Here is a 71,758-nt window from a genome sequence, read left to right as displayed (position 1 = left end):
TTGCTGTGAGGTTACAAATGAGTAAGAATAAGAAGGGATGTTAAAGGCCCAGTCGTACTCTGAACCGAAGGGCTGAGAGTGACGGGGGCTAAGTTTTAAAGCGTGTACTCTGTGTAGCTTTAGAGTCTTTGAGCTGTGAAGCTGTTCGAATGCTCAGATTTTCTAGAGCCAGCCAGAGAGAGAGTCTGAACGACCGTCCCTGTTGAGAGAGAGCACATCCCTTTTTATAGGTGAAAGGGATGGCCTTACAAGTTAGAGAGAGAAAGAGAGAGAGAGTGTACGTGCGCTACCTAGTCTTATTGCTCACGGCATTGGGTAAGAGGCGATTGTCGGTGCCCATAATATTGTTCATGCCCAGATGCGTCTGGCAGGTTTTACTGTGTTCATCTGATGTGGTAAATGTCAGCGCTTAAAATATTATAAGGCAAATGTTGGCGCCCACAACACTGTTTGGGTTCTGACACGCCTGGAAGGTTACATTGTACCCGTCTGGCATGGCATAGTGGCACTGTCCTGCTAGTGTGTAGGGTATGGCAGGGTACGGTCCTCGGTATTACGGTTGGACTTGAGCACCTTACATTATCTGCTCCGCCTGATCCTTGGGTCTTTACCTTGCGGGGTGTCCCCGGTCGGTCGTTCCCAGTCGGCTCCGACCGTGTCAGTCGAGGAAGAATCACGAGAGGAGGTCCGGCGTATTCCCGGTCGAAAAAGAAGGTCGGAGTCGGACTGTGTCCCCTCCTTTGCTAGGCCTTTCGGTCGGAGACTGGATTGTTCTCCTGGCCGGTTGTTAGGTAACTGGGCCGGCCCGGAAGGCGCGCGTTGTCGCTACGCCGTCTGCTGGGCCGAGTTTTTGCTGGAAATTGAGTTCATTGGGGACCCCGGATTTATGAACCCAACACCAGTTGTACTTTATCACTTCTTCCGTGTGCTTTTAGGTTAAGTTAAAGTTGCTAGTCAAGAGTCAAGCCAGTTGCACTGGTTAGTTGGGTAATTCATTCGATGGTGTGATTAGTTGAAAATTCTAGAGCCACTTTCCGATCGAGATATTGCATTCTCATGTCAATGTCATCATGCCATGGGTCCATAGCACTCGTTGTCACGGGCCAAGTCATTTTCATCATGTTACCCTCGCACTGACCACGGAGCATAAACTTGGCCGTCAAGTAGCAGACTAGCAATAGTGCAGCACTGTGGTCTGTTTTCTTTCTAATTTTTGCTCTTAATGTAATTTCGTTTGTAACTGCCCGGCCCCGTCGCGTTCCCTGGTAAGTACTTCAGTGCTAGCTGGCGGCGCTGGTATATGTAAGACGCCAGGACGCTAACCACTGCCGCACGCACACGTAGGCATCGGTGTATCCAGATCCTGTATAAAACAGCGTGGCGCCATATGTTTTTGACGAGTTGCATGCAACCGAAATCTGTCACAAATCGATGTTGTTTTAATCCAAATTCCGCAGATGCAGGGAAGGTTCAGGACTTCAGGTATTAGCAACGCAAACAAGACATCCCATCGTGATGCAGTTCGTCCGTTGTAACCTTTGCCGATGGTCGGTTTGGACGGACGTACGATCGATTCTTGCCGGTTGCCGCGCGGTCGTGTCCGTGTCGCTCGCATCCGGCTCTCCGGCCGGCCGGTGTGCTACGGGACGACGACGTGGTGATTGCGGCTCCGCGTGGAATATAAAACAAACGCGTTTTTGGTCAGGCTAGATAGAAACATTCATTCATCCTGGTACGTACGAACGAATCCACGGTCGTCCCAAGTGACAGAGATTGCTTGCTTACCTGCAGCCGACCGGCCGGAAGGCTCTCGTTCTCGCCGACTCGCCGTCGTCGTCACTCGTCACCGCCTGATACGAGTACTAGCTGGAATCACCTACAGATTTTTTAGGGCAACATCTTTTCCTCCCTGGACACGGTCTCCATCAACAACATTACATTCGTGGTGTTAATTTGCAAATTGCAATTAAGAAAGTCATATGTATATGTACCAGAGTGACTGGCGTATGTACGCGGTTGCGTGAGGCATGGTCGTTTTAATTTCTATGCAAATGAAATATAATTTGTGCATAGGTATGTTTAGATATAATATGACTTTGCTTATTTACGTATTTCCTTTTTCTTTATAAAAAAAGCTAGACCAAAAGAAGAAGGTATCCCATATATAGAGCGCGACTACATGACAATGTTTACTACATTTTCTGAAACCACCCCGATTTCCGCGAAGGGAAATCCACAACGTCGAAGTGTAATAAGACCGTTGTAGATCATATTACCCAATTTCCAGTCGAATATCACATCCATACAACGATAATATTAGAGTACAAATAGTGCGGAATTACATAAATTATTACATCGCCGCATTGGCGGAATCAAAAGTAGTATTCATTCAGAACAGCTTGAAAATAAGATTGCCAAACTCGAGCGTAGGCACGAACCCCTCAACCGTCAAACTCCTCGGAGCTAAACTCCTCAGCAGAACCTGTGTGCCAAAATTTATCAGTACGATTTGTACTGGCCAATCCCACCCTATGAGCATTGCTTTGTGGAAGTTGGATGCATGTTGGATACAATCAAAAGGAACCTATGAGGCTGGGGTTTCCTATGCAGTAGCATAACAAGTAAATAATAATAGTTTGTCAAGTTTTAACACCATTCCCACACATCACCCATCCCATTCCCTTTCTCGAGCCAGGTTTCGATCCTGGGATCGATACACCACCATCTCCACCAGCACCATACCATCGCTCAATCAACAGGCCAACTCCCTCTCGGCTCTGTCTCAAGGCCCGTAGCCCCTGGCTACGACCGACACTCTCTCATAGGGGGAGAAAAGAAGGACTCGTCTCACTATCTAGTTTAAGCGAAACCCAGGAAAGGTCCATAGCCGACAAGTCAGCACATGTATCAATCGATCAACCATACACTCTGCAGAGGTTTTACATAACCACAAGATCTGCCTTCCTTGCTGACCGTCGTCAACTGGGCTGATTCCGGCCACTTGCTAGCCTAGGATAATGCCACTACCATTCAGCCCTGGTACACCCCAAGTCTAGTCTGGGGTGGCTAAAACTGTGAGTCATGAGCCGGGTCCACGAGGTCTCCATGAAGTCTCAGAAGGGTGTGGGGGAATCCTCCGCGCCCCGTACCTCCTTACACTGTCCGCTATCAACCTAGCAGTAGTGGCAATATCCTACCAAGTAGTCTAGCCGTCCCGCACCATATTGGGCGAGTGGTACGTAAGGCTTCCCGGTGAATCTGAGTACTAGTAAGTCCTTAGGGTTGACCAAGCCAGAATGTCTCCATCAGGGTTTCCATTTACCGTGCCACCATAGCACCTCCATCTCGGATTCCTCCCATCACAGGTTCACACCCAGGACCATCTCATATACCATTTACCCACCATAGGTATCCATTTCTAGGAGTGCCCAGGTAGCACCACGTGGCAAGACTTGCCCTAGGCTCGTCGTATACTCCAACTTGGTCGACACAACCCTCACCCTCCACACACACCCAAGTCACACACGCAGCACTCTCCCCATAGTCCAGATATCACCAGTTTCCACCACGCATGTAGTATAATCGTAGTAGATGTAATAGTAATGAAATATATAGCAGTAAGTGTGTGTCTAGCCAAATAGCAGGGTATGCAGGGATAAGGTTGCGTCAAGGTAAAGGCCTTCAAGTAAGTATACTACCATGCAAGTCCTATCATAGTATGATTATAACAGTAAAGCAATAGCATTTCTATATTAGCCATGCGTAATAGGTGCTACGAGATTGGGTGGGATGTGGCACCTTCAGTGTAGTCGTCTCCGTTCTCCTCACGGTACTCACGGTCCTCGTCCGTCAGGTTCTCCTCCGAGTCTGCAATGATCGTATTATAGTCGTGTTAGCGACGTCTATAGAATAGCACAAAGAAGCAATAAAATTTCAAAAGAGCCAAATGTACTCAAACATGGGTTTATTGCGTAAAGCTCGATTTTAGATGAATTTTGGTCCTGGTTTCGTATTTTTCTGAGGTCGTATGAATTAGTTATGAATTTCTGAAGTTTAAATCATTTCTGAAAATGGAAAAGGCCAAATTAATCCTGGGCTGACACGTGTCACGCTGTGACTGGTCCACGTGGCATGCTGACGTCAGCATGATGTCATCATCTCGGTTCTGAGCTGACAGGTGGGGTCCAGCTGACGTCAGCATGACGTCAACAACGTCATCAGTTCCGACAGGTGGGTCCAGGGACTCTTGGGTCACTGACATGTGGGTCCAGTCAAAGTCAACGTCAGCCAACGGATGAGTCAATGGTCAATGGTCAATGGTTAGGGTCACTGACGTGTGGGGCCAGGGCTGCTGACGTCAGCAGCTGATGTCATCGCGACGTCAGCATGACGTCACCCCGGCTATTGGCTTCTGACGTGTGGGTCCCGCGTGACGTCTGCGTGACGTCACCATCTGACATGTGGGTCCAGGGTGTCTGTGCCACAGACATGTGGGGCTAGGTCAACGATCAATGTTGACCGGTCAACGGTCAACTCGGACTGGGTCTCAAACGAGCTCTGGTGGGCTCGGGTTGGGCCGGTCTGGGCCGGGCTTTAGCCCGGCACGTGGCATGCTATGGCGCTGCCACGTCACGTCCTTGGGCCTCTACTGGGCTTCGTTTCTAGGCTGTGGGTGTGAGCGCGGCTCACAGTGGACCAAGAGGCGCTGGTCTATGGACCTAAGGCAAGGTGCATGGTGGACCAAGTTCACCCTGTTTCTCCCGCGGCGTGCTCCCACCGGCGGCGAGCCTCATCGACGAGCCTTGCCGTAGGCACTGGCGTCCAATCAAGGTGGGGGAACGCTTCACCAGGCTTCGACGAACACGGTGGTGGGGTCTAGGTGGTGGCTAGGGCTTTCCAGGGTTCTGGCCATGGCAAACAGCGGCTCGGCATGGCAATGCTCGTCGGTGTGGCTTGGACGGGGCTGTAGTGGTGGCCAGAAACATGCTTGGAGGGGGTGCGTGAGCTTCCGGTGGCTCCAGTGAATAGGTCGGGCGAGACAGGGAGGGGTCAGGCGCTCCCAGCGGTCCTAGCCACGGTGGAGTTGACGCGATGGCGACGGCGCTCCGGCCGCGGCGTGGTGTGGTCTTTGGGAGTCCTCCGATGGCCTTCGCCTACCTTGATCGCAAGCGTGGTGTTTTCCGCGGCGAGAAGGAGCCAGCCAAGGCGGTGGCGTCACTTCTACTACGATGATGCGGCCACGATGGCTTCGCCACGGCCATGCGCGTGGCTATGGTGTGCGCCCGTGTGTGCTCACGTGTGTGCTCATGTCCAGGGGGCTTTGGAGGAGGTCTCAGCGGCGAGAAGCTCACCGTCGGTGTTGTGGAAGATGGGATGGTGGTGCAGTGGTGGGTCGTAGCTGTGTAGCTCCGGAAGCAGTGCAGCGCGGCGTCGTGGCGTCGTCTCCTGCTCCGGCGACCCCGGCAGCGTCGCATGGCTTCGGCACTCCCCCTTCTTCTTCCTCTTCTCCCTCTGCTCTCTTGGCTTGGGTGCGCGGTGGACGGCCACAAAGTGGTGGCGGGCGTTGAGAGCTCAGGGCACTAGGGCCGGGGCTTTATAGCCGAACTCCAAGCTCTAATGGCGGACGGCTGGTGATGTGCCGTTGGCATCGAACGGCATTGCGGGCTGGGGTGGTTGGCGCGGAGGTTGCGTGGGCGCGGCGCCAAGGGGGAGACAGGGTCATGCTCCCGGCGTGACCCCTGGCCCGCACTAGCCAGCGCTGTCAGGGCTTGGTCGAAGGCGTGAGCGGTCGGGGGAGGAAGACGACACTGTGGTTGTCGTGTGGCTGACATGCGGGGCTCGTGTGGCAGCGGCTGCTGGCGAGGTGAGAGCGGCGTGCGGGCTGGCTGCTGGGCCTGCGCGAGCTCGTGGGCCGGCCTGCTGCGGCTGTGTGTGGGCCAGCGAAGCCAGGAGGGCGAGTCTGGGCCGGTCGCTCGGTTGCGCGCGAGTTGGGCCGGCTGCGCGCGAAGCAGGGCTAGCCAGTGAGCTGAGCAGGCTTCTTCTTCTTTTCTTTTTCCTTTTTCTGTTTTCTTTTTCTTCTTCTTTATTTTGAATTCAAATTTGGTTTGAAATTTGAATTCCAAATTGGTGTACCTTTTAGATTTGATGCCCATATCATTTATATATATATATATATTAAGAATTTATTTATCTATTTTGTATAACAAAAATAGGTGTAGTTTTGTTATACAAAAATAGAAATAGTTTTCTTTTTAAACATTTATCCTTTGGTTTGAATAACAATTACTTTTATGGTGTGTTTCTTTAAAGGAGTAGTTAAACATAACATAAAGCAAATAGAAATCCAAATCACAACTTGAGTTAACAATGTATGCAACACTTTATTTGTCAGTATTTAAATAAACATGATAACAAATGACATGCCATGCTCATGAAATTGTCTGGTTGGGTTACTTCCAATGCAACACTTAGGGTTGGCTCCTACAATGTCACTCATCATCACATGGCAGTTTTTAAGAAAAATTTTGTAGTTGGTATTTTTAGTGTATGGATTTTTGGGTTGTTACATTTTTTAGGAAAATTAAAAATACATCTCTATACACTACTGTAGAAAGGACTTTTAAAAATATGAATCTCAAAAATATTTGAACTTAAAACAAATATTTGACACTCTAAACAACTTCCAATAAAAAACTTATCAACAACAAACGTGTAGATTGGGTTGGCCGCACTACAACTTTGGTATTAACCATGTAAATATATTCAAGGTGGTTTGGAAATTCTAACTTTTGAATTTCTAAATCAATGAACTTAAAATACATATTTGAGACGGTAAACAACTTCAAATAAAAAATATTTCAACTATAAAGTTGTAGATTTTAGTAAAAACTACGGGTTTTGTATATGTCATGGAAACATCCGAGATTGTTTGAAAAATCCAAATTTCAAGATATAAGAAGTTAAAACAATATTTTAGAACTCAAAACAGATTCAAATAAATCATTTCTCAACTACAAAGTTCTGGATCGTGTTGAGGACTATAATTTTTATATAAAGTTCGCCTTTATCCTAATTCATATGTAAAAAATTATATTAGAATCTTTTTTTATCTAACTATTTCTAGAGACAGGCCTCTTAAATACCTACAATATGTTACATTTCCCTTCTGGAAGACCGTGGTATACATATCAGTTTGAACCAGTTGATTTTCGCGTGAAAGAAATAGCTAATACCGTGGTATACTTTAATATCTTTACGCCGAGCCCCACCCGACAATCAGAGAATTGTATGGCTTTCGGTTTTGTGTCCTCCAGTTAATTAAGGTCAGCAGGGCTTCACTTCATTAGTGAAGCCATTTTTTTTTTTTTTTTGCTTCAGCTCTACGAACAGTTTCATCGGTGGAGCTGAAGCGGTTTTGGTAAATCGTTTGGTAAAATGGCTTACCTGTGAGAGCATGTTTTTTTTTTTTTTGCCTGGAGGAGGAGCCGGAAGAAGCCACTTTTTTTTTGGCTCCATCCCACCCCAAATCACTGTGAGAGCATATTTTTAGGGGCTTCACAAGTGAAGCTATTTTACTTTACCCTGTTTGGTAGAAAACGGCTCCAAACAGCTCCTGAAGCCGGTGGAGAAGCCCTGCCAAACGGGGCCTAAATTTACAGCGTTGGGCCATAGAACACCTACGATTAAGCTATACCGATGGCCGTCATTGTCGTCTCCAAATATAGTAAAAGTTGTCTCTAAGTATATGCATATAAGCACAAATGAATGAAAATGGTGAAGTGCCAGAGCCTCGTTTGTCCTTGGCAAAAGGTTTCCAGCCTCGTCTTGTGGATCACATAATTAAGTCAAGGGTGTCCGGCCTCATCGGTCACAAACAAATAATTCCGGCCTCATTGGTCGCGGAAAAGAAACGTCCTAGCCTTGTCAGCCAGGGGAAGATGACTTCACAAAGATCACCTGCCTTGACAGTGTGGAAAGGTGATATGGTGAATATGAGACTTGTGCTCATGTAGTACTTGGCAGATTTCTCCTTATGTAAACTTCCGAGACGCATATATTCGGCGCTAGCTCTCGCCAAGCCTACGAGGAGTTGTGCAGGTAAAAACTTGCGGACATAAATTATACCAAACCTGAGTGAATTGTGCGTTGCGCCACAATTTTTCTTAACTTAGCCGTGCATTGCGCCACAACGTTTATTAGTATGCCGTGCATTGCGCCACGACGTTTGTTAATCAGCCGTGCATTGCGCCACGGTATCGTAATTCAGTTGTGCATTGCGCCACGATGTTCATAATTTGGGGGTCAATTAATTCATTTGTTTTATACACGCGTAATTAGAGTACGTAGCTATAGCTCTTGCTTGCTTCTTATGGCGCCATTCGACTGGTGCAAAAACCAGCCGGAATTCACTGGTTACGGCTGAAAATCACTGTTCATGCTCTCACAGATTTCTCCAAATTCTTTCAAATTCTTTTGAGTGAACAGGGCCTATGTTTATGTTGTTGGCTTCTAACTCGTTGAAATGTTGTCATGGAGAGTTCATGTCACTTAGACAAAGCTGGCTTGTGGGCTGCAATTGGCTTGTGGGCTGTAATGCATACGCTGCTGCACTTCAGTGATTTTGCCAGTGCTGACACGTAGAGCTTTGCCATCATTGGGCCGTCCTGGGCTCCTTTCTTCCTGCTACCGGGCCGCCCAGCTTGCTGTCGTGCTTGTCGTCATCTGCCAGGCCGATGCAGGCCCCGTCTCAAATCTCAGCCACTAACGAGGTTATGATTGTCCTAAACTGCCGTAGCTTGGCAACCGGGAGAGGCTTGGTAAATCCATCCACAACCTAATCTCCAGAATGAATAAACATGATATTTAAGAGCATATCCAAGAGATTAGCCAAAAACACTAGCCAAATTTACCGATTTAGTTACTCTCTAAAATAGATTTGACAAAAAAATACCAGAGTACTTCAACAGACTCTGTAAAACCAAGAGGCTAGATGGCCAGTGAGGTAGGCTATCCAAAAGTAGAGACCGAATAAGATGGGATGGAGAGCTACTGAATTTGGAGAGTCATTTATAGAGTCTGTTGGTGACATTTTTTCCTTTAATAATAGCCAAATTTACCTTTAGAAAACGATTTAGCTAATCTCTTGGAGATGCTCCAACTTCTGTGCTATATCTCTCACAAAATGGAAATCAATCTCAATGTGTTTTGTTCTCGCTAGCATGGAACACCGGGTTCACAGAGAGATATGTAGCGCCCAAGTTGTCACACCACAACTGAGCCATATGGGGGTGATGAACCCCAAGTTCAGTCAACAACTTCTGAATGCACAACATTTTAGCTCTTGCATTGACTAGTGCCTTATACTCAGGCTCTGTGCTTGACCGAAACATTGTTGCTTGTTTCCTGGCACTCCACGAGATCAAGTTATCTACAAGAAACACAACAAAGCCACCTATGGATCTTCGGTCATCTATACAACCCTCCCAATCCGCATCTGACAATGCACTAACCAACATAGATCTTGATTTTCCAATCCTTTAGTTCAAGACTAACAGTCCCACGTATGCACCTCACAATCCGTTTCACGGCACTCCAATTAACTGTAGTGGGCGCATGCAAAATTTGACACACTTTATTAACAGCAAATGAAATATCAAGCCGTGTCAATGTCAAATACTGCAGTGCCCCAACTAGACTTCCATACTTCATTGAATCCTCTGGGACCAAGCCTGTCACCTTCCACAACACTAAGCTTCTCAGTGCTTGACAAGGGTGTGTCTATAGGTTTACACTTGTCCATCCCTGACCACAAGATAATATCAGCAGCATACCTCTCTTGGGTAAAAACCAAGCTATGTCGATTTCTCTTGACCTAGATGCCCAGAAAATAATGAAGTCCCCCCAAGTCTTTTAAAGCAAACTCATGTTGCAAGTCAACAAGTAATGCATCTGTTGCCTCTTGAGAGGAGCTAGCCACAATGATATCATCAACATAAATCAACACAAATAAGCTATGTTTCCCTTTGTTATAATAGAACAAGGAAGTGTCGGCTTTACAGGGTATGAAACTGAGATCCTCCAATTTCCCACACAACCGCACATACCATGAACGTGGAGCTTGGTTTCAAACCATAGATTGCCTTGTCCAGCTTGCATACATAATGAGGATGTGACTTATTTGCATAGCCTGAAGGTTGATACATATAGACTTTTTCTTCTAGTATACCATGGAGAAAAGCATTTTGGACATCCAACTATCGAAGTAACCAACCATTGGAGACTACAATTGACAAAATGAGACATATTGTTGCTGCCTTGACTACAGACTGAAGGTGTCCTCATAGTCTATTCCATACCATTGTTTATACCCCTTGGCCACCAAACGTGCCTTGTACTTGTCAATAGAGCTATCAGCTTTCCGTTTTACTTTATATACCCACTTGCAGCCTATAATGTTTTTTCCTTTGGGAGGAGGTAGCTTGATGCTCAACATCCATCGTCGAAACCCAATTCTGATCTCCATGTGCGTCATCAACAGTTGTAGAGGCTCCTCTATTGAAGAATTATCAAGCATACAACATTGCACAGTACCATTAGAGTAGGTCATAGGTTTGCTAATACCGTGTTGGAGGTGAGTAGTAGGACGATGATCCATTGGAGCAACTGGAGTAGCATCATCCGCTCCAGATCCAGCGGTAGCCACATCCGATCTAGGAGGCAAATCAGCCTCGCGTAACGGAGCTATCGGCTGCCCCCCAGATGCAGTCGCATGCCCATGATTAGAGGGGAGACAAAGACTCTGCCATAGAAGATCCTCCACCCAAGACTACACTCATGCACGTGGGCGAAGTAGACAACTGCCGCCCCGCAGATCCCGATGACAATGCGGTGGCTGTGTTAGGTGGATCCGCCCTGATCCCCGCATTGTCTCCATCCGGAAGACACATGAAATATGTCATGTTGGACCTAGAATTTCCCCCATCTAATAGTGGAATTTAACCCACAGGCAAAATGGCTCCACCAGAATAGTGCACCGCATTAGTAGGCATAGGAGAAAACAAATGTTGATCATGCAAATTTGCATCCCAAAACATGACAGTTGAATTTCACCCGCAGGCAAAATGGCTCCACCAAAATAGTGCGCCGCATTAGTAGGCATAGGAGAAAACAAATGCTGATCATGCAAATTTGCATCGCAAAACAAGAAGAAGGATTCAAGAGGACATCAGGAAGAAGAGTGAGCTCGACACTCAACCGAGCACCAGCATTGGGACAAAGCAAGGCAAAAGAAATATCATGCTCGTCAAACACTATGTCTGTAGACGCGTCCCTCGGCTGGATCAAGACACTTAAACCCCTTATGAAAGTTACTATAACCGAGAAAGACACACATTGTTTGGAATGGAACTAGAGTTTTCTCGAATTATATGGGTGTAGGTTTGGCTAGTAGGCACAGTCGAAAAGTACAAAGAAAAGTGTATTCTGGTTGTTGGTCAAGAAGATGAGCAAGGCGACTATCATGATTAATAACTTTAGAGGGTAGGCGATTAATAAACAAAACAATAGAAAGAAACACTTCATCCCAAAATTTGAGTGGCATAGATGCATGAGCAAGGAGGGAAAGCCCCACCTCGATAATGTAGTGGTGTTTGTGTTCAACAGATCCATTCTGTTAATGCGCATGGGGATAGAAAACATGATGAGAGATACCTATGCATTGGAAAGAGTTTAGGGCCTGATACTCCTCTCCCCAATCGGTTTGTATAGCTAGAATCTTGTAATTGAATTGATGTTCAACAAGATTATGAAAATCATGGAAGCATTGAAAAACTTCTGACTTCTGACGCAATAGGTAGATCCAAGTGAACTTCTACAGACATCAATGAAGCTAACATAATAATTAAGATGGCCAACCGAAGTTGGAGCAGGACCCCATACATTTGAGAAAATAAGGTCCATAGGACTAGCAGACACACTAGTGGACCGAGGATAGGGCAACTAATGACTCTTGCCCTGCTAACATGCATCATCACACATGCTATTATTGTTCAAATCTTTAACAAAAGGAAGCTTGTTGGACTAGAGGAGTGGAAGCAAGCCCTAGACTATGATGCCACAAGGATGTAGACGGCTTGACAACGCTGAGAACTTCTTTATTAGGGGTTGACTTATTTGGGGACGACTTCAGGTGGTAGAGACCTCCTTCACATCTGCGTTTGAGTGTTCTCCTCGTCGCATGTTCCTTTATAGAAAAGTGGTCGGGGTGAAATTGAAGAAATACATTGTTATCATGTGTGAGATGATTGATAGAAACAAGATTCTTGCTAGCTTTAGGAACATAAAGAATATTTTTAAGACGGATCTTGCTAGTAGGGGATCACAAAGTGCTATGACCAACATGGGTGATCTACATACCTGATCCATTGGTGGCATTAACCTGTTCACTGCCAACGTAGTTGTCTCGCACCATCTGCTTCTCTAGCTTGCTGGTGATGTGATCAATGGCGGCAGAGTCCATGTACCAGCTGGTGTTGACGCCGTAGGAGGTTGTCGTCGAGGAAGCAGACTTCTGTGGTGGCCTAGTGAAGGAAGTGCCAAACCTTTTGTAGCACCGAAGGACCATGTACCCATCTTTGCTACATCACTGGCAGATGACACCAGAAGATGCAACACCTTGAGTGTGCCCGCCGCCACGGCCGCCCTTCTGTACATAGCCAGAGTGGCGGCCACCACCATGTCCATCGTGAGGGTTGCTGCTGCTGTTGTTGTTGCGGCCTCCCTTCGTAGCCATGTTGGCGGAGGATTGATACCAGCCTCCACCACCATGGAGTTCCATCCGCTGCTCAAAACTAACAAGTTGGGTATAGAGTTGCCCCACTGAGATGGGTTCAACCCGAGCAATGACTACGGAGACCATAGGATTGAACTCCAGATCCAATCTAGTGACGATGTAGGACACAAGTTCCTCATCCTCAAGCTTGCAACCGGGAGATGCCATCTCATCCGCTAGTCCTTTCATTGATGGAGGAAGCGCCATTGGATGTAGTGGCGACTGGCGAGCGCCATCCTGGTGTTGATGATGCTTACGAGACTGGGACGCAAACATCCCTTCGATGGCTACCCATGCCGCAGATGTCGTCTCCGTCGTGGAGACTTGTGAGAGAATCTCTCGTGAGAGATTGGACAACTAGTAGTTGAGTACCTGCTGATCCTTGGCCACCCACAATGCGAACTCAGGATTTGGTGTGGGTGGCTCCTTGATGTCGTCGCCCTTTTATATGGCGGGAGGAACGCCGCTGGTGGCTGGGCCGATGGTTGGATAAACCCGACGAGTAGAGCACCTCTCAATGCCGAGAGAACCTGAGCCTTCCACAGCTGATGATTGCTGCGGTTGAGTTTCTCACTCACAGGAAGGAAAGTGGCGAGAGAGGTAGCAGCAGACGCTACGGAGGGTGAGGGAGCGAGTGCCATGAACAAAATTCGCTAGGAAAGGAGCTCTAATTACCATGTGAAAATAGTTGAATGAGTTGCCCAGCAAGGGACTTTGTTGCGTGTTTATATAGCACGGGAAAAGTCCCCGGCGTGGCTTGTACATCAAGAAGAAGGAATCAATCTACAAGATATAATCTATCAAAGAACTTAAGCTACAAGCTATGAATCGACTATGGAAGGACCCTATCAACATATAAGGAAATAAAACATCTAGCTGAACAGATTATACCATCTAACAAGCTGACCACCCTGAAGGTGTTCATGAGCCACTGCTGCCACACCACGGATAAGCTAGATCACCGCCGAGCTACTGTACTTGCTTTCAAGGCTTCATCGCTGTTGACCGCCCTTAAGGTGTCCATGAGCCACTGCCGCCACGCCACGGATAAGCTAGATCACCGCTGAGCTGTCGTACTTGCTTTCAGGGCATCACCACTGCTAGGCTGATATAGTAGTTGGTGCTTGTGGTGGATAGCCACCGGACTGTCGTCATGTGCACATTTTGTCAAACTCATCAGGCCACTGTGGTTGCTGAGGCGAAGCTCCCCTATGGCAAGGTAGGGCAATAGAGACCCTCGGAAGATTTTTTTGAGCTGTGTCGTGTGCCAATGAATTGGGCCAATAGACGGTAGCCCAACGAAGCAAGAAAAAGGTCCATTCTCTCTCTCAGTCTCCTGTTGGCTCTAGGCTCCCTGTGGACGACTCGATCCACTCGGCCATGCATTGCTGCACGTTGCGCCGTCGCTGTTGCCCCTCGAACCCTTTGGCATCCGATGCCGGGGCTGCTCCCCAGCCACAAAGGCCTAGTGCCCACGGCCGCGTGTCTAACGGCAGCCACAGATGCATCCTGTGAGGCCGCAAGTGCGTGCGTTGTCGAGTCATGGCCGCGCCAGGCATGGGCGGACTCAACAATAGGGCGCTGGGGGGGGGGGTCGAGCCCCCCCTACCGATACCGGAGCTATGGAGCCCCCCTAGAGCCCCCTAAATTTTTAGGACAAAGTTCTATTGTGTAGGTGGGGCTGAGAGTTAAGATCAGAGGTACACGACGATGTTCTCGCGAGTTGGGCTGGCCAGCCAGGCAGCAACATCAATTCATTTGGCCCATAAAGTAAAGTCCCCTAGTCCAGGCCCAAGGACAAGTCCACAAGTCCAGGCCCAAGTAGCCCAAGGATAGCCTGCCCAAGGATGAAGGCCTAAAAAAACCTATTCCCCATCCAACTTCCAGAGAGCATCGTGAATCACTGCTTGCATGCTTCTGCTTTGGCCTCTAGCGGCGGCCGGCGGGGAAGCGGGAGTGGGCAGACTGCGTCGCGCCGTCGCCCCTTCGTGGCGGCCGACGGTGACGTGCAGCCAGCGCACGGGCCCGGCGAGCGGCAGGCGGCCAAGCGTGGCCGCGTGTCCGCGCAGGCAGCGGTAGCGGCGGAGCGGGCGAGCGGCCCATAGCACCGGCCAAAGCGCTGGGGCAGCCGGTGGCGGGATGGAGTGGGGCGCCGCCATGCCAAGGCGGCTGGCGAGCACGCAAGCAGCAAAGAAAGGAGCCAGGGCGCCGGGGTAGCTGGATCTGGATTGTAGCTTGCTGCTTGCATGAGCACGAAGCCGAGCAGGCAGAGCAGCGAGCAACAAGCAGACTAGCAGAGCAAGGTGATTTATGAAGTTGTGAACCAAACTTAAATCCTTATTTGTCTTTGATTGTTTCATTGCTGAATTGAATATGTGATTGGAAACAGGGTTGATTGAAAATTTGGAATGTCAGATTTCAGAATGACAAAAAGAACTATGCGCAATTACTTTTCAAGTTCTAGTGGTAGTGGTCCATCTCCATCAACTCCACACACCAGTAATGAGCAGCGGGCTAGTAATGAGAGCACAACTCAACCAAAGAAACCTAGAGTAGAGTTTAGTCAATCGAACATGATTGCAGACCCTGGAAATCGCAAACCAATTGATGATTATGAACCTGAAATTAGAGACCAAGTAAAGAGATTGGTGGTCCAACCCAACCTCGTGAATTTCAATTTCCTCGTAAATGGATTGGTGGTGAATGGAGATCATTTCAAAAGACTTGGTTTGATGAATTTGATTGGCTAGAGTATAGTGAGTCCAAGGATGCATCTTATTGCTTATATTGCTATCTCTTCTTTAATTCAGCAAAGTCTAAAAAATTTGAGAGTTCTGTCTTTGCCCATCAAGGTTATGTGAATTGGAAGAAAGCTAAGGATACTTTAAGTAACCACAGTGTTTGCAAGACTCATGTAGAGGCTAGGCTTAAATGTGATGATTTTATGAACCAAAGGACAAATGTGGGTAGAAAATTAGTTGAAGTAAGCAAGGAGGAAGAAAAACGATATGAGATATGTTTGACATCTTATTGATGAGTCTCGAGATGTATCAATTAAGGAACAAATGGCGGTGATTCTAAGGTTAGTAGTCGATACTTGCATTTTCTTGCCTAGATTATTACCTCTATTTCTACTGTTATACTAACACATAATGAAATGTGGCGTGCAGGTTTGTGAATGATGAAGGGAAAGTGGTGGAGAGATTTCTTGGACTTCAGCATGTTGAGAGTTGTACAGCTATTGCATTGAAAGATTCTTTGGTCGGTATGCTTTCAAGTCACAATTTGTCGATCTCTATGCTTCATGGACAAGGGTATGATGGAGCTTCTAATATGAGAGGTGAATTTAATGGGGTCCAGAAATTGATTCGTGATGAAAATCCTTATGCTTTCTATGTGCATTGTTTTGCCCATCAATTGCAACCGGTGGTTGTTGCCGTTTCAACATCTAGTGCAGACATTGCAGATTTCTTTAACTATGTTCCTTTAATAGTCAATAATGTGGGTGCATCTTGTATGAGAAAGGATGTCTTGCTTGCAAAGCATCATGATGTGTTGCTTGAAAAGATTGAGAATGGTGAGATTATGACTGGAAGTGGTTTGAACCAGGAAAGTAGCCTAGCTAGGCCTGGAGATACTAGATGGGGTTCACATCTTAAAACTTTGCTTCGCATTTTGGTGATGTGGGAGTCTATCATAGATGTCCTTGAGATAGTGAAGAAAGATTCCATTAAACCAACATGTAATGGTGGAGCTTTAGGTTTAATTGGAAAAATGGAGAGCTTTGATTTTGTGTTCATCCTACATTTGATGATAGAGTTGTTGAGCATGACAGATATTTTGTCACGTGCTTTGCAAGGGAAGGATCAAGACATGGTTGAAGCAATGCATTTGATCACTGATGTGAAAGATGGCCTGCAGGACATGAGGAACAATGGATGGGAGCCGTTACTCAGAAAAGTGAAAACATTCTGTGAGAAGAATGAGATTGAAGTGCCAGATATGGATAAGAAAATAAATGTTAGAGGGACATCTAGACGTAGAAAGCAAAAGGTAACAAACAAGCATTACTATCATGTTGAGATTTTTCTTGTTGCCATTGACGCCATCTTGACTGAGCTGATTAGTTTAGAGTTGTTAGTATGCATGGCTTGTTTTAACCCAAGGAACAACTTCTCTAATTTTGATGTGGACAAACTTGCGAGGCTTGCTGAAATTTATGCCGAGGATTTTGATATTGGTGACCTTATTGTTTTGCCAAATCAACTTAGACAATTCATCAACCGTGCTAGAAGAACTCCAGATTTTCTTGGATGCACTGAACTTGGAAAAGTTGCTGAAATTATGGTCAAGAATAATATGCACACATCTTATAAATTGGTTTATCGTCTCATTGAGCTAACCTTGATACTGCCTGTGGCAACGGCTTCAATTGAGAGGATATTTTCAGCCATGTCCATTATAAAGATAGATTTGCGTAATAAAATGGGTGATGAATGGCTCAATGACTTGATGATATGCTATAACGAGAAGGAGATATTTGGAAAGATTGGTAATGAAAAGATCAAAAAGCGGTTTCAAGAGATGAAAAAACGCGGCATGTTATTGCCTAAAAAATTAGTGGTACGCTCTATTCTCTTCTAAATTCATAATTTGGAGGTCCATATATGTTTGACTAATCAATTATGTCTATTTGTGTAGATTTCTTCTTCGGATAAATAATGGCTGTCACCGTCACACGTCATCTATTAGTTTCGTAATTTCGCCTTTCGGTATGAATAAACCGCATCCTTTATTTTTCATGATGTATTTTGTGATTTTCATCGTTCTTCTATGTTTTAATATAAGACTACTTCAAACTATTAAATTTGACTATTGTGGGGGTCATAGTGAAGCTACGTTGCTGTCGTACTTTTGTTCAGTCCCCCTAAAATTTTTCCTGGATCTGCCGTTGGCGCCAGGCACTGAGTAGGCTGAATGGTGACGCCGATGCCGCAGCGCGCAGATGCTCTAGGAGGTGGCCTTCTCACGCTTGAGCTCTCAAAGCCTCCTCATGGTTCTGATAGAACGTGAGCTAGCATGAGGATGTTATTTGCCTCGTCAAAAGCTAAGGACGACAACAGTCGTGGCTGCTGCATCGGTGAGACTCACGTTGTTCGACCTGTCACGCGCTTTGTGGACGAACTCATTAGGAGCCAAACGATCTGCGGAGTCAGAGGTATGTTTTGCACCACCTAAATTTTTGGGCAAGCTCCGATACGCCAGTATGCTGCTTAAGAGCTTTCTATCTTCAGGCTGCCATCGCTTGTTACAGGGCCGTCATTGCTCATGTGCTGCGGCCGGAGTTGCAGGCCTTTCATACAGAGCCGTCATTGCTCATGTGCCACTGCCGGAGTTGCAGGCCTTTGATATGGAGATGGTCAGATATGATGTGCTGCTGCCCGTGCCGCGGATAAGCTGGATCATTGCCGGGCTGCGTTGCATGCAGCCGCTGCACGCTTCACGTCGAGGTCCCAGGTTGCCGTAGCTTGCTGCCGTGCCCACTGCCGTCGCTCTTCGCCGCTATACTGTTCGCTGTGCCGGCGCTTCGGTAACCTTGCCGTGGATTGCCGGCTGTCACTGCGCCGCAGATTGCTAGCTGCGTGTGCATCTAATCTACAACCATGCAAGAGGCAAGAGGGGAGATGCGGGGCTGCGTTGCTGCACCGCAGATTGCGGTAGCTGGCGTGTGCATCTAATCTAGAACCTAAGAGGCAAGAGGGGAGATTATATCATATAAAGAATCTCACCGTAATCGTCAACCATGCAAGAGGCTTGCTGTAGCTGTCGCCTGAGACGCTGTGGCGGTGGCGAGGTGCTGGACGACGGCGTCGAGAAGTTGATGGCGAGGTTGACAGCTAGTTCCTCCTGGAGGCGAATGTCAATGGACCCTTGGCATAGAATTGCTGGCTATTTATATAGGGGGCTGAAGCTGAATATCAACGCCTTTGCCAAGCAAGGGCGATTTTTTTTTTAATTTTAATACTTTTTGAAAACTAATTTTAAATCTAACATTATTGATTTTTTTTTAAAAAAAACTAACATTTTTTGCCGCGCCTATTGTCCTAGCGCGGCCAAATGTCTATGCCGCGCCATGCATGGTGGCGCGGCAGCGGGCTGACGTGGCGACGACCAGATTCGCTGACCGCAGACATGGCGGGGCCTGTCGTGCCACCGATCTTGGCGCGGCAGTGCTGCGCCCTAATCCGTGGCGCGGTAGAGCCGAATATAACCCCCGCGGATAGTCCCGCCTGCCCGAGCAGCAAACCACGCGTCTGGCCGCCACGCCCGCGTCCGCCCGCACCAGCCCGCCGCCAAGCACGCCGGCCCTGCCCGCCGCCGAGCACGCTGGCTGCCGCGCCAAGAACGCCGGCACGGCCACGGCCGCCGTGCCCGCACGACAGCGCGCGACCCCCTCCGGCCTCGCACGGTGGCTGCCCGCCGAGGCCTACGCCTCCCAGCCTAGTCTAGCGCGCCACCGCCGCGAGGACGAGTGCCGCTGCTACGAGGTACTCCTCTAATGTAGTTAGTGTAGTTAATAAAGTTAGTAAAATTAGTAAAGTATAGTTAGTATAGTTACTAAAGTTAGTTAGTTTAGTTAGTAAAGTTAGTTTAGTAAGTTAGTATAGACAGTAACGTTAGGTAGTTTAGTTAGTACAATTTTTTTAGTCTAGTTATACATTGGATTTAGTCTAATTAGTTGTTGTAGTCAGCCTTGTATAGATGTTAATATTAGATTATTTAGTATAGCTATAGTTAGAATAGTTATTAATATTACTATGGATATTACATATGATGATTTCAACGACTTGATGAAGTTTTTTGAAATGTTTTTGCAGATGTATTGTTGTGTTAGAGTTTTGTACGGAGAAAGTGTTAGGAGAGAAGATGGTATGTTTAAGGATATGGAAGAAGAATTGGAATGGTTTGATGAACCTCCTAACTTCAACGACCTTTGTGTCCATTTGAATGCAAAGTTTGGCGGTGATTTCACACTGAAGGGGAGGTTTGATACTGGGAAGACTAGGACACACTATGTCCTCATGCCCTTGCGCGACCCTGCTCACTGGTCCCACTACACTAGGGTTCTCCAAGATTCCAATGTGCCCATGGCAAAGGTAGTGGTGGAGAATAGGTACAGGATGCAGGGTGTTCAGCAAGGCCCGTCCATTGATGGTTTTGGAGGCAATGAATAAGAAATAGGGGTCGAAGGGGAAGCAACTCAGGATAACATGGATTTGGACGGTCAGTTGATGCAGGAGCAGTTTCATTCAACTATTGTAGGTTGTATAAGCAATGACTTTGATGTGAATAAGTTCGAACAGGAAGAGAAGGAGCAGGAGGAGGAGGATAGGATCGGTGATGTAATTAGTAGTGATTCAGATGATTCTGATGATGAACAAGGAGGTACAGATGCTATGCCAACACCGACTGATGCCATGCCAGTACCGGTTCATACTATGCCATTACCAGTACCAACTAAGGTTTTGCATGGTGTCCAGGCTCAGTGTAGACTAGTCACAGATTTGGCTGCAGATGATACCCCCTATGATTCATGAGCCAAAATTAGCAAAGTGCAACAGTATGTTCCACCACCACCTTACACAGCGACTGAGCTTGAGCAACTAAGGTCCAAGAATGTACCTTTCAGGGGCGTTCCAAACTATAGGGATGTCAGCATGACGGATATGGCAGTTTGTGACACCGGTTGATGAGGACATCGCCAAGATGGAGTCGAGGACGACTCCAATTCGAGAAGAGGAGGATGATGAGGACATCGCCACGCTGGACACACCAACGCCATGGTCTTCCCCAAGTTGCAATTCGTTCCCAACTCAGCTGCCACGTCGCCCTCGGATTCAGCAGACACGTCGTCACTGTTTCGGTCATAACTTTCTCATACGACATCGAAACGGGCCATTCTTGGATGCGTTGGAAAGGGGACGCCGCCGCCGTTGTTTTGGATCTGGTCCCAGCTCCAGAAGGTCCGTGGATCATTCTGTGTGACCACGGCAAGGTGCTGCGTCACCTATTTGGGCCAACTTGGCCATGTATCGTGTCGGGCCTTAAGCCCAAGTTGTGGGCGCCCAACCCCTGGCCGTCCCCAACCCTAGGTCGAGTCTTAGACTATAAACACAGCCGCCGCCGCTGCTACACAATTGGGTTTTGTTTAGAGTTTAGTTTTCCATCGAGAAACTGAATCGTTCATTGTAACTGTGGTGACAAATCCTTTTACAGTGATCCAGGGCCCCGTTCTTGATCTCCTCCACTGTGTCGATTAGTCCTTTGGAACCGAGTTCTTGAATCCTCTATTGATATTCGCGTCATTCGTATTTGCAATTTTAGATTGCGTGTTTTACCTTCTTGCTTGTGCTCTTCGATTCGCTTGCAGGAAAAGCCTTCTTGGCGAGGTCAATCAAGTTGTGCTTGGTTGATAACCAACGGAGCAGTGGTGTAACGGTTGCAGGGTTCGAATCGCATCTGATTTGAAGCTGGATCGCCAACATCGAGATCTCCACAAAATTGAACTTACTGGCTACCTTTCGGAAGATCGGACCTGTACTCATCAATTGGTATCAGATATTTCAGGTTTACCACGAGGTATAATCTCGTTTGCCTTAGATTCATATTTGTTCATTACCTAGAGTCCACAAAAAGCCCAAAAAAATTTCAATTTCCGCTGTCCTATCGCCCTTTGTGCCTTTGCAATTTTGTTTCAGATTCGTGTTGTTGAGTTTGTGTCCGTGGTCGAGTCTTGTTGCTGGTTTAGGATTGTGTTCGTGGTCGTAGTTCAATCGCCCGTTGCTGTGATTTTTATTTTCCGCCGCTATCCCATCCACCGTTCCCAAACAACAAGTCGAAGCCACCACATTACTCGACTTGCCCCGCTAGCCGCCTTGTGTAACTTCTCGTCGCCGCGCAAACCCTAGATAGGTTGCCAGCCGCTCTTATTTTGCCTGCATCGCAGCCCTCCTTACATCATCAGGCGAATACCTACTACTGTTAGTCACAGTGACGATCCTATGATCGGTGTTAGAGTTTAGGGACGCTTTGCCCTAACTGCCGCCGCCGTGTTGTGCCTTCCGGAAAACATACCTTGAGATACCTTCGGTAAAACAGGCATAACTTTTCGCTCGTTTATCAGAAAAATCTGAAATTTTTTCAGCAACTTCTTGACACCATTTGGAGCCGACCCAAACTCGGCTACGCCTTGTTTGGTTTCATCAGAATTGCTAAAAAAATTCGGGAAAATATAGAAAAAAATTGTCAAAGTTTTTGCACGCTTTTCAGAGAACGTGCTGAATTTCTGTAGACCACATCCCACCTCAGTTGTAGGTGCCAATTTTTGTGGTTGCATCTTTTGTGGTCCTTGTTCAGAGAAAAGTATATAAAAATAGTGAAAAAAATAAAAAAAAAAGTTTGTTTCCTACTTGTGCCTTTTGGAAGAATCCGGGAAAAAAATTCAGGAAAAACGGAGAAGTCTGGGCTATTTGCTTGTTCTGTGAGTCCTTTTGATCGTCCTTTGTTTTCACCTTGTTTCGCTATGTCTCGACACGTCTTAGCCAGCACCTGTGATTTGTACTTTGGATCCGGATTGAACAATCGTTACTCTGCACTCGTTAATTGCTAATCCTTGCTGTCATATTGTGTGCCTATCCATAGCTCCACATATTCTTCTGTCAGCACAGGTTCATCTTGCAATTGTTACCCACGCTCAACAACAGATTGCTTCGCCACTTTGGTTTTGCTCCTGTTTGGCGTTGGTAAGAATACAAGCAAGACGGTGGTAAGCCGCTTGTGATTTTGCATTCCACTTTCACCACCACCACCACTTCTTTCCTTTTAGTTGATAGGGATAATACTTTGGTGTTGTCTTTTTCTATCTTCTAATCATGGCAGGAACTCCGACGGACTTCAATGAGTGCGTGTCCAAGGGCGAGCTTACAATGTTCATGACTGAACAACGCAATCTTATGACCGAGCTGATGCGCAACGTGAACAATCTGGTCACCTGCATTGAACAGCTTGAGCAACGCCCTCCACCTTATCGTGCTGATGATAGAGATATGGATGCTTTTGGTGATGAAGATGCGTATGCTGACGGTGGTGCCCGTCGCTGCCTCAACTTCAATCGTCGCGGTATGGAAGGTAATAATCATGGTAATAATGATCCTTTTGCTAAAATTAAATTTAGTCTACCTCCTTTTGCTGGTAATGTTGATCTAGAGGCATATTTAGATTGGGAGCTTGCTGTTCAACAAAAATTTGATTCTCATAATGTTCCTGCTGAGCATAGAGTTAGACTTGCTACTAGTGAGTTTACTAATTTTGCTTTGTTCTGGTGGAGTGATCTTTGCAATGCCAATAATGCTACTGCTGTGCCTCAAACTTGGAATGTTTTAAAGCAACGTATGAAATCTCATTTTGTTCCTCCTTATTACCAACGTGATTTACGTTTGAAACTACAAACTTTAAAATAAGGTGATAAAGGAGTAGAAGCATACTATCAAGAATTACTTATTGGTTTAGCACGTTGTGGTATAAATGAAGATGATCATGATGTTAGTGCTAGATTTTTTGGTGGTTTAAACCATGATATACAGAACATACTTGATTACAAAGAATGGCGTAATTTTTTCCAATTGTATCATCTTGCTATTAAGGCAGAACGAGAAGTATAGGGACGCAAACAACACCAGCCTTTCAGGTCTAACAATGGGAGGAATTTCTAGCAGCGTTCCGAGCCGGAGACGCCCAAGCTTCCTGTTGCACCACAGCCATCTACACCTCCATTTTCTTCCGGGGTAAGTAAATTGTCTAATGTGCAGTTTCTACAGCTGAAGAAAGGTGGCACTCCGGGTGCTTCTACTAGCTCCTCCTCGTCTAGCTCTAAAATCATTTGCCATCGATGTAAAGGCATGGGACATGTCATGAAGGAATGCCCCAGTCGTCGCGCTTTCATTGCTACCGAGGATGGATATGTAAGTGCTAGTGATGTTGAAGATGATTTAGCCCTTGCTGCTAACATTGATGCAGATCCCACCGAGGGCGATCAAGACAAGGAGGCCATCACCATTGACTTTGTGGCTGCTGCTGCGGACTACCCTAGCCTTCTTGTGTAGCGTGTGTTGAGTACACATGTGGGACATGAAGAAGAGATGAAGATCCAACGCCACAATTTGTTCCACATGTATCTCATTGTGCAGGGTTGTCGTGTTCTCACTATTATTGATAGCGGGAGTTGCAACAACTTGGTGAGTTCAGATTTGGTTGACAAGCTTGGCTTGACCACACGACAATATTCGTATCCATATAAACTTCAATGGTTCAATAATAGTGGTAAGACTAAGGTAACTAAATCAGCACGCATTAGCTTTTTCACAGGCTCTTATCATGATACTGCTGATTTTGATGTTGTCCCTATGCAAGCTTGCTCCATTTTGTTAGGTCGCCCATGGGAATTTGATAATGATGCTTTACACCATGGTAGAACTAATACATACACTATCATACATAAGGACAAGACAATTACATTGCTGCCTTTGTCTCCTATGGATATTATTAAACATGCTAATGAGATAAAAAATAAACCTCCAATAGACATTGCTAAAAATAATGGGATTAAGTTAAAAGGAGGTGCTTTTCTTGCTACAACTTCTGCTACTGCTGAGTTATGTGATAATTCTGATGCACCATGTTATACTATGTTTTGTCAACCTTTTATGTCTGGTGTATTGCCTGCTGTCACTAACCTTTTGCAGGAGTTCGCTGATGATGGGATGGAGTCGAGGACGACTCCAAATCTAGAAGGAGGGGATGATGAGGACATCGCCAAGATGGAGTCGAGGACGACTCCAATTCGAGAAGGGGAGGATGATGAGGACATCGCCACGCTGGACACACCGACGCCATGGTCTTCCCCAAGTTGCAATTCGTTCCCAACTCAGCTGCCACGTCGCCCTCGGATTCAGCAGACACGTCATCACTGTTTCGGTCATAACTTTCTCATACGACATCGAAACGGTCCGTTCTTGGATGCGTTGGAAAGGGGACGACGACGCCGTCGTTTTGGATCTGGTCCCAGCTCCAGAAGGTCCATGGATCATTCTGTGTGACCACGGTAAGGTGCTGCGTCACCTATTTGGGCCAACTTGGCCATGTATCATGTCGGGCCTTAAGCCCAAGTTGTGGGCGCCCAACCCCTGGCCGTCCCCAACCCTAGGTCGAGTCTTAGACTATAAACACAGCCGCCACCGCTGCTACACAATTGGGTTTTGTTTAGAGTTTAGTTTTCCATCGAGAAACTGAATCGTTCATTGTAACTGTGGTGACAAATCCTTTTACAGTGATCCAGGGCCCCCGTTCTTGATCTCCTCCACTGTGTCGATTAGTCCTTTGGAACCGAGTTCTTGAATCCTCTATTGATATTCGCGTCATTCATATTTGCAATTTTAGATTGCGTGTTTTACCTTCTTGCTTGTGCTCTTCGATTCGCTTGCAGGAAAAGCCTTCTTGGCGAGGTCAATCAAGTTGTGCTTGGTTGATAACCAATGGAGCAGTGGTGTAACGGTTGCAGGGTTCAAATCGCGTCTGATTTGAAGCCGGATCGCCAACGTCGAGATCTCCACAAAATCGAACTTACCGGCTGCCTCTCGGAAGATCGGGCCTGTACTCTTCACCGGTCTCTAGATGTGTAGGAATTCATTGTATGATCATGAGAAAGAAACCCTTAGGAAGGGGATAATATTCAACACAATGTCAGAGATGAAACTCTTCCTTTAGGACTATGCTGTGTACCACCATGGGTCGTACACCATCACTTATTCGAACCAGGAGTTGAGGTACCACGTGATATGCAAAAATGGTTGTATGTGGAGGTTAAATGCACGAAAGAGACAGAGTGATGGCAAGTCGAGAATAACTAAAGTTGTCGAACCCCACACTTGCCTAGACAATAGGGGGAAGGAAAATCATTAGCAGCTCACTGCACGTTACCTTGCCCGTCGTATATTGGGGCTCATTGATGACAATAACGACATTTTAGTGTCTTCTTTACAATAGTCCATATATGGATTCGTTAAGTACGATGTGACGTACGGAAAGGCTTGGCATGCTAAGCAAAATTGCTCTGGCGATTCGATGGGGTAGTTGGGAGGAAGCGTACAATAGGGTGCCATGCATCTTATGTGCAATGCATTACTACAACTCTGGCTTGAAATGGTTTGTGGACACCGGAGGTATGTGTTTTCGGGACCCATTGAGGCATGTCCTCTATCATGTGTTCTGGTCATTCGCGCAAACGGAACATGCATTCCAGTTTTGTCGGCCAGTCATACTTGTTGATGGCACTTTCCTGACAGGAAAGTACAGGGGCACCTTGATGATGGCTGCTGTTGTTGATCCTGAGGACTAGATAGTACCCATGGCTTTTGCTTTGGCAAAGGGAGAGAACAATGAATCGTGGTCATGGTTCATGCGGCTTCTATGTATATAAGTGCTTGGCCCAACTCGCACTATATGTTTGATCTTAGACCATCACGCAGGGCTTCTTAATGCTGCAGCTGAGCATATAGATGGGTTCCCGCCTCTAGTACATAGATGGTGCATGAGACACTTTGCCGCTAATTTCTGGTGGTGTCAACGGAAGCAGGAGGTATGTGACAAGGTAAAGGCTCTATGTTGTGTACGTACAGAGCACCAGTTCAAGGAGACAAAGAGAGAACTAGATAAGATGGTAAATGTAGCAGGAAAGGCCTGGTTAGAGGCGCAGATCAAACAGAAGGCTCAGTGGGCTTTTGCATATGACGAGGGGGGTTTCAGGTATGGCATCATGACCACTAACTCCTTGTGGTCCTTCAACCGTGTATTCACTAGAGTTCAATCAATGCCTATGTCTAGAATTGTTGAGTTCTCCTTTCATAAGTGCAACAAATATTTTGTGAAGAGGTGGGAACTTGCACAGAGGAATATAGCTGAGCAGGGGCGTTTTGGAAAGGCTAGAGCTAAACATTTGAAGAAGGCCAAGGAATTGGCCAAGTAGCACACCGCCGAGCCGTATGGACCCCGCCGCCATATCTTTAGTGTACGGGGCAAAGGTGGCACAAGCTTGGGCGGCGAACGTTATGGTGGACAAAACTACCGAGTTGATCTTGAAAAGGTAGAGTGTAGTTGCAACGTCCCTCAGATCATGCATGCCGCTTGCTCTCATATGATCATGGCCTGTAGGGTTCGCGGGTACAACTATGAGGATCTGCCATATATGTCACCCTTGTATCTCCGCTCAAACACCATTAATATTTGGGAGATGAGCTTTGAGCCATACCTTGACCCGACATAGTGGCCACCTTATAATTGTTATGACTATGTGTTGTATCTGGATCTAATGAAGGTAGGGAAGGGTAGGAGGAAGAAGAAGCAACTCAAGAGGGACATGGACGCTATGAGAGGGTACGGCGAAGACATGTATGGCGGGGGAGACTTCAACGAGACCCGTGGCAGGAATCTTTGCTCCATTTGTAAACAATCTGGTCACAAGGCTAGCAGGCATAGAAAACGAGGGCAGCAGATGATTTCATATTGTGTTCATATTGCATAACAAGTATTTCAAATTTTGCAATGCTACATAATGTTAATCTGAATATTGTTAATTTAAATACTCTAACCCTTTGTTTATCAATTTGTAACAGGATGGCCCCTCCCACGCCGCACCAGTTGTACCCCCTTCTTGAGGTGGAGTACGACGACCCCCGTCTTCCACCGGACGACGAGGTTTTCAAGAGGCGTTTGAGGGATCCTTACATTCCTGGGACTTAGTTCGTTATGTCGAACTTATGTCGAATGAATATTGTCCTCAAAAACTTGTAGACTCATAAACCAATGAAAATGTTATGTGGCAACTTGTCATCCATTTATTTGCTTCATATTTGTTTCAACTTGCGCATGGTCGCGGCAGCACTTGTACTTTTTTACAGCACCGTCAATAGCTCAATTGAGGCTGGCCGTTGTCTATCCGCGTCACTGCCGCGTCGTGGACTATGGCGCGGCAGAACCTAGGCTATGGCGCGGTAGAACCTGTATTCGAGATAATTTCACTTGATTACATTCATTTTAAAAATTCTCAACGCATGATATAAACAGATGTGATCACTTAAGATCGACCATGGGTAATCCGAGTACATGATATATGAGTACAATACATTAGTAGCTCAAATGGAATATAAGACAACACAATGGAATTTCTACTACATAGCTACATTGATTATTAATAAAGCATGGAACTAATAGACGGCGCAATCAAAAACCCTCAGTCAGAAACATACTGAGTAAGCAACTTGTCGTCCGAGTACCAATCCTCAACCACAACCCTGTAGCTGTGGCTAGCCTCACCTGTATTGCCCTGATCTGCCTTTCGCCTGTAGTAAGCGGCCTCCGCTTCATGTGCAGCCTCTGCAGCCTGAGTGAAGAACGCGTCGTCATCCTCCTCCGCCTGCAAGCCCGTCTCTGCTAGAGCGATGAGCTCGCTCAGTCTACCAGTGTCATCTTTAGCCTCCTTCACCTGCAAGGCCGCCTCTGCCTAGAGCAATGAGCTCGCTGAGTCTAGCAGTGTCGTCCTTATGCTCGTCCCCCTCATCAGACAACACAATCGGTGATTCAACGGTGTGACCAGCTCACTTTTCTGTGCTCATCTAACTTCTTTTCCTCATACCTTGTACGAGCCACCTCTGCAACATGGTCCTCGCTGCATCCAATCCCTTCATGTATAAAATGCAATCAGTTAGCAACATGATTATATTACATTTAAAATCAGGCAACGAAAAAAAGGCTTTCAAGCACTCACTGGCACATAATGCAACAACATGCTCGTTCAAAACCTACATCTCTACTCTTGTCTCCTCCCTTGCCTCCTTCCTTGCCCTCTCCTCCTCTAATGTCATCCGTCTCTCCAATCCCCATTTCTCTAGCCCAACGTCGATCGGGTTACAAATACCGCGTTGTCTAGCAAACTCACGCATCTTGTCTTTGTGATGTTTAACGAAAAGGTTGACGTAGTCAGGTTCATATCCCCTCTTCCGTGCAATTACTTGCCTCCCCTTCAGTTCATCCAAGAACTTAGTTTGACCATCATAACATTCTCACCTGTATTTTCTAGTGCTCTGTTCAAACAAAAAATTATATCATATATGTCTTAGCAAAAGAAATAAAATACGATGTCATGGTTACCACAAAAATAACCAACCTTATTATAGTCAATCATATGGCCGCAATAGTAGCCTATTCCAAGCTCTAAAGGGACTAGACCGTAGTTGGATTTAACACCACATTCGCACTTGACTGGCGGTGCTTTGTAAATTAACCTTTCTTTCTTCTTTTGCTTTGCCTTTGGAGGTTCTTCGGGCCATTTGTTCCTAGGACCATACAACCACTCCTTGAAATGACACTTCACCATTGAATACACCTAAATAACGTGATATTAGTACAGAAACACATATAGCTCAACATTTCAACACATACACTTTGCACTTACTTCATGCTTGTTTGGACACACAAACTCCAACGTATTGTCAGGGTTTATCATAGCTCGGTCTCCGCAATCGCACAGAGGAGGTTCCACGAGTCGTCTAACTGCGGCTAAGTGCTTCTCCTTAGCTGTCATTGGAGGGGGGTTAGGGGGAGGTGGAACCCACCACTCGAAATGCTCTCGTGGATGTCGCCCTCTCCACCAATCGTCGAAAAGGAGGTACCTAGGGTCAAACTTGTCTGCACCGTTAATCCACTGAAAGAAAAAACACCTCTCATGGGCTTACACAACAAAAATTCAACAAAATATTATTAACCTAATAATACAAATGAAGAAGAAAAACATACGGAAATAATTACTTACATTAAAACGACTGCACGTGTAGAAGCAACGAGCCACTGTGTCCGGATGTCTCGATTAAAACACGTCGGCCGGACGTCCACAATCACAGTTAGGGACAAGGAGTTCAGGAAGGACGGGGCATCTTTGCTAGACTCCTTGGGGTACAATTCTCTACGACGACTCCGTTTTTGCCATAACTGCTCCTGAAACATGTCTTCCATCTAATAAAACGGTTCAAATTAAACATCAATCAAAACAACGCAAATTAATGTAAAATATAATCATTTGCATTGTAACTAAAATAATGTAACCAACACTTATAGCAACAAAAATATACATGGTAAACATACTTCTAACTAAATAATTAACCTTAACATTGACAAAATCAAACTAATATCTTGCTTCAAACCGTAGCCCATAGTTCCCAAACATAATTTTTCTCCTAACCTTAACTCCCATTCATAAAATCCTATCCACCATTCAAACGAAAATAAAATATGCGTCATTACCTTGAACGAGAACGAGAAGGGAGGGAGGCGGCCAGAGAATGGAAGGGAATGGAGGGAGGCGACAACGGAGGGCCGGGCGGGGGCCGGGCGTGGCGGCCAGGCGCGGGCAGGCGGGGTTTGCTACGCGGGCAGGCGGGACTGACCGCGGGGGTTATATTCGGCTCTGCCACGCTACGGATCAGGGCGCGGCACTGCCGCGCCAAGATCGGTGGCGCGGTAGGCCCCGCCACATCAGCAATTAGCGAATCCGGTTGTCACCACGTCAGCCTGCTGCCGCGCCACCATGCATGGCACGGCACAGGCATTTGGCCGCGCCAGGACAATAGGCGCAGAAGTGTTAGTTTTTTTAAAAAAAAAACCCGACAGTGTTAGATTTAAAATTTGTTTTAAAAAAGTGATAAAATTAAAAAAATCGCAAGGGCGACGCCAGTAGATTGAAAAATAAACGAGTCTATCCCAACCACCGCATGTATATATTTTTCTCTCAATATAAACGAACTGGCCATATATCGTATCAATCTACTGGCCAAATCTCCATACAGAGAAGCTAGCTCAACTTATTTGCCGGCCAATATATATCTCTCCAACAAACATCTTTAATGATCGGCAAAAGAGAGTCTTGTTGCCTTACCTGAGAAGCAAGGACAGTAGATATCTGCATTCTTGTAGATATATTTTTCAACCGTTTGCAACAAACGTATATTGCTCGCTGATCACGATCTTTGCCGGTGGTACGGTATATGCAAATTCCAGAACCTTCCAGGCCACACCGGCTGCTCCACGGGCCCTATCATACTTCAATCCATCACAATTGTGTAACAAAAAAATGTGCGTGCTCAGGGCAAATTCTGAAAAGTTAATTGGCAACAGAAAAAAAAAATATGACAAAATTTCATCATACACTACACTACAACATCATTGTGCTAAATAGCAGGCTCTTGTGACTGAGCAGACCTCTCTGCTAAATGCTATAGCCTACGATTTAAAACATTGAATAATAAGTAGAAGGTTGACATTTTTTCACTACAAATGTGACCATCTTTTGTAAATTGCATTGCAATCAGTCTATTGTTTTTCATATTGGATTTGGGATGTTTATACTGGCTAGATTATCCATTAGTTCTAGCATCTAACTAGTGATGAAGTATTCTGCCATATTATTAGTAATATTTGGACCTTATATGCACCAGTTTGCTAAGTTGATATACTTATTTAAGCAGTTTACACATTGTTGAACCAATTTGCACCCACCTGTCAAGTTGTTGTATGGTGGACGCAATTTACTCATTAACAAAGAACTCAATTCAATTCATATCCAATCAAGAAAAAATATTATGATCTAATTAGATATAAGTGAAGACAATACATGTAGACGCAAACCAAACCTCCGCAGATGGCAACTCATTGGATGTAATTGGATTAGATGATGCTACGGAACAAATTCCGGCAATACTAGTTCCATTGTGAACTAAAAGAAAAAGGTACTCAAAATAGTGAAGAATTCTTTTTAGTCTTCAAGTGTTCTTTGACAATATCATCGAACGTATCAAATATCAAGTGGTGGCATTAAAGGCCGACAAACATTGGCCACAAAGAACAAGATTTCACCAACATCTTCAGACAATATCAGGTGAAAAACTAAAATAAAATAGGCAGACAAATATATGCATGGGACAATGAGGACTGATTCATTTTAATCTTCTCTAGGTTCATTATACTATTAGATGATGCCATCAAGTATGCATCAAACACTTGCAGTCGCCAAACAACACCAGCGTGAACAAAATTTTGACCAACATCGGTTCAGTGACCAAAACCAATTTTGAAGATCTCTAGAAGCTCCCATTATTTAGGAGTATGTGACAAGTCCGACACCATTGTATGAGTTATGATTGTCATGCAACTCACAATATTCTTTTTATTCTATACACAGATTAAGAAATTGTGAGTTAATTTGAGACGACAAAAAGGATAACTCACTATATTAGTTGCCTATTAAACTGGCTTATGATTATGTAGAAATAAACGGTGGTGTCAGGCTCCTAGCGGATGGCTAGAAAAAAACAAAGCTAAAGATCCATAACAGAAGCAACAAGATCATCTCAAATTTAAATCTATAAGAGAAATTTTATTACCCATAGAGTTCAACAAGATTAGTCTGAAGGCTACTTGATTTTGTGGCCTTAGCTTAAATTGCAATCTTGAGATAGTAATAGACAAAAAAAAATGAAGAGATAAGAATGATGACAGTAGCTCTAAGGGGGTGTTTGGGACTGCTCCATTCCACGTTTTCAGCTCCACTCCACGTCTTTTAGCCAAACGATTTCAGCTCCACGCACTCTATTCGAGGAAAAAGGGTGGAGTTATGAGAGCATCTAAAGTGGTGCTCCACAAACTCCCCCCAAACACCCCCTAAGTCTGGCTTAGAGTTCACGCAATAGCAGATAGAATAAAGGCGCATAAAGAGAAGACAATTATAATCAAATAAATAATCGAAACTATCTGTAAAAATAATATTCGAATAAAAAATCTAAATATTACAACAAGCAAATACGCTACCTGTTTTCAATGCGTTCGGAGGGTACACTCGGGCACTGTAGCTTGGCTGGTTTTGGATGATTGAATAGTGTTTTGTGAGGGAGAATAAGCTGAAACAATCTGGGACTGGAACAGCCGAACGCGGACTTTATTTGCGTGGGCCAATTTGTTAGTTATTGGAATGACATAAACATACTGCTCACAGTGTCAAACATGATGTCGTCTGGTCACAAAATGGGGGGAACATAATGTCCTTGAACATATCTTATGCAGTACTCTATTTTATTGAATGATGAAGTCATAATACTTGTTTCCTCAAACATAGTTCATGAACCTTTCATCAAAGATTGATCCACTTAGAGCGACGAAAATCAATGATAAAACCTAACTGAACTAATGGGTACTGATCCTCAAAAATAACTAACATACTCTCTAAACAAAACTGAGATATCTAATCGACGTTGCTTAAACTAATTATTGAATATAAACTAAGAAATTAAAACTGTTTATGCATGGTCATGGATGGATGTATCTCTCATGCATTAGAAAGCGGAGAAGCCTAACTCCAGGTGGCATGGCGCCTCTGTTGTCGCCTGCTGCTCCTCCATATGCTCATCTAATACGTCGTCGTCGTGCTTCACCAGGACCGACGTGGCCAGCTTATTCTGTTGTGGATGCAGCACATCGCCGGCAGCAGCAGCAGGGCGATGGTGTTGTATTGTCGGCGGCAGGACCTGTGGTTTCTTCTCGTTGAACGCGTCCACGAACGGCGACGCCTGTATCTGGCAGTGCTGCCCCAGCTGCTCGCCGAGGGCCACGACCGGTGACCCAGCCTTGGCGACACTGCTGTCGACGACGTCGGCTAAGCCGTACTGCTGCATTCCCCCATCGTCGCTCGTGCTGGCGGTGCCATTGTTGTAACAGAAGTAATCGTAGAGCTGCTGCTGGTGCGACGATGGATCATTATTGCGTAGATCACCTGCCTGGATGGATGGCTGCTGACTGGCGGCGTAGATCGCGTCCACAACTACCATGTCGTCCTGCTGGCCTGCAGCCACCAGTCCCACCACAGGGGAAGAAGCGGCAGGTAGGATCATCGCCGCCGGGTCGGCGGAGAGCCCGGCGTCCATGGCGGCCGCCTGCTGGTGACAGATCGCGATCTGCTGTCGAACAAACTGGAGCTCCATCTCAGAGTCGCGGATCTGTCGCTGCAGTTCTTGTATGATGCTGACGCAGCCGCCGACGGGATCGGCCGCGCGAGCCTCGGACTGGTAGATGATGGTGCGCATGGCGTCAAGGGCGTACTTGGGCCCGACCCGTTTCAGCGTCTTCAGCATGTTGCTGACGCCGAAGAGGCGCTGGGCGCGGATGAAGCGGCTCTTCTGGTCGCCGGGGAAGTAGGGGGCGAGCGGGCAGTTCCGGTTGCACTTGCGCCGCTGGTACTTGCACGCCGCGCATGCCCCGCTCCAGCTGTTCTGCGTGCCCTCGCTCCCGCCGCCGCGGCCGGTGGGGGTGGCGGGCCGCGGGCCGCGGGAGGAGTGGTGGGAGGAGGACGCGGAGTCGGGAGAGGCAGCCGACCCGTTGGTGGTGGTGGCGGTGGCGGTGGCACTAGTAGTGTCGACGTGGAGGTGGAGGTGGCACGGTGGTGGCGGCTGTGGCTTGGAGGAGGAGGCGGACATGCTGGTACGTGTGCGCGCGCGGCCGGCGAGGTCGGGGTCGCGACCCTCGGCGTCGGCGGCGTCGTAGGGATAGGACATAGGAGAGGAGGAGAAGAGAGGGCAGCGGAGCGGCGCGGAGCTCTTTCCTGCGCCTCTCCTCTTCGCCGCAAGAATAGTGGACTCTGGCTATTAAAAGATATTAGCTCGCCCTCGCCGACGCCGAACGAACGACCTCCATGCACGCGCCTGGATGCATGTGTGCATGCGCTCATTCGAATTCGAACCGCTCGAACAATCTCGATCCAACAAGTAGCTGGCTGCCCTAGAGGAGAGAGTTGAGATGAGATCAGTGAGCCCTTGATCGACCGGTCCTTGTTGGATGAGTTTGAAGGCCGAGTTAACCGTGCTCGATCTGCATGCATCAATCAGATTCAGATCCGTCTAACGTACTGCACCGCAACAGCCGAACACCGGAGGAGAAATGCAAGTTCGATTTCTTTTGAAATGTCGTTGGCTCTAGGGTTTGTTTTAGCCCGTCATTATATATTGACCAGCTCTCGCACCGCCACGTGGATTATTGAGATCGATCGAGTATACGTGACAGCAGTTGGACCAACTCCGTCCGTAACAAAGATAGTGTGCTGTCCCATGGACATACACCGCTCGACCTTTGGAGCTAGCTATTGAACGCTTTGTTTATGGGATCCCCTGAAATTTAAAACGCATCGATTTTAGGAGAGCTACGGGTATAATTGGCGCAGTAGTTTTGTTTTTTTTAATATACTACCAAATATGTCTGTACATTGCAACGGGATGTATAAGTTATTATGTAGTCACCTAGACAATTTTTGATCTAAATATTTATTGAGTGGTCGTGTTATTTGTTCCAATAGGTCTTGAATTCAGATTACATAAGCAAACGTGTCCGTGCATTATAACAGAACGTATAACTTGTTGCTCAACTGTAAAGTTGATTTTTGAGACGCCTACTTTCATTTACTGAGGCCGCATATATTTGTATCAAATATGTCTCTCAAAATACAGATTCATTTTCAAAAACTCATGTGCCATTACAGATGCCGAGGAGCATGTGTAACCCATCTTCAAATATCCAGTCCAACCCTTGCTCACAGTCGGCAGCCACCACATAGATAAATAAAAAAAAAGCAGTCGCAGCACTCTCCCATCTTATCTTCTCTTCCATGTTTTTCTACCTTTCTTATCTTGCACAGGCAGCAACCGTCGGCTCCCCAACCCAACGGCCGTGGATCCTCGGATTCCAGATCCCGCACTTCCGTATCTCCCCTCTCCGGCCTCTAGATCTATCTCGCTAGTGGCAGTAGTGGCGGGGCTAGTCATTCCAGCAAGCTCCAAACTGCTGCATAAGCTGACTCACTGCATACGTAGAAGGCATGTATACATATCTGCATGTAGTATAACACAAAACCTTGATATGACCAGAAAGTACACCACATATCAATGTTAAGAGAAACTCCATTTTCTACTGGATGATGTACATATAGTTTTCTGGTAAAAGATGGCACCAGAAACCATCGAATACTGCAATTCATTCCACCATGCCTCAACAACAATTTTACTTGACCAACATCAGGTCCACTTCATTAGGAGTCGTATGGAAAATGAAAGTGACATGCCAATCAACACTTTGAATCTCTGACAAATTCTCAACAACCTAAAAAGAACAACACAAGGGGAATAGATTAACCACATGATACCACTACTGAATTAATTAACATCAGAAGTGATATGCCAATCAACAATCTGAATCTCTAACAAATTCTCAACAACATAAAAAGAACAACAAGAGGAATAAATTAACCACATGATACCACTACTGAATTAACTAACATCAGAAATGACATGCCAATCAACACTCTGAATCTTTGACAAATTCTCAACAGCCTAAAAAGACCAACATAAGTGGAATTAGTTAGCATCTAAATCATAGCATGTTCGGAGCAGCAGAGTTCGGCTTTTGGCAAGGCCCAGCTTTATGCTCCCAGTGAACACACTGTCAGCCTCCGATGATGTCTTTGAGTCAGTATTTTTGTTTGGAACTCTGTTTGCATTATAGGGTTTACCAAGCTTAAGGGGCCCTCCCTCCCTCTACGCTTGTTGAAATTTGCCAAATCGAGTATCACAATTAAAATTCAGATCGAGGAAAATTTTTACGCAGAGCTTTGGAGATGAAACCTTATCATCTATCTAGTAAAATAAATAACTAAGAAGTGTCTGCACTTGCAGTTACCTATTTATCTTTTTATAGCAATTTTGCATCACAAATCTATGTGATCATCGGGGATTGCATTTTAACAATTCAAAACCAACCAGACCACCAACACTCCAATTCACACACTTGTATGAACCAAATACAAGAAAATTTACACAAATTATAGCAGGGGTTATGTTCACAATTTGGTAAACAATGGTTACTCGCTGGAAAATTGCTCAGACTTATAACTCAAGTTTTGGTCCTATTTCTTAGGGAGAATTGTCTGTTGGACATCAAAGTGATGGTCATTTGCTAGCGGACACCCCGTTTTGAGCAGTTTGTCAGAAGACACTATGGTTCGGTGAAATTAGGCCACAGGACACCGCGGACCAGTTGCAGCCGGTTGAGGAGACAGAAATTTCTTTTTGGACACACTATACCATGACCCACTTTTCCCTACACTTAGGTGTTGGTAAATCTAGGGTTTGAACAACATATTTTATGTTGACAATTGTGTCATCTTTTAGCGTCATATAAACTGTCGCCAAAAGTACCCTAAGGCTACACCTTATATGTCGGCGTTTCTCCTCCCAACGATAAAAGTGTCGGCAAAAGTTATAAACAAAAAAAATTGTCGTCGTAGCCTAATGCATCCACTCTCAAAGTGTCGTTAAAAGGGGTAGGCGCACAACCGAGTAGATGTGAAATACTTGCGCGGGAGATTGAACGCGCCAAAATAGAAGCCGGCGCGGGACTGAAATGTTGAGCCCAATAAAACAAACAATCACCAGGCCCAATCATCCGGTCCACCCACACAGTCACGTCGCCGAAGCCACCGCTCCAACCCCACGTACGTACACAGCCCAAGCCGCCGCTCCAGCCGCATGCCATCGAAGGCCGACAGAGACAGCGCCACCCAGCCATCGACGCCCCAGCCCACCGTTGCCCCAGCTTCCCGCCGCCCTAGCCCGCCGTCGCCCCAGCATCCCGCCACCCTAGGCCATGGCCCTAGACCCCGCCGCCCAAGGGACGGATGCCGCCGCAGCCCTCCATTGCCCCAACTCCCCGCCACCCCAGCCCGCCGTCACCCCAGCATGCCGCCACCCCAGGCTACGGCCCTAGACCCCGCCGCCCAAGGGACGGATGCCGCCGCAGCCCTAGGCCACCGCCGGCGAGCAAGAGGGCTACCACCGCTGCATCCCTGTTCCCCTCCGCATCTAGGTGCATCACCTCGGCATCCCTTTCCTTCCATCCCATTCCCCTGTGTGCTAGGGTTTGGGGACAACTAATTTTCTTGTACTTTTTTTTGGTGGCAGAAAGGACGAGACAAATGTGAGAAAGGGCTGAAAGACTCAAGGTTTGTGTTGCTTCTCTTGCCAAACTTTCATTCAATCTAGATCCACATCTCTTCCCCTCTATGGAGAAGGAACCCGATTTAGATGCGATGTTTACTTCTTTAGTTGATTTTGCATAGGAATCAGCTGGATTCAATATCTTATACACATAACAATCCATCACTTGCATGTAAGTTTTGTTGTGCCGGATCTGCAACTTATTTCAAGTATTAAGACAAATTCACACTGATGGCAATTCATAGTCATTTTACTTTAGTCCTTTATGCGAAAAACATGTTGTGACTGTTCTATATAAAAAAGAGAGAAGGGAATCAATTGAACTTTAAGCTGTAAGTGCAAGTATACGTTAGTCTTGGAACTATTGAAATGCATACATGTGTCCTCGTTGCAAAAAGACCAGTTCTGAGTTTTTCTTTCTTTCTTGTGCATGTTGATTAATATCCAATAAGGAAGCACTAAAGGATTCAACTCTTCGATTTTTCTTTCTACACAAGTAATCACAACTGTAGATTGGAAGTAAGTTTCCTTGTGCTCAGGTTTTTGCCTTATCTGTATGGCCTTGTGTGATTAATTAGTGTTGATAATATTATCTACATGGAGCACGTGCAAGTTGGCCTTCTAGTCTTCATCTGCTCTTCTAACTGTCATTGCTTGATTGGTATGCTCTCCTTTTCTTATGAACTTTGTCTCTCCATTTAGCATAGAATTGCAGGTTGTGTGTGATCTGTGATGTGATGATTTTGGTTTCTAAAAACTAGACTAAATTTCTCCTATAGATCATGTTGATGGCTTGTGGTGAGATAATTTTTTAGCATCAAGTGTGATGAAATTGATTTAATTTGGGCAATTGTTTGGCAAGATCATTATTTTTTTTTGTTGAACAACCCAATCTGAACTGAATAATTTTTTTATTTTGGGAGTAATATTTCACTATTTTGACACTGCATTTTGTAAAAGGTGCGCCATGGATAAAACATGGATGGATCAGCCTAGGTACATAATAAACCTATGACCATATACTAGAATCTGCATGCATAGGGTGTTTGGTCTGATATCTTGATAATCATATGTAGGCAAACCCTTGTGTACAGAGAAGGAGTAGATATGTTTTTACAGTTTGCCTTTAGTAATTCAGCAAAAGAAAATCAGATTTTGTGTCCCTGCAAGGCATGCAAGAACTCTTGTTGGAGGGTCCGTAGTATTGTACTTGAGCACTTGATATGTGAGGGATTTACAGATGGGTATATAACATGGGTGAATCATGGTGAACCTAGTTCCAGTTTTTTCACAAATAGCAGCCAACATGAAAGGGTAGAAGTAGGGGACCCAAATGAAGAGGATGGCATTTCTGGTTTACTTCAAGACATAGTAGGGTTTTAGATGTCCAGGGGGACTTAGAAGTAGACAACACGAAGCAGCACGATGAGGAACGTTGTACTGCCTTGTCCATATGAAGGGGTCACCACCATTCTAGAGGCTCATGGGAGATGCATTGCTTGGCCACATGACAGAGTAATTGTCTAACCTCTTTATATTCTTGAAAAAATGATCATTATATTTTGTTGACTAGTAATATATTTGTTTTCTACTAGATGAAGGATGATAAGAAGTCATTGCAGCAGTCAAAAGGTGGTGGCACAGCTTGAAGGTATTTTGCTTGAATATTTTGATGTATATATTTAGCTAGCAGCAACACTTATATTCACTTTCAGATTAGACCAAAGGTGTGCTATTATTCTTTTGACCACTAAATTAGGAGATTGTTGTGATAGCTAGATCCATCAGTGCAATCCAATGAAGTAGAGGAAGCCATGACTATTTGTTAATTGCATTGGTTAATTGCATTGGTTGGTGCGAATTCTGAGTTTTTAGATAAGTGAAAACTCTACAGTAATTATAGTTCCTCTACTATCCTCGTCCATGTCTTTTTGCATAGGGTGATCGTGATTCTGCAAATTGCATTGGGTTCTTTGTTTACCTGTTGATTCTTGTGCTGATCTGCTTGGAGAAGAAATTTACTTATTTCTTGCAGTTATGCACTACTTTGGGAATGCTAGACGTATTCTGAATCTTGATAATGTGTATGAAGCTGTTATACCAGTGCCATGTAGCATTGTAGCCACTGCTGTACAGCTCTTGTGGAAAGACAAACTTTGACATCTGTGGCATAACTTGCTTGGCATTTTATGATTTCCAACATTGTCCCACTACCATACTTGTTGGTAGTTGATCTGAAATGTATGCTGCATGGATGTTTGTGTTTCTCTTTCTGCCACATCTTCTATTATTCTACAGAAAATGTGCCCTACAGATAGTTTACCACAAAGCATGGGGAATGCATATTGGCCAGTATTTAGTTCTAAATATGAATTATCATTGTTGTAAATCTCTGAAGAGAGTTATCTTCTTTTCTTTGATACTCTCCTATGTCCTGTCAGCTAACTGATAATTTGGTTGCATCCTTCTTCATGCCAACATCTAACACTTCTATAGTTTTGCGGTGTATGTCACCTACTCACCTAGAGCACGGTTAGCAAGCCTTATGATAATGAAAATCTGTGTCTTGTACTCTTAAATGCTATGCCTGGATTTCGTGAGTACCCAGACTTTCAGAATGCAAGTTTGGGCCTGCACGTTGCTTGCTTTGTTATCGTTGAATTTCTAGTGGTAGCTCTACTGCTGAATTTTTTTTCTAGCCGTGGATTCAGAGGTTATTCTTAATCTGTAGCCATTCAAAAGATTATACAAATCCTACTGCCAAACAATTGGTAGTTCAAGGTTTGCATACCAGAGCCACTTGTTGTGTGACAAGAGTACATAACCTTCTTTAGCAATATAGCTTTGGCAAAACTTAGCCAAGTTTCAGGGTTATAGGAAAGTCTCGTACATTTTTAGTCTAAATAGATGATGTGTGAGAAAATCTCCTAGTGCTCTAGTCTCCAATCCCATATTAATGATTGATGAAACCTATTCCCTGGAGATCATATCATGTGGGTGGATTAACATAAAATTTCACTCTACCATATTTCAGTCTTCCATAGAACATGCAGTCCCTATCATGTGTGCTTTTGGGTAGATCATGACGAATGCTTTACTTCAAGTTAAAATAGCGCATCAGATTACTTGGTTCATAGGAGATGCATGCTAGCTTAATATACTTAAATTTACACACAACAGATAAAATATTTCAGAGGAAGATAAGCTTTCGGAATGAAGCTTTGTAATTTGTAGATGGTTCTCAGTTTCCTCTAGTTCCAAATATTCTAATTATTTTGGAATTTTGCATACTGTGCATTTCATATTAGGAGAAAATGGTGTTGGGTTATTCCTCAGGAATGCTAAAAATAGCAAGTGATGGAGTGAAGAGCCTCATTTATTTCTGTATCGTATAGTTGAACATAAAATAATCAAGGGAACTCATGCATAGATGTTGCATTTTAGTTTTGGCGTTCTTTTAGAAAACAAGCAGCCCCACAAGACCTCGTGTATTTGCTTCTCCAATATAAATGAAAAATGATGTTCTATGATTGACTGAAATAGATCAACGTTGCAAGAGTTAATGTACAGAGCACATTGCACTAATATTTCACATTTTTTCATGTTAGGTACTATGTGGTGTTGCAAGTATTTTGGATTGGCAACCTTTTGAGGTTCGATCAAAGAGCTGTTACATGTTCTGTAGAGTGGCAGCAACCATATGTGCACGAAGCTCGTGTTTAAGTATTTTGGAGTGGCAGCAACCATATGTGCACAAAGCTGGTGTTCAAGTATTTTGGAGTGGCAACAAGTGTTCAAGAATTGCTGCAGAACGACATGAATTGCAGTTTTGTTCTTTTGTTTGCACCTACTATCGTGTAGGACAAAGACATGGAACTGTTGAATGCCACTTTTATGCCCAAGTCCTAATCTATTGATCTCTTAGTTTTAGTCATAACCAATTAATACAAGACTTATAGTATGTCTATACATGTCTGTAACTGACTAATCTATATCTTGGACCTATATGGCTCTATGTACTATGATCATCATTTGACCTGCAATATATATATATAGGGCGTACCCAGTGCAGAGAGCTCCCGCTCTGTGCGGGATCTGGGGAAGGGTGTCAGTGGCAAGTCTTACCCTCGCATGTGCAATGCGAGGAGACCGCGACTCGAACCCGGGACCTTCCGGTCACAGGCGGTAAGACTCTACCGCTTATATATATATATATACACTGTTCTGCAGCTGGCTATAGAATAACTTATTCTGTGGCCACTTTGAGTTACGATATATATATATAGGGTAAGGCTATTCTGCAGCTGGCCATAGAATAACTTATTTTATAGCCACCTAGAATTCACTTGATTTTTGTATAAATAATATATTAGATCTTCCATATATATATATATATATATATATATATATATATATATATATATATATATATCAAGTTGATGTATGTATGGAAGATCTAATATATTATTTATACAAAAATCAAGTGAATTTGTTCAATGTAATGCCTTCTATATGAGCAAAAATGGATTTGTCAAATTATTTTAATTGTAATTATATCTATGCAGTTTTGTCGACAATTTTTTTTGGGCAAGGTATGATTTGTAAAATACCTTGGAAATAGTTTGGCCAACATACAAATTGTCGGGAAAGGTCTTAACTGTTGGCGTAGGTCTTAACTATCGGCAAAGGGTTAACTGTCGGCAAAGGTTTCAACTGTCGGCAAAGGTAGACCGTTTGCCTACACATAAAGTGTCGGGGATTCTGTTAACTGTCGGCAAAAGTTTCGTCGACGGCTTCTAGCGCGACTATTTCTAAACTATCGGCAAAACTTTTCGTGAGAGCTTATCTGTCGGCAAAGGTGCCCTTTGCCTATAATAGAAAGTGTCGGCAAAAGTATGTTGTGTTATAGTGACATCCGGTGCCCCTGAGCCATAGTTGGGTTCACCCCTCTCCCTTTCACTGATGCATGGGCCCCACTTGTCATCTTCTTCTTCCTCCTCTTCTCCTCGTCTTCTTCCATTGCTGAGTAGCAGTCACCATCATCGACCAGCCCCGGCCACGTAGGCGCACGGACGAGCTAGCGAGCTGCCGTAGCCGTGGCCATGCGAGCTTGCGGGCGAGCTTGCAAGCCTCTGCCAGGACCACGAGCGCCACGTGTGAGCAGCCGCCCTCGCTGATACTACCGGCGATAGGAGCGCCGCGGTGTTCGCGCCCACGCCCCCGCGCGCCGACCCTACCGTGCCGCCACCCGGCGCAGCCGACTCTGCCCCGCCTCCCACGGCCCCTTCCTCGCCCTCCTGCCCCGCCACTGCAGGCCATTTGCGTCGCACTAGGGGACCTGCTCGGCGCCGCCGCCATGGCGTGGCCCGTGGCCCAGCCAGCCGCACGTCACCCCTCGCCCGCACGTCGCCGTCGCGGCCCACTGAGAGTGAGAGCAAGGGAGGGAGCACGCACACGCCAGCCTACAGGGCACGACCGCTCGACCGCCGGAGTGTGGCTCGTCGGCGCAGGGTGGGGGCGTGGCCGCTGAGCACGCAGGGCCCGGAGGCGCGAGGCCAGAGCATGGGGGCCAGGGCGCAGACGTCGGAGGTGCGGTCCCGAGCACAGAGCCGCGGACATCGGAGGCGCAGGCCCGAGCGCCGGGGGCGCGGCGCCGGAGCAAGGGAGAGAGAAGGGTGCGGGAGGCGGAGAGCGTGGCGGGGACAGAAAACAGAAAAAAAGAGAAAGGGAGAGAGGAAGAAGAAAGCGGCAGGGGCAAGAATATCATTTCACCGCTATTGTCTCTCCTCAACCGGCTGTAACCGGTCCGTGGTGTCCTGTGACCTAATTTCACCGAACCAGAGTGTCTTACGACAAAATATTAAAAAGTGGATATCCGACAGCAAATGACTATCACTTTAGATGTCCAACAGACAATTCTCCTATTTCTTACCGGCTTGGTGGAAGAGGCAGCTATTGGCATTTGTACAGAAGAAATGCATGTCAGGGTGCGTGCACTTTACATCACGGTCAATCTGCTCCATAATCTCTGAGTACTGTATGAAAGAGAAATTCCAGACAACATTAGTTACCAATAAAAGAGCAATAAAGGAGGGCAAATAAGTTCATACATGCAACGAGCCCAACAACATATGTGTAGGTACACAGTGCACGCATGCACACTCAGAAAGATGTTTATTTTCTGAAACCAAATCGCAAAATAAGCCTGGAATAGTTGGCTCAAAGATTTCTAAACCATTTTTTCTCTAACCACAGTGAACCTAGAACGTGTAGCAAGTATAATAAAGTGATCCAACTGCATTATTCCAGTTCCACTTGATTCTTGCTATGAATAAGTCATGCACGCTAATGTCAACACGAATACATCATAAAAACAACGACGACTGCCATATACATAACTCTAAGATAGGACCTCAGAAACTGCAGTTATTGACTTTAAGGTGAACTGAATTTCTAGCCATATTATAAACATAATAAAGAATAATAGCATCACAAGGCACCTATGTACCTAATAAGCTGACAAGCACCGGGCGTAGATAGTCATGGAGACATGAACGCATAGGATTGTCGTAAATCTCAAACCTCATTAGAAAAGAGCATCATACTAAACTCAGCCTCATCAGAGTCATATCCATCCTGCTTCTACATCCACCGAATTTTGTTAACTGATCAGAATATAATACTGCAGCAGGGGCAGTTACCTTTTTAGCAAAAAGCATATCTAACTTAGCAGATATATTAGTTGCAGGACCAGTGTTATTTGGAGTCTGAGGATAGCAAGTTCGGATTGAAATCACACTGGAACATGACAAAATATTACTTTTTTAATGATCCTAGGAAGGAAAAAAAGATGAAAGTGTTGCCATGTTGCAATAACCATACCTGTCAACAGCTGAAAATATCTTCATAAGATTCTGGTAGGAGGGATCACCAGGAAGATTTTCTGCAACAACAATCTAGGACTACGAGAGGAAACCAAATGGATCAGTGCGCAATCTCAAATTTTACAAAATAAAGCAAGTGATGTAGAGAAATCAGTTAATACCTGGAGCTCCTGAAATATTCCTAGACTGTTACTTAAGAACTTGTAGGCATAACTCCTTTTCTTCAGTAACATATGAAGCCAGGAACACGAGAAAGAATAAGCATAGATCACTTTCATACCCCATTTGTTTAAGGCAAAGGCTAGACAAAAAAGTGTAAATAATAAATTTAAAAAACCTAGTGGGAGATAGTCATATGTAGAAACTTTATTTTGTTTATGCTCTTCTAATTGTTTATCATCATCTAATTCAGCCTCATGGTTCCCGTACTTTTAGGGAGCCTCACTCTAAGAATTTCCGTGTGGTATTGGATCACGGCCTGGATGCGCGCCTCGTAGTGCATGTCCTTGACGAGTTTCTTGGCGGCTTTGTCAGCCACAGCATCTGCCTTGGCCTCGTATCCCTCCTCACATCTAAAGAAATCTTGTATATAGACGCGATTCAGTCATTATTTCAAGAATGTCCAATCAATGCGATGTATTGAGCAATGTAGTGCGAGAAAGACTTACCCAAAGCTCGGCCTTGACACGCTACGCCTTGTCGGCGAATACCCTGCCATCCCGATCAGGGGCGTCGGGGACGGCGGCATAGTGGGCCCACGTGTAGGCCGGCTCGATAGTTCCGCCGAACTGCACCAGGCCAGGGAACTTTTCCTTGATCAAAAGACCAAGGATGCCGTTCACATGGCGTGCATGATCACCCCCACAGACCTTCCTCCAACCTCTGCCCAAGTGATTAAGATAAATTATTAGTTTCTATTGTAATTTTGAACATATCAAACGAAAAACAGATCATATGCTCCAAAACATGTAACTATTTCATGTGAAAACAGATGGAGCTGTGCTAAATAAATGATGCTCACAACGATATCAAATTCCAGTGCATTCAATTAGCTGCAAAGTGCGAAAGTAGTGCCTTAAGAGCAATAACATCTTTATGTTTCCATCAACTATTATGGGGTACTAACATTGACACATTGCTATGTTAGTGTCACCAGATAAGGTAATGTTGCTAAACAGGGTGCTTACAAAATAATGTTGCAATGATTATTCATTCTAGAATCCCAGGGTGCTTACATGATCGAGGCGCAGGGAGCGACGGGGCCAGGGCAGGGGACCGGCGGCGGCGGGCGCGGAGCAGGGCGCCGGGGGGCACACAGGGCGGCTCGCCTACTCCTGCTCGGCTTGGGCGCTTGGATGAGAGCGAGAGGGGCGCGGCCACGCGCACAACGCCGCGAGGCGACAAGGGCGCAGCCAAGCGGGGCGGCCGGTGGCAACCACTGGAGCGGAGCGGGCGCGGGCGTGGGGCGGGTGGCGGCGCATGGGGGCCTGGCGCGGGAGGCTGGTAGCTGGCGCGGGTGCGAGGCCGACGGCTGGCGCGGGCGCGGAGCCTGGGCCGACGGCTGGCTGCATGTGTGTGTGCAGGCGGGGCCTGTGTACAATGGAGGTTTGCCGAGTACCCGCGATCTAGCACTCGGCAAAGCCAAGGTTTGTCGAGTGCTAGATTGCGGGCACTCGGCAAACCCGTTTTGTTTTTTTTTCATTTTCGAACCATAAACTAGTGCGCGTGTGTGGGGCCATGAAGCGGTTTGCCGAGTGTTCTAGGTCCGACACTCGGTAAACCCCAGTTTTGCCGAGTGTCAGATCACATGCACTCAGCAAACGTATTTTTTTCATTTTTCTCATTTTCCATAACGTGTTTTCCTCAATTTGTTCCAATGTATTTTGAAAATCCTATAATTGCACTTAATAAATTAAAATTATCAAACGGATCCAAAAAATTACTAAAAATCACATGAATCAATCTATGTTCTCTATTGCCTATACAAAAAGTTTTGAAGTCAACCCCCAATTCGACCGTCCCTTTGACTCCAAATCCTACCGAATCATTCTCAACGCTATGATTCTTCTTTTGAGATACTTCGGTTTATAAACATCGTACGTGACAGATTGTGCGAAGCCTTCTCAATTTTTTACCACGGCCTCCACGTATGATATCATGAGATCTTGACAAATCTCATGTTTTTTACAGACTTCGTTTGCTTTTTTTAGAATTTAAAAATCATTCGGCAACACGTTCGTGGTCGTGTTTCCTGAACAAGAGGTTCGAAATTTGTTTTTGTTTCCCGGGTAAGGCCTCACACCGGACTCAATAACATGAATATCATTTTTCTACTTATTTTATTCTATTATTTGAATCACTTGCAGTTCAAATTTGACTTATACAAAAATTCCTTGAAATTCAATAAATTAATTAAATATAGCAAGCAGATCCAGAAATATACAAAATCTTAACATGGAGTACCACATGTTGTATGTGGAGAGTAGAAAAAATTCAAGGTCAGAAGAGAAAAAAAACTTATTTATTTGCTGAGTGCAAAAAAAAAACACTCGGCAAAATTATTTCTTTGCCGAGTGCTAATGGAAAACACTCGACAAACTTACTTCTTTGCCGAGTGCCACTAACGAACACTCGGCAAACTCCTAACGGCAGGCACACTAACTGACAGATGTCCACGTAGTGGTTTTTTGCTGTGTGTCTCTGTTTTACCGAGTGTTTTTTCCTAGTTTACCGAGTGGTCTTTTTTCAGCACTCGGCAAAGAGTTTGGTATACCGAGTGTCATTATTTTGCCGAGTGTGGTTTCTGCAGCACTGGACAAACAACTTTTTGTCGAGTGCCCGATGAAATGCACTCGGCAAATCACGTGTTTGTGTTAGTGATCACCTATTTCACTCGCTTGCTTATCTTCCAGTCCAATTCAATAATTGGAGATAATTTCTGGATGCTTGGAGATGCAGGTGACGGTATTGGATCACTATTTAGCTTTCTATCTAATTCGAACAAATGCATTGAAGTCAATGGCTCACCATTTAACTTTCTATCTAAATCCAAAAAATCTGGTATAATTTTCTTTGAGGGTCAATTATCAAAATCCTCAACAGCACTTGATGCTTAAAAACAGCAATAAACAAAATATTTAAGTCAAATCTGTTTGCAGCAATAACCAAACCAGAAAAAAAAAATTCACATATTACAATGAATCACGTATTGGCCAGCAATAACCAAACCATAAAAAATGTGATCTTTTTGGGTACATAAGAACAATCAGTGAGAAAGCTAACCTTGTCGAATATGTGTATGGCGAGACCAGAAGATTTGGTTATTGCTCAGCTCGTCGAGACAAGAATTCGAAGTTGACATGTGTACGGGAAGATCGGTGCTTCTCTGCTCGGCGAGATCAGGTACTTGTCGTGCTTGTCGAGGTTATCCCAAACGCACCAGCAATATATAAGTATGAAAAAACCAGAACGAATTCGGGTCGGACGTGGAGTTCGTAACGTACCATGGATTTGATTTTTCGATTTGATTAGAATCCAATTCCGATCGATTCCAACGCCCTCGGCTGGCGGTGCCTGCAACTCGAAGAACATGGCAGCTGGCCGGCCGGGATAGGAGGGTGGAAGGGCCGGATGTGGACGCGCGTGTGGCCGTGCCAGGCGGCCTGCGTAGCCGCGTGCGCGTGGTCCGTACGGGGCGCCTGCGACGGCCGTGCCGGGCGGGCGGCCGCCTGCGACGCCCAGCGGGTGAGCGGCCGGCTGTGTCCGCGCTAGGCGGCCTTGTTTGCCGGCGGAGCCGTCCTTGTTGGTTGCGGGGAGCGGCGGCGGCGCTGAATGGAAGCAGCGGCAGCGCGGGAGGGAAGCGATGTGGCTGCGGCGTGAGGAGACGAACTTGAGCGATGGGAGGAAGCGATACGGCGGCGGCGTGAGCAACGTGAGGTAAATCCCGTGAGGGGTGCGCTGCATGCGAGCGAGTGGGCCGGAAGCGAGTGGACCTGAACGGTTGGGCCCGAATTGAATGGGCTGGACGAAAAAAAAAAGACAAAAAATTTTGTCTTTTTATTATTAAAAAAAGAATAGAGATAGAATTTTCAAACTCTATGGGATGAGAATACCAGATCGATGCTTTAACACGACCTTTTTGGTTCTTACATCAATCGAGAATGTACATATGTTGTGTTTCGTAAGGTGGACTCGACTATACCCTAATAACCGTAACGTAAGTATCGCATGTTCTGTTGTAGATGTCAACCAGAAATTCTCCTTGTAGTTAGAGCAACCACAATGTTCAGAAAAAGTAGTCCATAGAGAATAAAAAAAATAGGTATCAGGTAGCTGATACATTGTAGTAGCAGTCCATAGCAAAGAAATAACAAAAATTACCCATTGCGCTATGGCTAGCCCACTAGGGAATAAAAAATGTTATTTTAACTGTTCATCTGACACAGCACATTAAACATACAAGGAGTCGTTGGCTCAGGAAGCTAGCCGTTGGCCTCCTCTTCACGTGCATGCTTGCTCCTCTACAAAACTGAAGGGCGTTGGCCTCATCTTCACTTGCCTGCTTGCTGCCTCTACGAACTCAAACTTGAAGCTTGTTGCTCAATTCTCAGCACCTGAGATCCACTCTAGAACACAACCTTCCAATGGAACCTCCCCCAGATTTTTTTTCAAACCTCCTGAATCAGGACTCTCCATCCCAGTACTCATCAGAGGGTAGTGGTCAGTTCTCACCTCCTACACCCCAATCTCAGTTTCCCTTTGGAACATCCAACTTTCTACAAAACTTCAATCCTTTTGGTCCTCCGGGAATCCACCCACCATATGGCCAATCTACTCCCATATTTCAAGGTGTTCAACAACAAGGGAGTTGGCTTCAAGCACCTCCACCAGGCTTTCAAGGATGTCATCTCCATGAAAGTGTTGGTCCTTTGGATGCAACTGTAGGCAATAGGCCACCATCAGTGCTGCAATTCGCCCATCTTGGTGGAGCTGCAGCCAACACTTCTTCTCATGGATCCGAGTCAAGTTCTCGATGCTCTGCACAACAAGAGAAGCAATCAGTCAACATTGAAGAGTTAGGTGATAGCAGCGAAGAAGAACCAAAGAGGCGTCAACGCATCAATTGGAGTGAAGAAGAAAATGATAGGCTATTCAGTGCATGGACCAAACACTCCACTGATCCCGTAATCGGCAATGACAGGAAATTTGAGTACTATTGGAAAGCTGTAGCCACTGAGTTCAACGACAACGCGCCAAATAATAGCCACAAGAGGTCAATCAAACAATTGAAGACACATTGGGGTGATGTCAAGAGGGATATCACAAAGTTCAGTGGAGCCTATGCTAAAGCTATGAATGCACGCAGCAGTGGGCAATCTGATGACATGGTGAAGAAAGCAGCCCATGAGTTTTTCAAGAATGGCAACAAGGGTAGGTCTTTTATATATGAGTACCTATGGGATGTGGCCAAGGAGATGCCCAAATGGCGCAGAATCATCCAAGAGGAGAGCACACCAAAAAGGACCAAGCTATCTAACTCAGGAGCATACACTTCTTCGTCCAACCAAGACACAGAGGGGGAAACCATGAGTAGAGAGGTACGTCCCGAGGGGCAGAAGAAAGCGAAGGCAAGGCTGAAAGGGATAGGAAAATCTGCTGCGCCATCTCCTTTGAGCAGCCAACCAAGTCAAAATATGGTTATGTATCATGAAGCAATGTCAATGAAAGCAAAATCAGCAAGGGCTAAAAAGTATAACACCTATTTGAAACTGCTGGAAATAGATACCTCAAACTTTAGTGAAAAAGAAAAAAACAAGCATGAGAGCATACTGGATCAGATTGCAAAAGACTTGGCTGAGGAGTAGAAAAGCAGCACGAGATGCATGTATCCCTAATATTTAGTGTAGTTGTTTTCAAGTTTGGTCAGTGTATCTGTACTCCTATGTATGTAAGCTTTAAGTTAATTAGTTTATGTATTAGGTTGCATGGCTGTACCCCTAATATTAGTATTGGCAGTGTATTTGTAAGCTATTGATGGTTGTACTCCATTATTAATGAAACCAGCAGATGGATGTTGACAAAAAAAACTTGCTGTTGTGGGTAAATGTAGCTGTTAAGAAAAGACAAACATGAATATAGCTGTTGAGAACAAAACAAACATGAATATAGCTATTGAGAAAAAGACAAACAAAACCAGCAGATGGTTGTTGCATACAAGTGGATATCAGCTACAAATACTGCACTCCCTCATTCACTAGACACCAGTCCACAGCCACTCCCTCATTCACACTCACTGCACTCCCTCATTCACTACACACCAGTCCACAGCCAGTACAAATAATGTCAACCGACTCAAGTGATTCTACTGAGTCTGACCTTGAAGCACAGATTGAGTCTGAGCTTGAGCAAGAGATTGAAGCTGAGATTGAAGCAGAATCAGCTAGGTCCTCTATTCGACGTGGGGGTTATACAAGGAGGTACATCAACAGAGATCATGAAGGTGATCACAACAGACTAGTTGCTAAATATTTTTCAGATAATCCCTTGTACAATGATGATCAGTTTCGTAGAAGATTTCGCATGAGGAAGCATTTATTTCTACGCATAGTCCAAGCTCTAGGTGTTTGGTCTCCATATTTTCGTCTACGTCGAGATGCATTTAGCAAAGTGGGTCTATCACCATTACAGAAATGTACTGCTGCCATTAGAATGATGTCTTATGGTTCACCAGCAGATCTTATGGATGAAACATTCGGGGTTGCTGAGAGTACAGCAATGGAGTGTTTGATTCATTTTGTTACTGGTGTTAGAAGCTTATTCGGTGCGCAGTATCTACGCAAGCCTACTAGTGAAGACATCCAACGCTTACTGCAAGTAGCAAAACAGCGTGGTTTCCCTGGGATGTTGGGTAGTCTTGATTGTATGCATTGGGAGTGGCAGAATTGCCTGGTTGCTTGGAAAGGGCAATTCACTCGAGGTGATTATAAGGTACCTACCATAATGCTAGAGGCTGTTGCGTCTTATGACCTATGGATTTGGCATGTATTTTTTGGAGCTGCTGGTTCGAACAATGATATTAATGTGCTTGACCAGTCACCGTTATTCATAGAACAACTACAAGGCAAAGCACCAGAGGTTCAGTTCACTGTTAATGGGTCACAATACAACATGGGTTACTATCTAGCTGACGGTATCTATCCAGAATGGGCCACATTTGTCAAGACAATCCTCAGGCCACTTAGTGCAAAGCATAAAATGTTTGCAAGCTTTCAAGAAGGAGAAAGAAAAGCTGTGGAACGAGCCTTTGGGGTGTTGCAAAAGCGTTGGGCTATCATACGTCACCCAGCTAGACTCTGGGAATGGGAAGAGCTAGCCAATATTATGTATGCATGTATTATTTTGCACAACATGATAATAGAGGATGAGAGAGGCATCTATGACACACCATATGATAACACATATGAGCAAGCACAATCATCCCCAAATTTAACCGGGCTTGCACATGGACCAATTTATGGATTCACAGATGTACTTGACAAAGACATGGAAATTCGCGATCAATCAAGTCACATGCGTCTCAAGGAAGATTTAATAGAGCACATATGGCAAAAATTTAGTACACAGCAGCATCAAGCACACCAAGAGTAGAGTCTCAGGGAGTGAAATTTTACAGTTTTTTTATGCAATGTAATTTTACAGTATTGCCTCAGCTAGATTACGGCTTATCCAATTAATTAAGGATTATGTGTTCCCCTCCAGATGCTTTGTAATCGTATCAATATTTAGGCACTTGTACTTTCTTCCTTTCATTGTTCTCAGTTTGCAAACATAAACTAAATATAGCAATCGTACCAACTGTAAGTCCATGCAAACATAAACTAAATATAGCAGAGATTGGTGGTAGAGATACCTGATGAGGCGGAGGCTTGTTGCCGCGCAGGCCGTCTATGAGGTGGCCTTCCACGAGGTGGACGCGCCCAAGATTTCCACCCATCCACGCGCCATGGGAGGTGGTCGTGCCGCCCGTCCACGATCTGGCCGCGCCGCCCGTCCGTGAGTTGGCTACGCCGCCCGTCTGCGAGGTGGACGCGCGGGCCGTCCGCGAGGTGCCGGTGCCCCAGGTTGTCGGCTGTCCGTGAGGGGGCGCGCTCCAGGTCGCCGGGCGCCCGCGAGGTCGTCGTGCAAAGCCACCCGATCTGACTGTGTAGGCTTCATTAGGGCAGGGAAGTTGCAGATCCTAGTTGATGCAGTACTTGAGGAGGTAGATACGGAAGGGCATGGTCGGATTTGGTAGAAGGAGTGAGATCGGGGATGGAGGTGACGAAGGCGGCGGCGGCGGCGGACGGAGCTCTCCAGCAACTCGCGCGAAGGAAACGAGAGGCTGAGGACCGAGATTTTTATTTCATCGTGGGCCAGACTCCTATGGACAGATGAGCCGGATACATTGTGCCTTATGAAATAGCTATGGCCACCTGCTGTGGGACCCAGTCCTATGGACTGGCTCACCCGTATACATTGCTGTTGCTCTTAGGTTCCCATACCGGTCCAAACGGGCAATTAAATTTTCCGTCCCTGTCTTCCTGAACGTCGTCCGATCATTTCTTTCTCGGGCTTATTTAGATTTTTATTAAAAGTTTAAAGGTAAAATAACTGGTTTTATGAATGAGAGAATAACGAAGGAAATAATCACCAATGGTACTTAAGGGGGTTAGGTAGACCTTTTTCTTCCCACCGGTGATGCAATGAGTTTCCAGCACTGCTTTTCAGCTCACTGGACATATACTACTCACAACTATTGGAAGTACTATCACACACATAAAAAACTATTAATGACCTGTTCGCTTCTTTTATAATTCGTCTTTTTCAGCTTATTTTTTTAGCTGAAACAATGCTTTTTTTTCACAACAAATCAGCCAGAACAATGTTTCGGGTTGTTTTTTCAACGAAGCGAACGGGGCCAATATAGATGGACAAACAGTCCGCCTCAGATACAAAGTATGCGTAAATCCTGATTTACACTGGCGAACAAATGTCCGCCTCTATTAATAAATTAAAAAACAAAAAAGGCCAACAAGATGCTTTCAGTCTTTTTTCTTGCACAAATTTGAAAGCATCTGAACGTGTCTTCAAATGCAAAATTAAAGCATATATGGAAAAATGAGGATGCTATTGGCTCTTTTTTGTAATTTTCGGTTGCTTGCATTTTTCGCAATGCAAAGTCACTTAGCCCTTTCTTTTCGCATTTTTCTTTGGTTGCACATATTTTTGGCAATGCGAAGTCATTGAGCTGCTTAATTTCACATTTTGCTTCAGTTGCTTATGTTTTTTTAGCAACACGAAGTCATTGAGCTCTTTCTTTTCCCATTTTGCTTCGATTGTTCGCATTCTTGGTAACATGATGTCATTGAGCTATTTCTTTCTGCATTTTGCTTCAGTTGCACATGCATATTTTGGGTAATGTGAAGTCAAGGAGCTTTCTGAACTTGGTGCATGAATGCAATGCGTTCACACAGAGAATGGATGTCATGAATGAATGCAATGATGCAGATGATGGATGTAACACCCCTGGTGTTACGAGCTTATTTAGTACCACGATTTAGGTCTAAGTAAAAATTTACGAAACAAGTTTCTTGAATTTTTGATTTAAAACGTACTCGAGGCGATAAGCGAATCATGTGACTTAGTTTCGCGGACTTAAGTAACGCTCAAATTAAATCACGCCGGGCGTAGAAATATTTAGGAATATCGAACGGCAATTCTGGCCAATCGATAGCAAACGGATCGTTCTATTAGATTAAGCATGAAAAGCAACTTTTGTAAATAAAATAAAATCCATTAATAAATAGAACGATATACATATATATATATATATATATATATATATATATATATATATATATATATATAGCTTTTGAATCAAATTTAAATTCGAGCTTGCTGAAATTTTCCTATGCCTAGACGTTGCAAATTGACTAAAATAGTAAACCATTATATATGTATATGTATATGTATATATGTGTATATATATATATATGTATGTATGTATATATATATATACACACACGTTACGATAAAAGCTCTAAATCAAGGAACGTGCAACAGCGGCGCTAGGGCTACGGTAAACGTCTCTAACTGTGCTCTCTACAAGTCTGTACAAGTTGATCGACCTCTTGCTTTCTCTTTCTTTCCTTCGTTGTCTCATCACGTTATTGTCTTCGTCGCAACGCCGCGGTCTCATCCTTGCCTGCTGCTACTGTCGTATACTGCTTCCTTATTTTCCCTCCCTTCCTTTTTCTCTGCTGCAATGAATGTCGCTGCCGGCCACGTCGCGTGTCCTTGCTATCGTCTAAAGCCGGCTCTGGTGTGTGAGTAGCGTGGTGCTGCATGCGTGTGCTCAGTGATAGGCCAGGAAAAGTTGACGTCTCTTCATGCATGTCTAAGGACCTGTTTGGCTGGCTGCGGGCGTCTCCGGCTCCTGCGCCGAAATCACTGTTCATCTATACGTATTTCACTGTTCATCGAAGCCCTTTTTCTCTCTCCTCTCCTCCCCACTCACAGACGCGGTCGCAGCAGCCGGAGCCAGAAATTCGAGCTCCGCTGGCTCCGGCTCCCGCAGCCTCCTGTCGGTCGCCCAGCGGCCGACACACTGCTACAGTGCCGAAGCCGGAGCCAGCAGGAGCCCGGCCAAACGGTTCCTAAGTTCCTGTCAACTGTCTGCATATGTGACGTTTTCACTTTTTTTTATTTGAGCACTAGCAGCCAACGAAATTTACAGCAAGCAGCCGGGCACTGCTGCAGCAGACCTTTTCCACCTATGCCTCTGCTGCCGTCTTGGATGGTCTCTCGACTGCCTCGGTACCGAGCCAAGCAACCCATTTGACAGCATCCCCGTCGCCTTGGCCAGTGAAGCTAGCGTGTCTGCCTGGGCTTGTCTGTCTGCATTGGTTTCTCTCTGCGCTGTCCTGCCGTGTCTCCTGCGGCTTTCCCCTCCTCCTTTTTCTGCTGCCCCTCCCGCGCCCCGCTGCCGCCGTGACGCCCTCGACGCGCTGCTCCTCCGGCCACAGCACCTCACCACCGCATCCCCGCAGCGCCCGCCAGGGCCAAGCCGTCCGGTGCTGGCCCCTTACGTGAGCGCACGCAGGCCGCAGCACGCCATGGCCACGACCGCGCACAGCTCTGCCTCCCCAAGTCCCTTGGCCGTGCCTGCCGTGCTCCTGCCTGGTGTCCGTACCACCGTCGAGCCCCGCTACGCCCTCGGCGCGACAGCCACCGCGCCCCCTATCGTCCGTCGCCGGTTATCCACGGGCGCGCTTGCGAGCCCTCGTTCCCGCGTGGCACTTGCTGCCCCTCGGCGCTGCCTTCCCGCGCCCCCTCTCCTCCGCATGCTGCGCCGGTGTCCCCTCCTTTTTCCCCCACGCGCGCCCGAGCCGCCTCTCCAGCCACGACCCGCATGACTCCGTTGAGCCGGCCTTCTCTCGCGCCGCGTCTTCGTCGTCCGTGCCCTGTAGCGTCCCACAGGGCCGTGCCACCACTACATCCTCGTCGTCAGTTCCCCTGGCAAGCACGCATGGGCCCGCGTTGCTCGCAGTCGCCCTCACCGCGGAGCCGCTTGGTCTCGTGCGACGACGCGTGTGGCCAGAGCTCCGTGCTCTACCTCTGGCCGAGCCGTGTCCACTCACGAGCACGCTCGGCAGCGGGTAGGCCGTGAAGCCGCCTCCTCATCGCCGTCGGGCTACCTTGCCGCCGGTCGAGCAAACCCGCTGGGCCGCGCTCGCTGCCGCTAGCCTCCTCTGCTCCTCTGGATGTAGAAGACAAATTGAAGGTGAGCTAGGTGAAAGTCCAAGACAATAATTTATACGAGGTCTTTACTGCGAATACGTGAGCCATTGGAATAGTATTGATTGTACTGCGGCGTGATTTAGTAGAAGCATAGGGGTCATTTCACAAGAACGCCGCCGCTGTTGTCTGGCCCTGGCTGGGTGGGCCAGCCTGCTCATCGCGCCGCGCGTGGGCTGTTGGCCTGCCTGCCGTTGGCTGCTGCGCGCTGGGTTGGGCTGCTGCTTCCCCGCCTGGGCCGCCAACACGCTGCTGGGCCGGCCTGCTCGTCGCGCCGCGCGTGGGCCATTGGCCTGCCTGGCGCTGGCTGCTGCGCGCTGGGCCACCCGCGTTGTGGTCACGCTGGGCTGGGCTGCTGCTTCCCCACCTGGGCCGCGCGAGCGCCTGTAGGCCTGTCCGGTTATCCAGTCATGGGCAGCGCTTGGGTGTGCCGTTGCTGGGCCAGTAGTGGCCACCGGCCCTTTCCTTTGTGAAATGTTTTTCAAAAATCGGTTTCTAGGTTAAATTGCAAAATCAATATAAAATGGTATAAAAATCAGAAAATGGTGAGACTAGTTTTGTTAGCTTCTTTATGGGATGCTCTACATGATAGATCTATAAAATATGCTGGTCCATAAAGGTTTGTATGCTGTGTTAATTAGTCACTAAAAGTGCTTTAGAAATGCTTTTAATTGACCAGAGCCATATCTTGAGTTATAGAAGTACATAAATAGCGAAACCAGTTTTGTTGAGCTCCTAAAATCCTGCCCTGCCTGCTAGTATATTTTGTTCACGTAGTTGGATAATATTCTTAGGAAGCTATATAATTAATTAGAGATAATTAATATTACGAAAAGGTAAATTTGTAGGAATTGGTATGGTAAATTGGTAATAGCGTTAACTCTGAAAATTTAACAGTGGATTTCTAGCGATAATTAGTTGCTAGATAGGCAATGATGTCCTAATCCGAATATAGTAAATCAGATAGAAGGAATAAAGGAACAACGTTGTTTGTATAACTAAAAACAATTGTGGGGAAATAATGCCTTGTTCGACAACATGGATATGTAGCTAAGTACGGTCATCGTTAGAACTAGTCCGTTAACTCGAGAGGCGTACGTCGTATTTTATGCGTCACGATTTCAGTTGATTAATTACATCTTTGCATTGCATCGCATGCATATCATATAGGTACGATGATAGATCAACGGATCGATCAAAGGATGATTGGGAATCCGAAGATGATACAATGGGCTTTCTATCCAGTTGATGGTGGATGATCTAAAGATGCCGATACTAACTTTTAATATATCTTACCCAGGCAAGCCCCGATGCATAACCCCTACTTTTCTGCAGTTTAAATTATATTTGTGCATTAAGTTTCAAGGAGTTGAATGAAACCCACTTGCATATATATCTTTATCTATGAGTCTTACTAGTATGACAGAATCGTGTAGATTGCTATGCTATAGGACTCCGTTAGAAGTCGAGTGATTGCCTATCACTCGCGAGATATAGGAAATATGTTACTATATGATTATCACCTGGAATCTATAAAATGGTGGAAAGGAAAATGGTGACCGGGCAGGGATGTGGTTTGGGTATTGGTGGGTGTAAGAAGTTGTGTCGCCGCGGAGGCAGGTCATAGCTTGGTTACACCGTTTTCCCTGTCTGGTCGGTTAAGGACTGATCGTTGCATCTGACTCTAGGCAGGTCACAGACTTATTATCCTGAGCACATACTTGTGTATCTTGTGTATGGGCGCTTGGAAGGCTTGTTGCTCTCTTGTCGCGGATCTGGCTCTTTCCGGACCGACTGCTAGGGTTTGTTTTTGGTGGAGGAGGTCCTTGCACCGCACTGAGTCTGGGACTTAGGGGCGTGGGCTTGGAGTCCCAGTTTGGACGAGGACCTGGACATCCAGGACAGGAGAGTAATGGGTTGGTCCTACTTGTGCCTGGGGTACAAGCGGGACGTGTGTTTTCAGGGTACCCAGCTGGGGGCATTGATTCGCGAATCGCCGGGCTATCCGGTACGGCTTGTCTACGGTTTAGCATCGTAGTAAGAACTGGAAGATGAATGATGGAAGATGGACAAAGGAAATCTGATTGCTTACCACCTACTTGAAAGTAGCACAGGTGCTTACATGGAATGGTTAGTTAATGAACCAATGCGGCTATTAATAAAGAACCGAATATAAGGACGCATGCTTAGTAATGCTTTCTATAAATGCAACCCACAAACCAGATAGCCTTACATATCCTTGGAGTCTTTTCTTTTCTCCTGTCGGGTAAGTCTTGCTGAGTACAATTGAGTACTCAGGGTTTTATTCCCCCTGTTGCAGGTAACAGGTGGATGCTAGAGCTGACCTTTGTGTGTGGATTCTCCTGGTGGGCTCAGCGAGGATTCCTTTACGCTGCGATCATAGTTTTTATTTATAACTCTCACCAAATGCTTTTATAAATGAAAGTTTAATAATCTGTTGTCGTAGTCTATATGTCAATACTTCCTCATGTCATGTTTAGATATTTATTTCCGCTGTAACTCTATTCACATGTTTCTATTCCGCTGTTCAAGTAAATTGTTTATAACTCTGATAATATGATTTCATTCCGCTGTCATATTAATAAATATTATACTCTGATGTTGTATTAAAAGTGATGTAAGAAATGGTTCAGAATGATGTAAGCTTTATTATCTCATTTGTGATCCTGATGGCAAAAATGTTGATTTTCAGGTTCTCCCCTGGGGTGTGTCCGACGGAACCGAGTAATTTAGTGTTCTCCCTTGAGTGCTTAGTGTCTAATGGAAGACAAGCACTCCTATGAGGCATTCGATTAGGCAGTTCTGCCACAATGGATGCATTGCAAAGTGATACGCAGATGCGAAAATAGGCTGCATATAATAAAGAATGCATATCGGCTTGCACAAGGCGACACTTAACCAAATCAAGGAGATCTAATTTTCACTCGACCTAACTGGCCATCACTCCAATAGCATATCTCCAATGCGTCTTAAGAGTGCAAGAAAAAAACCGACTTCGCCTACGCAAATAGTTTGATGAGGGCTTCGCCATTGACTCCGGCATCATCAACACCACCTACGCCAAGATTTTGGCGAGGGGCTTCACCATTGACTTCAGCATCAAAAACATCCCTCCGCTAATATTTCGGGGAGAGGCTTCGTCATCAACTTTGGCATCATCGACAATGCCTACACCAACATTTGGATGAGGGGCTTCGCCATCGACTTCGTGTATGCCAACATTTTGGCTCGAGGGACTAACCATCTACTTCGGCATCTTCGACTTCACCGTAGCCATCAATTTTGAGGGGGTCACCACCACCAATATCGGCATCTTTGACTTTGCCTTAGCCATCAATATATATGCAGCGAGGCTTATCTACAACATATATGACAACAACCACGCCTACGCCATCTAATTCAATATATGCAGAAGAGGGGCTACCAAGAAGTGCATTGGAAAATCAATCTATCATAGATGCAAGTCTGGCTTGGAGCCCATGAGCAAAAGGTAGAAGATATGCCATGATCATCTACGACTACATCAATTATTTCAACTACATCAACTGCTTCATCAAATGCTCGAATATGAAGAGAAACTATTGAGGGTTCAAGGACATGTGAAGGAACAAGCTGCCAAAGTTGAAGTCATGGAGGTTCAAGCGAAGTTTGCTGCCAAAGACTAGTCGAAGACAAAGCATCCCTAGACGATCTCTGTACAAACTTGAGTCCTGTGCGTGCTCTTTTCTCCATATCATTTTTTCTGACAAGGATTTTGGGATGGAGTTTTTAGTGAGGTGCAAATGTGTGGGTTGCATAGGGTGATTCTCAAAGTAGAGTTTGAGTTGTGATTGGGCCATATTTAGTTGTATTCAGCTATTGGGTCTTGTACTTCCACCCAAAATTGAATAACTGAGGGATTACTATATATTGAGTTTTTATCATATGTATAGGAACCCGATTAGTATAGAAATGCCCAATTTACTAATTTATGGGGCTTACTTGTGAGTGTTTAGGTCCCATTTGTAATTTCTAGTGACTCATTTATAATTGCAATCCTCACTGGGGAAGGAATAAAACCTCCACCTCCCACCTCCCCTATAAAAGGGGTGAAGGGCAAGATGGAGGGCACCTTTAGCCATTCCCTTACTTCCTTTGTCCCTCACTCTCTCCTCCCTCCTATCTCATGTTCAATGTGGAACACCAACATAAGTAAAGTAATTCACAATGAAAATGATTGAAACAATAATAATATATGTTTACTGGGTCTTGGACATATTGTTCTTTAGTGCATAAAGAGTATTTGAATTCCATAAGCATTTCTAGAGTTATTCCACATCAAAACTTTCTCTTGATTCTTGTGTTCGAATAATCTCCAATAAAGTTCCACAATTGGGGAGCTGAGTGTAAACACATGACTTGTTGCAACACAAAATCACACTATAATGAATTATTTGGAATCATTGTCTATTTCATCATTTGATGCTAACCATCAATCCAATGATCTTACCTGACAAAACACTATAATTAAAAAAAGATAACACTAAAAGATGAAAGTACCAAATATAATGAATTGATCTAAACTCATAATGTTATACTTACTCGGAACCAACCAATGCAAATAGTAAGAATCCAGTTAGCCATAAAAAAACCAGATGTGACATACTAGAATCAATGCTAACACAACCACTCTAGTATGCAATATGTGTAGAAAAACATACAGAGTATGACCAAACAAACGATCAGTGTAGAACCACTCTAATATACAATATGTGTAGAAAAACATGCAGAGTGTGACCAAAGAAACGATCACTGTAGAAGTGGTCAATTAACCCACCATGGACAAGCGACGTGCCTTCGTGTGGAACCATGCTAGTAGTCACTCCATGTGGGACTGAGAGCTCTTCTTTGGTTGGGTGTACCCCTCCTGCTCCAAAATATGATATTTTAGTACAATATACATGCAAATTGAATTTACTCAACTATGAACAAGAATAATTACCTAGCCAGTAGGAATGGAATGGTGAATCCCAGCACAAACCCAAAGAAAACCCTAGAGAGAGCGGCATGCTCAGCTAGGGCATCCTTCAACACCTTCATGCGATCCAAAACTAATAACCTATTAGTAGGCACCAATTGGGAAAATTGATGTTCCCCCACTACCGTGCTCATCGCCTTCACCATAACATGTTTCATATCCACTTCATATCCACTCTAGTGAAGTTTCTCAATACCGCATCTTCGAAAGAGTGCCTCTCACTCTAGGCTTGGTGCATTGTCTGTCAAACAAAGCTAACAAAGCTCTTGACAGCCGTGACATCAACCAGCCCCTCCCATTTGGTTGCCTAAGCTTCCTTCACTACCTAGTACACCAAGATGTTGATTGTAGCAGCATCAAATAGCCCCTCTCATTTGTCAGCCTGAGCTTCTTCCACTGCACACTCCATGAAGCTCTTAATAGCAACGGCATCAACTCGTAGTCGCTCCCATTTGGCCACCTCAACTTCCTTCACTACACGCCCGACGAAGATCTTGATGGCTATAGTATCAGTCAACCCCTCCCACTTGGCCATCTTAGCCCTCCTCTATTGCATACTTGACAAAGTTCCTGATGAGAGCACTAGCATCCTTAGGATGCTCCCACCCGGGTTCTATTCTATAGCGTCAGGCGAGCGGCCCCTCGAAGAGCAGAGGTTAGATACTGGTACTAGTGTCACTAGGCTTGGTGCCTGCTACATTTACACGAAAACGAGAACTTTATCGTTGAGGAGACAAGAAAGGGAAGAAAGAGATGAAAGACTATACAATAACAACTCTAGATACCATTTCAATGATTTAGACCTTGATCAACAAACTGGACCATCTCCCTAGAAGAAGAACGGTTGCCTTTGGGTGAGGATCTAATCACAACTAGACTAAATCAGAAACTAGGAGAGAATCCAATAATCTTGGGACTTTCACATGTTCTCCCATGGTCAACTGATTTTTAGGACATTACTCAATCTATTTGTAAAGGTTAGTTTTTAGATGTGGCCAATGAAAAAGGTTTTTAACCCTGTGATATGTTGGTCCTTCCCTTGAGTGGACCCTAATGAAAGAGGCATGCAAGGTCTGAAAATAGACCTCTTCAGGTTGTGGTCATGACCAACACAAATCCTTCTTTTGTGTCTAATAAATCCATCACTACTATAGACAGGCCATCACAGCCGGTTTGTAACCACCCATCGTTGCTTATTTTGGCCTTCGATAGTGAATTGTCCATGGTGATGGACATGGTCTTGACCGTCGGTTCACAAGCAGCTATGATAGTATACTATCTGTGCCGATTTGCATTTCAATCCAGCTATGGTAATGGCATTATCACTGTAAGATCACAGTATGACCCGGCATTGATGATCCTATAGTCGTTGTCGGTTTATATAATGATCCAACAGTGATGGTTGTTTGATCACCACCGGTCAATGGTGCAGTCTGGCGGTGAATAGCATTTGATCACCATCGGTCAGTGTTCAATTCATCGATGATGAGGTATTGATCAACGGTGGTTCAATGCATAACCGTGGGTGATCACTACTAGATCACCGCCAGTTGTTCGAGTCGGTATCGATTAATCGGAATGAAATGCATTCGGATTTTCACAATATATTAATTAATTGAGATGTACCTTAATAGCTTAAAAACACACCATACAGATAAAATCGTCGACCCATACATCATGTCCAGGAGCTGATGTGCTACTATAGAAGCTGCCCCAGGATTACATAATAAGGCACTAATCTCCACACAGACTTACGCACCGAAATTAAAATGAGGTAGCTGTGCTTCAGTAGATAGCTTCCTTGTATGCGGTATGTGCCAATAGTGCCTGCAACACAAAGTGAATATAAGTAGGTCCAAACTGAATTGAAGCAATTCAATCGAAGTGATTTAATTGCTATTGTTCAAGTACGTACCTAGTGAATGTTGATCATAAGGACTATGTGTACGTATGATTCTCCTGTGCACCTTTGTGAAGAGGGAACATAATTAGATCCAAACTGATTTGAAGGATGTGAATTAAAGTTATTTCCTTGTTTAATTACCAAATGTCTGGTTATGATTCCCCTGTGTGCTGTGGTAATGATTTAAAATAGTTAGACCCTGAATAGAATGGAAGGATGTGAATTAAAGTATTCTTGTTGAATTACCTCAGCAATGATTACCCTTGACAGCCCCACTAGTGAGACCTTATGCCCTGACAAATGGTGTTTTGACCACAATGCAATTTTGACATGTATGTCACATATCAATCAAAACAGACAATAAAGTGTTGGTATGGAAGAGACTACCTATAAATTTTGGAACTGGCGCCTCGCATATGTATTCCTTGTGTAGTTGTTTGCCTATGAATAAAGTGATGATCTCTATCAATGAATCAGACCTAGAAGTGCAGCCAAAATGAGCTGCTTACCTTAACACTGTTGATACTTCTTAACAACTATTGGAGGAATTCCGCAAGCGCATAAAACTATCGCGTAACACTTCGTTCGGTGAGTACCGAGTGTCAAATTTATATTTTTTCCCATAGGAAGGTGGAAGGCTAGAATTTATATTTACTAATAGATTGCTAAGGAAAGCCTAAGTGTATCCTAGGCAGGTGAACGATAGTGGAAGTTGAATGTGAACTACCTAAACTAAACTACTAAACAAGCTACACTAGAGATAGCTAGTTAGGAGAACGAGCGATTTATCTTTTAAGTAACTAAGGGTAAACTAATGACTAGGAGAAATGCGCTAGTACTTTGGGGCACAACCCGCCTACCAAGTAGGAGAGTTAAATAGACAAGGTCTGCCACGAGCCCTATGATTTAATTACTAGATCTATTGTGGTAGAATACAGAGGATGGACAAGGTTGTCACCACTTGCCACCTTCCACGATCTATTCGGAGGCCTAACCGTATCCATAAGTAATCTATAGCCTAAGCACCACGCTTAATCTACAAATTTATTACTTCGATCCGAGCTCCGATGAAATGAAATCAAAGCACCCTAACCAGACGGTGGAACCAATACTAACGAATAGCTACTAATTAAGAGATAACCTATGCTACTAATGCCAAACAATAACCACCTAAGCTCACTAATGATGAACACTAATGACTAAGTACTTAAGTAAAGCAAAGCAATAATACTAGAATAAAGTACTGAAATAAATAATGAATAAAGTAAAAGCTAAATGAAAGAATTAAAAAAGAGCTATACCAGACCTAGAAGACTCTTCGAGACTCCGAGAGAAGCTCCTACTCTTGCTCTACTCCACTATTAGACCACTACTCTATAGCTAATGCTAAGCTAAAAAGCTAAGAGAAGCTTGGAGAGCTTGGAACTAAAAGGGGCACTTCTCCACCGAGCTCCACACCCTCTATTTATAGTGTAGAGAGGCATGGGGTGTACTTGTAGGCAGCCAGGAGGTCGGTGGAGCACATAGGGCGCCGGGCGGGGCAAGGGGGGCATCGACCGGCCCTTGGATGCACCGCCTCTGCATCGTAGCGCTGTGGTTGCTCCTCCAAGTCGGTTGTGAATGCAACACATGTCGAAATTTGGTAGGTAAGTCGGTTGGTAAGGCAGTGGAAGCCTCCCAAGTCTATGACAATGGGCCCATGGATCCACCAGCATCAAATCTCATTGATGAAACTGACTTGAATGGACGCTTGTCATTGGCTCTGGAGCAGCTCCCACAGATCGGTGACGTGGCATGGACACTTGGGGGGTCGAGCGGCGCCCTAGTGGGGTCGGGCGGTGGGCCCAAGGCCTCCTGCCACGTCCACTTACTTCCATGTGTCCATATTTGTCACATTTTTGCTTAAATTTCCTACATGCAAATAATTCTACAAGCATAAGTGGAACTAGGTGAATTATAAACAAAATTCTACATATGTGATAATGATTTACCTCACATTGTCATGATTTTGGATGAAATGTTGATGGTCAAAACGGGTGTTAGTGACCGTCAACAAACACGTGTCATTGTTGTGTCAGGGAGCAGGTCTGACTGAGAGCATGAGCGGTCACACCATGGACAGCAGCTTGCACGATGGCAAGTGGCATGTAGCAATAGCTGTCTTAGTGGTGAGTGGCCACTTGCACATCGGTGAGCAGCGTCAGCGCTGCCATTGAGGAGGAACAACCATGAGCCTGGGGCACAGTGGTGAGTAGGAGCGGCGCTGAGGAACAATAGTGGTGCGTGGTGGCTTGCATACTGGTGAGCAGACGCAGTGTCATCGATGAGGATGAAGAACATCCGCCTGGTGAGCGGTGAGCAGGAGCGACACTGGGAAACAACAGCGGTGACACTGAGAGGGACGGGATGGCCATATATGTTGCCAGGCACCATCCCTGCCAGTGCTACATATGACCAGTGGTGAATGTAGTGCACGTCGTCGGTGGAGATTGGGTCTAATCATATAGCGTGTCAGTATCAAACGAAGATGTTAATGTATGCACCAAAGGATCATCCGGTGTTCACCAATGAGGCGCACAAATTCAACTTCTAGCATGTACTCTGATTGAACAAAATCCAAACTGAGCACTTTAATTAAATAACCCAATGTCATTACCATAAGTTTGATTAGCAAAAGGAATAACCCATTACTGTACATTGGTCATTGACATGCATATATTCATATCTAATAATCTAGGTAGCTAGCATGATGGAATCTAGAATACACATACTAATTAGTTGTATACTTAACTGTACAGCTTACACAAAAGCTAAAATGTCATGAGTTGTACTGAATTAGTTGCATAATTAATCAATCTCCATAACATCCAGTTCAATGTCCATGAGATCTTACTGATCCTGGTCGACATCTAGTGGACCCATGTCAATGAGATCCTGTTAATCCTATGAAAGGTCCTAATGGATAGAGGGGGGTGAATAGCCTATTAAAAATTTCTACAACAACACTTAACAAACCGGTTAGACAATTATGAGGCGAAGCGAGTGTTGCACTAGCCTACTAAAAATGTAAGCCACCTACCACAATTCTATTTTATGTAGTTTCTATCTACACAATAACTATGTCACTACACTAAGTTAGTGTGCTCTCAAAGGCTAACTAAAGAGCCACACTAACCAAACTAACAAGCTTTCACAACTAGCTACACTAAAGAGCTTGACAACTAGTTTGCGGTAATGTAGAGAGAGTGACCAAGAAGGTTATACCGCCGTGTCGAGGAAGGAGTCAATCAATCACAAGAACGAAAAACAATGAAGACCAATCACCTCGGAATCAAATGATGACACAATGATTTTTTACCGAGGTTCACTTGCTTGCCGACAAGCTAGTCCTCGTTATGGTGATACACTCACTTGGAGGTTCACGCGCTAATTGGCATCACACACCAAACCCTCAATAGGGTGCCGCACAACCAACACAAGATGAGGATCACACAAGCCACGAGCAATCCACTAGAGTACCTTTTGGCTCTCCGCTGGGGAAAAGTCAAGAACCCCTTACAATCACCACGATTGAAGCCAGAGACAATCACCAACCTCCGCTCGATGATCCTCGCTGCTCCAAGCCGTCTAGGTGGTGGCAACCACCAAGATTAACATGTGAATCCCGCAGCGAAACACGAACACCAACTACCTCTAGATGCAAACACTCAAGCAATGTACTTGGATTCTCTCCCAATCTCACAAAGATGATGAATTAATGATAAAGATGAGTGGGAGGGATTTGGCTAAGCTCACAAGGTTGCTATGTCAATGCAAATGGCCAAGAGAGTGAGCTTGAGCCGGCCATGGGGCTTAAATAGAGAGCCTCCATGAATAGAGTCGTTGGGCTCCTCACTACACTGAACACGGGGAGACCGGACGCTCCGGTCAGATTGACCGGACGCTGGACCCCAGCGTCCGGTCGTGCGATGCACGCCATGTGTCCCCTCTCTTCAAATACTGAGCGCTCGATCCCAACGGTCAAGTGATGACCGGACGCGCTGCTGTGAAGTGACCGGACGCAGGACCTCAGCGTCCGGTCGTTTCTAGTAAGCATCCAGAAGCAAAAAATCACGACCGAACGCGTCCGGTCATGCTCGACCGGACACACCTAGCGTCCGGTCACTCTATGTCATCATACGTGAGACTGACCAGACTCAGGCCCTAAGTGTCCGGTCATGAGACCAAAACTGTGCCCTCTGCTGCCACTGACCGGACGCGTCGGTCCAACCGAGACCAGCGTCCGGTCACTTACAATGACCTCTGTCTTTTCTGTATAGAGCGTCGGTGGCACCGTCGGACTGTCTGCACTCTACGGGCGGACACTCCACCGGTGAAGTATTTTACCCTTGCTCAAATGTGCCAACCACCGAGTGTATCACCTTGTGCACATGTGTTAGCATATTTTCACAAATGTTTTCAAAGGTGTTAGCACTCCACTAGATCCTAAATGCATATGCAATGAGTTAGAGCATCTAGTGGCACTTTGATAACCACATTTAGATACGAGTTTCACCCCTCTTAATAGTACGAATATCGATTCTAAATGTGATCACACTCACTAAGTGTCTCGATCACCAAAACAAAATGGCTCCTACCATTTATACCTTTGCCTTGAGCCTTTTGTTTTTCTCTTTCTTCTTTTAAAGTCTAAGCACTTGATCATCACCATGGCATCACCATCATCATGTCATGATCTACATTTACTTCAACACTTGGAATGTGCTACCTATCTCATGATCACTTGATAAACTAGGTTAGCACTTAGGGTTTCATTAATTCACCAAAACCAAACTAGAGCTTTCAATCTCCCCCTTTTTGGTAATTGATGACAACCCTTATATAAAGATATGAATTGAAATTCAATTGAATCCATGTTGCTTGTCCAAGCATATTTACCATCTGTAAAAGGATATGGACAAGTTTCATGAACCCTGTATGGTAACAATTGCTCCCCCTACATATGTGCTAAGAGTTTGGATTGTAGCTTGCATATATGCTTAGATAGGAAAATATAGGAGACAATGTCTACCAAATGATGCTAAGGTATAAAAGATGGACCTTTGAAGTGTGATACAATCGGAGTGCACCAATATACCATCCTTAGCATCATGGTTAGCTCTATACTACTTGGAAATGAAATCACTGGACAACCTATGCATGCTAGTTTTTCATTTTATTATTCAAACCTACAACTAGCATACACCACACAAGCATGGATATTGAATTTTAAAACTTGTGCCATACAAGCAAACATATGAAATGCACATTCAAATGCACCATACAAATTTATGAGCTTGCTCCCCCTACTTGTGTGCTCAAAATTTTAATTGATCCCTTTCCTTTGTCATATCTCTCCTCCTATGTCAAGTTCTCTCCCTTTGTTGTCTTTTCACCATCTTAGTACACTAATATATCTTTTGTTTTTCTCCCCATGTACTAATATCACTAATATCTTTGTTTTTCTCCCCCTTTGTCATCAATGACCACAAAGGTTCAAATATAGATAGGTTAAGATTATCAATGTCAATCAATGGGGTGAGGATCATTTTTTCCAAATTTGGTCCAATCTAGATCATTTACCAAAGATATTTAACTCGGTTTGATCCAATGACAAGCTTCTTCACACCTCCAAATAAGGATTATCTTGTACCATGTTGAGTTAAACACTTATAGCTCATTTTCTAGATCAAACATTAGGTTTACAAGCCCACAAACATGTCATATGCTACCACTAGATCAAAATAAATATAGAAGCAATAGTGGTACCATACAATCATCAAATTCATTTGATTTTCATGAATGAGCCTATTTAATGTGAAAGATGTCTAGATGCACTAAACATGTCCTTAGCAAGGATGTATGCCATGCCAATCAACTTTTACCTTGGATTGCTCGAAGGAGAGGCATGTCATATAAGTGGGGGGGTGCATCAACACATATTTGAGAAATCCAATATGTTCAACTCATTCCTTAGCTTGCAAAACCTTTTCTCATCCAATGGCTTGGTGAATATATCGGCAAGTTGATCTTCGGTGCCTACACTCTCAATGCAAATGTCCCCTTTTTGTTGGTGATCTCTTATGAAATGGTGGCGGACATCAATATGCTTTGTTCTTGCATGTTGAACCAGATTGTTGGTTAACTTGATTGCACTCTCATTGTCACATAGAAATGGCACTTTTTTGAACTTGATTCCAAAATCACTCAAAGTGGCCTTCATCCAAAGTATTTGTGCACAACAACTACCGGCGGATATGTATTCGGCTTTGGTGGTTGATAATGCAATACTATTTTGCTTCTTTGATGACCATGAAACAAGTGATCTTCCCAATAATTGACATGTGCCCGAGGTGCTCTTCCTTTCAACCTTGCATCCCATATAATCCGAGTCGGAGTAACCAACTAGCTCAAACTTTGCTCCTTTGGGATACCACAAACCAATATTTTGTGTATGCTTCAAGTATCTCAATATTCTCTTTGTAGCCTTCAAATGACTTTCTCTTGGTGAGGCTTGAAATCTTGCACACATGCATACACTAAACATGGCATCCGGCCTTGATGCGGTCACATAGAGTAGGCTTCCAATCATAGACCGATACAATTTTTGATCCACCATATTGCCACTTGCATCACTATCCAAGTTGCCATTTGTTCCCATTGGTGTGCTAATAGCTTTGCTATCACTCATGCCAAACTTCTTGATCATGTCCTTGATATACTTGCCTTGACTCACAAATGTATCATTCTTCAATTGCTTGATTTGAAGACCAAGGAAATAACTCAACTCTCCAATCATGGATATCTCAAACTCATTAGACATCATCTTTCCAAACTCTTCACAAAAGTCTTGATTGGTTGATCCAAATATGATGTCATCTACATAGATTTGTAACACAAATAAATCTTTTACAATCTTCTTGGTAAAAAGAGTGGTGTCAACCTTGCCCATCATGAACCCTTTAGAGAGTAGGAAGTCCCTTAATCTCTCATACCATGCCCTAGGTGCTTGCTTCAAGCCATACAATGCCTTCTTCAACTTATACACATGGTCATGCTTCTTGTCATCTTCAAAACCAGGAGGTTGCTCAACATATACTTCTTCATTGATGTAACCATTGAGAAATGCACTCTTGACATCCATTTGATAGAGCTTGATGTTGTGGGCACAAGCATAGGCTAGCAAGATCCTAATTGCTTCCAATCTAGCAATCGGGGTATATGTTTCTCCAAAGTCAAGACCTTCAACTTGTGTGTAGCCTTGTGCTACCAATCTTGATTTGTTCCTTACTACTATCCCATCTTGATCTTGCTTATTTCTAAAAACCCATTTGGTTCCAATCACATTGTGTCCCTGTCGACATAGAATTTTCGTCCTGTGCCGAGGACACACATAGCAAGCCGGAAGGGTCTGCTCGATGGAGCTGTAGATCCACCTAGCTTCAGCGCAAGGATGGTCGATCCTGTGCACTCCTCCCGATACATGCCAATCAATTTAACCCTGTAATTGACAAGGAGAGAAAGCTTATCAGTAATTAAGGATGGAACTTGTCGGTGTTGCCAGATTGTCCTAAATGTGTGGCTCTGAGAGCCGATATGAAAGGAGATCGACTAAATAGTCAATTCTAGCATATTCATGAGAATAAATCGGTTAAAGCTCATTGGGTTGTATAAGAAGAATTGGCTATCATTCAAGATAAATGTTGTTATTTGAGCAGATATTAATCAATGCCAATAAGATGTCAACAATGATTGGTTTATGCTGAGCCAATGATTACAAGCAACCGAACCCCTTTTTATATAAAGAAACAATTCAACACCATTTTACCGTTTAATAAAGATAAATCTAATGAACATGTTAGATCTCATCTATCGCTATGACTAGTGGGGCGTGAGACAGAATCATGCAGGCCATGGAAATAACAATAGACTCGATGACCCTAACTCATTACTAATATCAGTGGGGCATGAGGCAAAATCATGCAGGCCATAATACAATAATAAGATCATGGGGCTAACACATCTTTCAACCTATCTTTA

At 45.0% G+C, this 71,758-nt stretch overlaps 4 protein-coding genes and 1 non-coding gene across 11 annotated transcripts; 2 read left to right on the top strand and 3 right to left on the bottom strand.

The window, feature by feature from the left end:
* Positions 1–12,840: 12,840 nt before the first annotated feature.
* On the bottom strand, positions 12,841–12,979 carry LOC136547758 (small nucleolar RNA Z247). Its single transcript, XR_010781715.1, has one exon. It is a non-coding gene; the product is annotated as a small nucleolar RNA Z247 (small nucleolar RNA).
* A 2,915-nt stretch (positions 12,980–15,894) lies between these two features.
* On the top strand, positions 15,895–27,261 carry LOC136544031 (uncharacterized). The gene is made up of 8 exons (XM_066536317.1): positions 15,895–15,911; positions 16,000–17,452; positions 18,144–18,248; positions 19,132–19,377; positions 19,708–19,759; positions 20,153–20,275; positions 26,563–26,689; positions 27,258–27,261. The coding sequence occupies exons 1-8, from the start codon at positions 15,895–15,897 to the stop codon at positions 27,259–27,261; spliced, it is 2,127 nt and encodes a 708-aa protein (XP_066392414.1).
* Positions 27,262–32,994: 5,733 nt separating this feature from the next.
* On the bottom strand, positions 32,995–34,608 carry LOC136546096 (uncharacterized). Its single transcript, XM_066538072.1, has one exon. It carries the CDS (start codon positions 34,531–34,533, stop codon positions 33,319–33,321), a length of 1,215 nt encoding a protein of 404 aa, XP_066394169.1. The 5' UTR covers positions 34,534–34,608; the 3' UTR covers positions 32,995–33,318.
* Positions 34,609–35,425: 817 nt separating this feature from the next.
* LOC136546095 (uncharacterized) lies at positions 35,426–48,793 on the bottom strand. 7 transcript variants are annotated; one of them, XR_010781258.1, is made up of 9 exons: positions 48,407–48,793; positions 48,186–48,317; positions 45,572–45,785; positions 45,333–45,485; positions 45,065–45,124; positions 44,902–44,981; positions 44,528–44,817; positions 43,952–44,054; positions 35,426–36,127 (listed from the first exon to the last, which is right to left on the bottom strand). XR_010781258.1 is itself a non-coding variant. In XM_066538068.1 (9 exons), the coding sequence occupies exons 3-6, from the start codon at positions 45,649–45,651 to the stop codon at positions 44,976–44,978; spliced, it is 369 nt and encodes a 122-aa protein (XP_066394165.1). In that variant the 5' UTR covers positions 45,652–45,785; positions 48,186–48,317; positions 48,407–48,793; the 3' UTR covers positions 35,426–36,127; positions 43,952–44,054; positions 44,528–44,817; positions 44,902–44,975. The 7 variants fall into 7 exon arrangements, 3 of the variants coding, with proteins under 3 accessions (XP_066394165.1, XP_066394166.1, XP_066394167.1); XR_010781259.1 differs by having other exon boundaries at positions 45,065–45,119; XM_066538068.1 differs by having other exon boundaries at positions 45,065–45,204; positions 45,333–45,475.
* Positions 48,794–51,242: 2,449 nt separating this feature from the next.
* Positions 51,243–52,550, top strand: LOC136544030 (protein ALP1-like). The gene has a single exon (XM_066536316.1). The coding sequence runs from the start codon at positions 51,243–51,245 to the stop codon at positions 52,548–52,550; it is 1,308 nt and encodes a 435-aa protein (XP_066392413.1).
* The last annotated feature ends 19,208 nt before the right edge of the window (positions 52,551–71,758 follow it).

The sequence above is a fragment of the Miscanthus floridulus genome, chromosome 3 (genome assembly GCF_019320115.1).
Source record: "Miscanthus floridulus cultivar M001 chromosome 3, ASM1932011v1, whole genome shotgun sequence".
NCBI lineage: Eukaryota > Viridiplantae > Streptophyta > Magnoliopsida > Poales > Poaceae > Miscanthus > Miscanthus floridulus.
Note: the sequence above shows the minus strand (reverse complement) of the source record. Positions and strands in the feature narration are given on the sequence as shown.

Excerpts from the sequence above, each read along its gene's own strand:
- LOC136544031 (XM_066536317.1), top strand. Across the intron at positions 19,378-19,707 it reads ACGAGTGCCGCTGCTACGAG|ATGTATTGTTGTGTTAGAGT; the intron begins GTACTCCTCTAA and ends ATGTTTTTGCAG. Across the intron at positions 19,760-20,152 it reads AAGTGTTAGGAGAGAAGATG|GTTGTATAAGCAATGACTTT; the intron begins GTATGTTTAAGG and ends CAACTATTGTAG.
- LOC136546096 (XM_066538072.1), bottom strand. The coding sequence starts at position 34,533 with ATGTCCTATCCCTACGACGCCGCCGACGCCGAGGGTCGCGACCCCGAC.
- LOC136546095 (XM_066538068.1), bottom strand. The coding sequence starts at position 45,651 with ATGCCGCCGTCCCCGACGCCCCTGATCGGGATGGCAGGGTATTCGCCG. Across the intron at positions 45,476-45,571 it reads GTGTCAAGGCCGAGCTTTGG|ATGTGAGGAGGGATACGAGG; the intron begins GTAAGTCTTTCT and ends AGATTTCTTTAG. Across the intron at positions 45,205-45,332 it reads TAGAGTGAGGCTCCCTAAAA|CCTTTGCCTTAAACAAATGG; the intron begins GTACGGGAACCA and ends TTTTTTGTCTAG.
- LOC136544030 (XM_066536316.1), top strand. The coding sequence starts at position 51,243 with ATGTCAACCGACTCAAGTGATTCTACTGAGTCTGACCTTGAAGCACAG.